The sequence below is a fragment of the Lepidochelys olivacea genome (genome assembly GCF_965140295.1).
Source record: "Lepidochelys olivacea isolate rLepOli2 genome assembly, chromosome: 24".
NCBI classification, from domain to species: domain Eukaryota; kingdom Metazoa; phylum Chordata; order Testudines; family Cheloniidae; genus Lepidochelys; species Lepidochelys olivacea.
In genome coordinates this window covers 17394470-17459136 of record NC_140434.1, presented here as the reverse complement: position 1 = coordinate 17459136, position 64667 = coordinate 17394470, and the positions used below count along the sequence as shown (strand labels likewise).

General features: G+C 59.4%; 5 protein-coding genes across 7 annotated transcripts; 2 read left to right on the top strand and 3 right to left on the bottom strand.

Annotated features, from left to right (window-relative positions):
* Window positions 1-9670: 9670 nt before the first annotated feature.
* LOC311512479 (uncharacterized protein) lies at window positions 9671-23225 on the bottom strand. Its single transcript, XM_084613691.1, has 5 exons — window positions 23152-23225; window positions 18253-19478; window positions 14752-14978; window positions 14479-14642; window positions 9671-11399 (listed from the first exon to the last, which is right to left on the bottom strand). The coding sequence occupies exons 2-5, from the start codon at window positions 19476-19478 to the stop codon at window positions 10053-10055; spliced, it is 2964 nt and encodes a 987-aa protein (XP_084469817.1). The 5' UTR covers window positions 23152-23225; the 3' UTR covers window positions 9671-10052.
* Window positions 23226-27160: 3935 nt separating this feature from the next.
* Window positions 27161-30035, top strand: IRGC (immunity related GTPase cinema). The gene is made up of 2 exons (XM_084613790.1): window positions 27161-27283; window positions 28347-30035. Exon 2 carries the CDS (start codon window positions 28363-28365, stop codon window positions 29584-29586), a length of 1224 nt encoding a protein of 407 aa, XP_084469916.1. The 5' UTR covers window positions 27161-27283; window positions 28347-28362; the 3' UTR covers window positions 29587-30035.
* A 404-nt stretch (window positions 30036-30439) lies between these two features.
* SMG9 (SMG9 nonsense mediated mRNA decay factor) lies at window positions 30440-39317 on the bottom strand. The gene is made up of 14 exons (XM_084613597.1): window positions 39178-39317; window positions 36949-37113; window positions 36791-36865; window positions 36060-36303; window positions 35534-35631; window positions 35115-35227; window positions 34636-34747; window positions 34173-34268; window positions 33739-33824; window positions 33141-33247; window positions 32709-32816; window positions 32272-32397; window positions 31884-32028; window positions 30440-31419 (listed from the first exon to the last, which is right to left on the bottom strand). Exons 2-14 carry the CDS (start codon window positions 37102-37104, stop codon window positions 31341-31343), a joined length of 1545 nt encoding a protein of 514 aa, XP_084469723.1. The 5' UTR covers window positions 37105-37113; window positions 39178-39317; the 3' UTR covers window positions 30440-31340.
* On the top strand, window positions 39122-43902 carry LOC311512386 (uncharacterized protein). Of its 3 annotated transcripts, none has more exons than XM_084613596.1 (3): window positions 39122-39260; window positions 41085-41174; window positions 41653-43901. In XM_084613596.1, the coding sequence occupies exons 2-3, from the start codon at window positions 41091-41093 to the stop codon at window positions 43729-43731; spliced, it is 2163 nt and encodes a 720-aa protein (XP_084469722.1). In that variant the 5' UTR covers window positions 39122-39260; window positions 41085-41090; the 3' UTR covers window positions 43732-43901. The 3 variants fall into 3 exon arrangements, with proteins under 3 accessions (XP_084469722.1, XP_084469720.1, XP_084469721.1); XM_084613594.1 differs by lacking the exon at window positions 39122-39260 and adding an exon at window positions 39526-39637 and having other exon boundaries at window positions 41653-43902; XM_084613595.1 differs by lacking the exon at window positions 39122-39260 and adding an exon at window positions 40450-40684 and having other exon boundaries at window positions 41653-43902.
* Window positions 43903-44945: 1043 nt separating this feature from the next.
* KCNN4 (potassium calcium-activated channel subfamily N member 4) lies at window positions 44946-57037 on the bottom strand. Its single transcript, XM_084614073.1, has 9 exons — window positions 56747-57037; window positions 54861-54956; window positions 51414-51823; window positions 50701-50830; window positions 49625-49735; window positions 48527-48645; window positions 48252-48321; window positions 47490-47667; window positions 44946-46759 (listed from the first exon to the last, which is right to left on the bottom strand). The coding sequence occupies exons 1-9, from the start codon at window positions 56945-56947 to the stop codon at window positions 46752-46754; spliced, it is 1323 nt and encodes a 440-aa protein (XP_084470199.1). The 5' UTR covers window positions 56948-57037; the 3' UTR covers window positions 44946-46751.
* Window positions 57038-64667: the final 7630 nt, after the last annotated feature.

Sequence of the window (64667 nt, the reverse complement as noted above, 5' to 3'; positions counted from 1 at the left end):
AGACAGGGCCCTGTACCCCACACAGAGCTAATCCCCCCTCCCTGCACATGCTGGATGTTCCCCTGACTGGGGATCTGGGGGGTATAAAGGGTCCAAGCCCAGGCAGGGTTAGACGGCCACAGCAGCGGGTGATTCACCTTGTCCACTTGTAGCTAGGAGAGCAGGGAGAAGGCAGAGGAGGAAGGAAACCGTCCTGGTGCTGGGAGGCCCACGGGGCTGGGCTCAGAGCCGAACGGGGCCTTCTCCCGGCTGACACAGCGAGCTCTGCCGGGGGAGGAGGAGAGAGTCAAGCCCGAAATGAGGCAGGAAAGGGACTTCCAGCCCAGATTCCAGGGGGGGTGGGGGGAACAGGCAACAGAACTGCACAAATAACCGATTATCTGGTTCACTGGCAGTTCTCAAACATCGGGGGGGAAATCGTTCTGGGCTGACCCAATTTCTCGTCCAACTGAAAAGCCAAATGAAAAATGGTTTTGGTTCATTTTCAAGCATTTAGAAACATTTCTAAATTGGTTTCAAAAGGAAAAGCGCCGTCAACTTTGAAATGAAAAGATACTTTGAGTTGAAAAAAATTAAAAGGTTTAATTCTGGAAATGTCCAGACAAAATGTCTCTCTTTGTCGGGGTGTTGGTTTGGGGTTTTTTCTGGCTGAAGCAATGCAGCGAAATCGACACAAATTCTGGAAACGTTTCAGTCGCCCCAAAGCTGCATTTTTCAGTGGAGAAAAGTTTCGGTTGGAAAATTTCTCCCAGCTCCCCCATGGCCCAGACACGCCTCGCCGTAGCAGAGCGGGGGCTCCAGGACACCAGAGAAGGGCGCTCTGAGGGGCAATCCTCGTCATAGGCGTGGCTCCGGATGCAATCGTGGTGACCAGCAAAGTGCAGATGTCAGATGGAGCCAGTGACAGTCACGGGGACACGACCTGCCCCTGCCTCACATCCTGTTACACCAAATCGCTTCAATGTGGAAGGAGACAGTTAAACAGCAAGTCAGCCGCAGCCTGTGTGCTTATTGCCAGACGGCCAGGGCCCCAGCAAGCCTACGGGTCCATTGACTTCAACAGTTACACTGGTGTAAACCGGCTGGGATCTGCCCCATTGACTCCAATGGAGCTACGGCCGATTGACCCCAGCTGGGGATCAGGCCCAGTTTTCACTCCCTCCTCCGTATTTGCTCCATGTCTGCACCGTCCCTTCTGACATGGGGCGACCGGCACGGCCTTGGGGCGCCAGGGTCAGAGCATCCCGCCGATCTGCAGAGGGGCCCTACAGTGTTTCCACATTATCTCCACCCTCTTGGGTGGCCCAACGGCTTCTTCGCTTTCCTCTTCTGCAGCGAGCTGAGGTGTCCATTGATCCTCCTATGGGGACGCTCCAGTCCCTTCCCTGGATCAGCGCGGTTTAGTTAGAACCTGTCAGGTCTCGGAGGCCTCAGACCCCCGCCCTGCCCATGTGCGTTACTTTGCATTGACCAAAACTCAACTTCATCTGCCATCGCGTTGCCTGTTGACCCAGCTCCGTTCGATCTCCCTCAAGTTCTCGACTAGCCTCCATATGTTGCCTTCTCTGCAGATTTCACCACCTCCTCGCTCACCCTCCATCAGATCATCTGAGTACCGTGAACGCTGGGTCTAGTGCAGAGGCTGGAGGCCTCCACTTTTAAGCTTTTGCCATCACACAAAATTCCCTTGAATTCCGGCTCTGTTTTCTAGAGACACCAGGTGGGGGAAGAGACGAGCTTCCGAGCGACACCGAGCTCTGCTGCGGTCAGCGGAGCTTGACAACTCGTGTCTCTGCCCAGCAGAAGCTGGTCCAATAAAAGCTTTTCCCTCCCCGACCTTGTCTCTCTAATATCCCGGGACCCGCACGGCTACAAGAACGCTGCAAACTCCTGTTTTCCGGCTGTTGTCCTGTTTCTGCCCCATGACCCTGGCTGCCCTTAGGCATAGGCAGAATACGCAGCTGTGTAGGGCACCTGAACATTTGGGGCATCATTGGGTCTTAGTGTCCCCCTCTCGCCGGCTTTCCTATCCCTGCTCTCACCCTTCCTGCAGGCTCCCACCGCTGGCTGCTGCAGCCTGGTGACTGTTACTCCAGAGGGGATCTAGTAACTTGAAAGTGAAAAAGCCTCCGGCCTGCCAGTCCTATTAGCACAACACTGAAACTGTTAAAGAGACATTCAAGCAGGAATGAAGCCATTTCACGGGCATTTGCAAAACGCCGGGAATATACGGTCCGTTTCTGCGTTTACTGACCAAACTAGCTGGGCATCACTGTCATATTTACTCAGAACATGTTGGTCTACAGGACCTTATGTTGTCAGACGTCACCGGCGTGGCTCCAACAGTCGGCTGCGTGCGCGTGTTCCCTCTGTGTGCTGCCCCGGCTCCGCAGATCGCTGGCACTGCAGACCCCTAGAGCACCCCGAATGACCACAGACTCCGATAAGGTACGAAGGCACCCGGCCAGGTTTATTGTCAAACGAAGCCCAGTGATAGTTCCCCACAGACTCTACCGGACATACTACGAATATTTGCCCCCAACAATGGACTGGCTCAGTCCGTGGCGGGACGCTCCGTTGTCCCCTAGGCCAGACACAGACAACCCCTCAGGGATGCATTCTCATACACAGGTGCAATCAGGTTACACATCACTCATGACGCATTGAGGTACAGCCCCTCTACCCATTAGGATGCTGCCTCTCCCCAGTACAGGTTGGTTTGAACAAACAACTCTATCCATCATATTGTCCTTCTGACCCTGTCTTGAGGATGGCTCAGCCTGTTCCTTGTTATCTCTGTGGGATGTGTTCATACCGGGGTGTTCTGGTGCCATCCTGGCACACGCTCATCTCATTAGTGCTCATATGTGTGTAACCCTTCTGCCAGGCCAAGTTGATAGCAGCAAGGGCCGGGTTCAGTACACAGGGGTTCCCTCTCATCCAAGCAAATGCAAAACTGGCTCGAGCCCCCACCCAGTGACCTGGGAAAATCTTACACACCCCCTGGGTGCCTCAAAGAGGCAATACTTCCCCTCTTGCAAGCACGGAGTCTCCGTGTAGCAGAGAATCTTTAATAACATGAGGTAAACGACATCAGCATTAAACTGGGGAAAGACCACAACTAGTGTTCATTAACCAAACCATGAGCAAAGACCCACCCCAGCAAATTGGGCCACATCAGTTCTCCGACTGGTTTATGAATGTCGGAGAACACTTCAATCTCTCTGGTCACGCGATTACAGACATGAAAGTTGCTATATTACAACAGAAAAACTTCAAATCCAGACTCCAGCAAGAGACTGTTGAATTGGAATTCATTTGCAAATTGGATACAATTAACTTAAGCTTGAATAGAGACTGGGAGTGGCTAAGTCATTATGCAAGGTAACCTATTTCCCCTTGTTTTTTCCTACCCCCCATCCTCCTCAGACATTCTTGTTAAACCCTGGATTTGTGCTGGAAATGGCCCACCTTGATTATCATACACATTGTAAGGAGAAAGAAGAAAAGGAGGACTTGTGGCACCTTAGGGACTAACCAATTTATTTGAGCATGAGCTTTCGTGAGCTACAGCTCACTTCATCGGATGCAAGTGAGCTGTAGCTCACGAAAGCTCATGCTCAAATAAATTGGTTAGTCCCTAAGGTGCCACAAGTCCTCCTTTTCTTTTTGCGAATACAGACTAACACGGCCGTGACTCTGAAACCTGTCATTGTAAGGAGAGTGATCACTTTAGATAAGCTATTACCAGCAGGAGAGGGGGGTGGGGGGAGGTATTTTTTCATGCTTTGTGTGTATAAAAAGATCTTCTACACTTTCCACGGTATGCATCCGATGAAGTGAGCTGTAGCTCACGAAAGTTCATGCTCAAATAAATTGGTTAGTCTCTAAGGTGCCACAAGTACTCCTTTTCTTTTTGTGAATACAAACTAACACGGCTGTTACTCTGAAACCTACCTGTAGCAAGATTCTTAATAGACCCAAAATTAGCTCTGACATTCCACAGTGGAGAGAGACAAAGGTGCAACTAGTATTTCAAACCCTCACAAAGGTCCCACACCACCAGGTACTAATACCTATCTCAAGCCATTCTCAATTCACAGAGTTTTGGAACCCATGACCCTTGACTAGCGAGTGCTACTTAGTTGATGGTGAGTCCCTCCATCATAACAAAAGGCCAAGTACAGTTCCAAGCACAGTTCCCATAATCAGGGTAATAACAATTTATTCTTCCTGCCCCAATAACAGAGACATTGGGGATCCCACAACAGCCAAAGTAACCATTTGGGCAGCTATGGTCTCATTCTAGGCAGGGTGGGTGTTCCTATGGAAATGAGATCAGCCCCTAAAGTTCTTTTCCACAACTTGCCACACCTCACCACCAGATGTCAGGGTGTAGCTCATCCTGGCTCTGCTTACATGTGTGTTCTTACTTTTAGCAGCCCTCTTCCTGCCAACTTCTGTGAGCAGAGCCTTCCTCTGGCTCCGTGCTTAACTTGACTTTATGTTCGCAAAGACTTGACCATTACTTCAGTTCAGGCCTCAGGTCTCATACCGGGCCTCTGATACCAAGGGCTTATGTTTCAGGGTCTCATCTTACTACACTTTTAAATTTGCTTCACAAATATTTCATTAGTGAGTTGAAGATTATAAAAATCACAACTCTAAAAAATCCTTGCCTAGATTTTAGATACGCAATCATCTTTAGCCTTAAATGCTTGGATCTTCAAAAATATAGTTTTTAAATAAATCCTTCAGAAGACCACCCTTATCGAAAATACATACTTTAATTTTAATTACTATAGTAAAAAAAAATTGCTTCCAAAGTCTTCCCATCCTTTCTGTCCATCCCTTTCTCCCTTCACCCCCCCTCCCCCTATTGAAGAGAGCCCTTAAAGGGACAACACCCCTTTCTTTCCAGATAGCTGGACAAAGAGTTTCCCTTTCTTTACTTCTGACTATCTGATGAACTGGTTTTAAGAGAACCCTCCAGCAAAATCAGTACCTTAGTAAGATATAAAATCCTTTGTTATGCCTAAAATCTTTGGAAACATATTTTTTAAAGTTGATGACATTTCATAAACATGTCTATTGTTATGGAGATCACGCAAAGTAAATGAGTGTTCCCTTTTTCGACAAGCAATGAACATTGTTTATGAACACACGAAACCTCTGTGACTGTTTAATTTAAAATAATGTCTGAAGTCGCGCACCACTGTAGCTGTTCCTCTCCCGGCTCTCTTGCTTACGTGTGACGTTGGCATCCTGGGGGATAACATGAGACAGTACTGGGAGAGCTTTGGGCTAGATGACATTTCCCTCAATGCACTTGCTATCCAAGCTGAGAAGTCTGTCGCTGAGCTGAAGGACGTGATCAAGTCCCCATTGGCCAAAGAGATCTCAAAAGAAACGGCAGAGGAGCAGCTGACTAAGGCTACAGGGGCGGGTCCAATGGTAGTTAAACATTTTGTCAGCATGATACCGGTGGCCGGGACCGTATTTGCTGCAGAGAAGTCTTTCCCCATGGCTCACAGAATGCTGAACGGCTTGGACAACGTCGCTGAAGACGCCCAAAGAGTCCTGACCCAGGCATTGGACAGAGAAGAGGGAACAAGTGAATAACAGCACCAAAAGACCAATAAGCTGGATACACGCCTCCGGCAGATGGAGCTTGGAGCCAACCAGAAGACAATGGCCGATTCTTCTGTACTCAGAGCTAACGCAACAAAGGAAAAAAATATTAAAAAGCAAAGACGTATTTCCAATGCGGGGGGCCAGGCAAAATGGGGGTTCAGGTCCCTGGTCCCACAATTTTTTTTAAGCCAGGCCCCCGATGGGAAAGTTGAGGGGCAGCAGCAGGGCAAATACCGGCTCAAAAAGCCCTGATCTAGGTTAACGAAAACCATCGGGCAAGATTTTTTAAAATATACTTTAACTTTCTCTGTATAAATCAGTAGAGATTCCTTGAGTCCCATGGAGCGCTTGAAACCAGCTGAGGATGTGGCCTATTGCGTGCTGTGTAAACCGGTGCAGAGTCGGACCGTGAGAAACCGGCTGAGCTGTTATAACCGTGCAGACGTGTGATCAGAAAACAGTGAACCCAGAACCAGCTCCTTCCAGCTGTTGTTCGTTCCCTGAGTCCTTTTCCCTTTGCCATTAAATGCTGGGATAGACCCGTTCCACCCCGAGCATGTGAAGACAATTAATTGAAAGGAAACCATTAAAAATAGACTTCTGAGCAGTAAGAGACCTACCTGAGACCTGGAACCTGCTCTGCTACCATGGACTCACCTCTCAACTCAACTCTGCCCGAGGGAAACAGACTCGATTAGAAACCCCTTAGCACAGATCCCCAGCTGGTGTAAATGGACCTAGCTCCTTCCAGGCACATCCATTTAACTAGTCTCTTAGCAGAGGTTAGCTAAAGATTATTTTCTCCATCTGCCGTCCTTACGCTAGGGGCTGTTATTAGCCCTGTAACTCAGTTGTACCCTGAGTAGGGTTTGGAAGCATCTGGCTGCTAAACCCGTTTCAGAGGCTTACTAGTTAAATCACTGATGTCTGTGAGATTTTTCTTATGGCCCCGAGCAGCAGTTTGAGCTGCTGCTGATGGTGTTTTTGGTGCTGAGTTGCTTGTTTGATGCAGGGTTTAGGTTGGCCTGGGGTCTGGGAATCACCGACACCACTCAGACTAATTTGGGATTTGCGGATTGTAATCGCGTTGTGTGGGGCTCTGAGGACGATTGGCTCATATGATGCCACTCGCCAGCCACGTGCGACTGATTCGCTCTATATTTCACAGTCCGTAATCCACGCAGTGGCGTCTCTTTGCTCTGGGTATTCACTGCTTGCAGTTTTATCATTACTGCCGATCTTACAGAAATACTTTTGTCTTTTAATAAACTCCCAGTCGGTTGGATCTGACACTCTGTGCATCTGATTTGTATTGCTCTTAGAAAAACATGGAGCAAGGGGCATCGGCTGGACCTCAGCTTTGACTCCATCTCCCCCTCAGCCCTGCAGATTTGGACTGGATAGGTCTGTGGATATCAAGACAATCCAGAGTTGGAGTTAATGCTAACAAAAACATAGGAAAGGCTCTTAAACCACCTGCTTTTGTGTTTAAGCCAAACGCTGGCTCTTAGAGACCAGGGGGAGATTGTTACAACGTGACCCTGTCACCCACTGTGCAGCCAGGGGTCTGTCATGAGTAGACCCAACTGCTGAGTCCCCCCACGTGTTTGTGAGCCAGCTGGGACTGGTTAAAGTCTGATCACTGCTTCTGGCTCGGGACTCTAGGGTGCACCACCAGACTCAAACCTCTTGTCATGAGCCACCCTAGACCCCCGAAATCAGTGACTGAGTCCTCCTGAGTGCTCCAGTCACTTATACACACTCCCCTGGAGCACCTAGGTTGTGGGGGCTCTGGGCTTTTTAATGGGGGCGAGAGTAATTAACAATCGGAACGACTTACTCCATCGCTGGCAACTTTTAACTCAAGATGAGAAGTTTTTCGAGAAGATCTGCTGCAGGAATTATTTTGGAGACACTTTCTTATTATTATTATTATTTTGGAGTCTCTCAGACCCCCTCCACCCCGGACAGGGCCATAGTGGGGAGGTGGCCGGCTCTCAGCCCCACCCCCGGCACGCTGGCCGGGGACACTGGGGGGCTGAGAGCAGCGAGTGGGGGTGGGGCCTCGTCCTGAAGGGGCGAGTCAGGGGTGTCTAGTCTCCCCAAGGGGAAGCTTCATCTGCTGCCCATGCTAGGAACACAGGGTTAGCAGAGGACCCCAGTGACTTCCCTCTCAAAGCACTCGAGAGTTACAGGTCTTTGAAAATACCAAAAGTCCTGAGAGTCCCTCCTGGCGCCGTGGGCCTGATCTCACTTCGCATGGGAGTTTAAGGAACCATCTATACTTGAAAATTAAATCAGCATCGCTGTGTGTCAGCCGGGGTGTGTGACCAGGCAGGGGAGTGATCAGGCAGATGTGGGGTTGGTGGGGCACAGAATTAACTCGTGAGTATCTGGGGTCCTGCGGTGACGCTGGGATCTGGGGGCAGAGAGGAATGAGGGGCTGCTGCGGGAAGACATGTTTGGTGCTCAGGAGTTGCCAGGTGTGCGGGCTGAAGGCAGTTGGGACAGGGCAGTGATGGGTCCATGTGGGAATGCAAAGGGAGAGTGGGGAGGCAGAATGGGCCAGGATTCGGGTCTGGGGTTATGCAAGGGGCGATGCACCCAGTGGTGCAGACTGGGGAAGTGGGTGGGAGCTGGCGAGCTAAGAGCTGAGGTCACTCTGCAATGGGGGAAAGTCCTGGGGCAGAAGAGGGGATGCCAAGCTGGGAGAGTGCTGGGGGCAGAGTGGATAAGGTGGGGGTCACAAGGAAGAGGAGAAAGGGGGGAACTCCAATCTGGGGAAGGGACACCCGAAGGAGGGCTGGGAGGTAGATTTAAGAGGGGGAGGCAGAGAAAGAGGGAGACCCTGGGTGGGAAGAGAGACCTGGCTGGGGGGTTAGTTAAAGGGGATATTGGGAGAGGGCAAGGAAAAGAGAACCCCAAGGGTGGAGCGGGTTGTCCTGAGACGGGAGGGAGCCCAGCAGGGACAAGAGAACCTGGAGAACACAAAGGGGGCAGACCTGTGGGAGGGGAGGAGAATGGGATGGAGAGGGCCAGAGCCAGGGACTTAGGGCATGTGTCCGTTAGGGATCTACCCCGATTGCGGCTGTGCCGGGCCAGAGACCATGGGGCTGTACCTGGGGGACCTGACTAAGGAAATCTGGAAAAGGCAGGGAGGCTGCCCCACCTCGCTGCCCTTTCCCCCAAAATCCTTTGGACTGTTGGAATTGCAACAAGGGAGATACCAGGATGAGCTATGGGGAGATAGAGGGAGTATTGGGGGCTCCGGGGGGGGCAGGGATGCTGAGGGACCATGGGGAGATGGCAGGGGCTGCTGAGGGGGATATTGAGGGACCGTGAGGGGGGACAGCGGGGGCTCCTGAGGGGGAAATTGAGGGGCAGTGGGGAGCAGTGGGAGCTCCAGAGGGGGGATATTGAGGGGCAGGGGAGGGGAAGGCGGGGGCTCCTGGAGGGTAGGGTGACCATATGTTGGTTTCCTTGCTCACTGCAGCAGAGGAAGATCCACCTCAGGGCCCCGACTGGTTCCTCCCCTGCAGCCGTAGCTGCCGGATCCCGCCCGGCCTGAAGCCGGCAAGCGCCTCTTGCCAGGCCGCCTGCCCAACCTGTGCCCCGGCCGGGAGGGGTGACAGGCCCAGCCCCGGCTCCCCACCCTGCCCAGGGGGAGAGGCCCAAAGGAAGGTGCCAACCGACAGGCGGGCGCCATGTCCCGGGCCTGCGCCCGCCACCCTGACAGGGAGCGACGCTGCCCCCCACCCACCTCCAGCGTGAGGCCCGTGGAACGCATCCGATGTAACCATCACTGTAACATCACGACAACCACCATGCTCAGGGCATCATGAGCCTTCCGAAAACGCCCAACTTGACACGCTTTCCATGGGATACCACGCAATCCTTTCACAAGGATGAGCATGGGGGTGTAGGGTGTTCCCCCAAGGTACAGAGCGTCACACCGTGTAATGACCTTCGGGTTCGTTAAACAACCAACCAGTGAATGACACAGGAATACAACTTTTAATAAAACAAACGAGAGAGTTTCTGTCTGTGGGGACCTGCTGTGCACAGCTATACTGGGCTTCCAGGGCACATCACTAAATCCCTGCATTCATAATACAGTCCATTATGTGGGAGCGGCTCTTCATTATAATCCTCAAGAAACACATCTCGACAACCCCGACTCAGATCAGGGCCCCGTTGCGCCGGGTGCTACATAGACACACAGAGAGACACCGTTTCTGCCCCAGCCAGTTTACAGTCTAAGTCGACAAAGGATTCTTCTCTCCGCGTTGTAAGCAGGGGAAACTACGGCACAGAGAAGACTAGATGCGATGAAGGCCCCACAGTCAGGCTGTGGTACAGCAAGGCCTCCTGAGTCACACTCCAACACTCTGACTGCAACGCCATCCTCCACGGTGCCACTAAACGGACTTTTTCTCTGCCACCTCCAGAGCCTCGGTGAGCAGCCGGTGAGCATCCTCAGCAACACCTTCCAGAAAGGAATGCAGGGTGCAGAATGTGACTCGCCAAGAGATTGCTGCAGCTAGGAAGGTTCCATACACTGGTATGAGGCTTAGGTACTTTTTAATTTGTATCATGGCATGACCCGTCTCCTTGTCCCCTTGCTTCCAGGCAAGATGAGTAGGCTTAGATGATTTAGGTTTACATGATGTTAAAAGACAGTCGGTTAATGGCCCTACTCCACTACCTAAAACTTTACTCAACAGCTCCAAAGCATTTTCTTTAGAGATTTCCTTGGCCAACGGGGTTTTTATCACTTCCTTCAGCTGAGACACTGGTTTCCTGATCTGTTTGGAGAGTTTAACGAGGGATTCTTCATCCAAACCAAAGACTTTGCAGTACTCGGTCATAGATTCCACCAGTATGTCAACGTCACATGAGACAGAGAGGAGGGGGATGGGAACAGCTGCAATAACACACGACTTCAGGGCTCGTTTCCAGATCTGGTTCTTCAGGGCTTCTTTTTTCTTAACCAGGATTGGCTCTGAGATGTTGGGAAGCGCCAAGAGGAAAACGTGTCTCTTGTGAGAGTCCAGTTCATTGGCCAGAGTTTCCTGCAGTTGAGGTGAATCGTACTGGTCGAATTCCCACCTGGAAATGAGGAAAACCTGTGGGGAACTCACACCTGCTGTCTTCAGCCTCTCCACACAGTCGTCTCGGATTGTCTGCAAGGTGGTCTCCTGGTCGTAGTTTCTTTTTCTTCTTTCATTTCTCAAGTCCTCATCCACTTTGGAGCGCACAAAGTAGAACTTCTTCTCCATCTTCTGGATCTCCTGGGCCAGGTCTGCGTCACAAGATCTGAAGCGCTTCGAAGTGATAATGATGAAGAAGTCATAGCGGGCAAAGCTGACCTGCTGAAGGTAGGAGTCAGGCCGGAAACTTGGTGTCCCAATCCCAGGCAGGTCCCACATCTTCACATTGGGAAGTGTGGGATGCAGATAAGCCATTGGCTCCATTGTCTTTTCTGTGATGCCCACCTCTGCCGCTCCTTGGTCATCGTCGGCTAACTCCAGCATGGCGTTGACAAAGGAAGATTTCCCAGATCCCGACTCCCCCGTGACGGCGATGTTGAGCTTGGTGTTTTTTGACAGCTCCAGGGCTTCCTGTGCTTTGGAAGCTACTTCTGAAAGGTTCCCTGTTTCAAAAGCCACCTTTAGCTCTTCAAGATCCTTCTCGGACATACCAGGGATTTTAAAATCCATATCTTGAAATACGCTCCTTGATACCTCTTCTGCAGCAGCCATCTCCTTGGGGGGATGGGGGGAGAGAAGAGAAATATGATAGTCATTCTCATCTTTCACCCAACCAGCTGTGGTCCAGTTGTTGGAGCACTGAACTGGGACTGTCTAAGTTGCCCATTATTATTAATTATTAGTATTAATTATTTAATGTACAGAAATGACCCCACTTGATATTAGCGCACTGTCACTGCAGAGGTGCCACCCAAAATCAGAGCCCCCACTATGCCAGGGCTGCACAGAACCAGACCAAGACTGGGGCCTCCATTCTACCCTTCTACTGAGGTTAGGGCCTCCACGGTGGCAGGCGCCACAGAGACCCTGGCGAGATTGGGGCCCCATTGTGCTGGGCACTAATATACATAATTAGTAACTACGGTTAGAAAATGGAAGGGGTCTGCAAAAAAAAATTAAATTTTTGCCAAAAAATCATGAACCAAAATATTTTGATTTGGAAATGCTTTTGTGATGCCTCATGGGAGTTGTAGTTCAGGTGCCTCATGCCCCCATTTGCTCTTATAGACCAGAGTCACTGGTTGTACTACATTTCCCATGATGCACCACACTTTCCCCTCTTGGAGAGAGAGCGAGGCAGAAAATACCAGAACCTCTCACCATAGTGCAACATGGGGAATGTAGTCCAGCCGGGGATCCTCACCCATAGAGGAGAATGGGGACATGAGGGAAATGAACTACAACTCCCATGAGGCATTGCAGCTGCCCTTTCAAGACAAAATAGCTTGGTTTTCTGCAATTATGGATTTTTTCAACAACAAAAGCAGACATTAGCAGACAATGAAAAACATTATTAGCAGACAATGAAAAACAGCCTTCATCACACCCATAAGCCCACAGAGCTATTGAGATGACGTAGGCTCGAGCATGCTGGGACACAGGCAGTGCCTATGTCCTCATCTGAAGCCTTGCTAAGTACTTGGTTTTACCATTGGCCCAGGTTCACCTCTGGTGTAAAACTCCACCGATCGCATTAAGCTGGTATTTTAAAGAATAAAATAATTATTAATAATGCTTAAGAATCCCATTGGAGCTACGGCCCATTGACCCCAGCTGGGACCTGGCCCCATTGAGTCCAGCGGAGCTATGGCCCATTCACGCCAGGTGGAGATTCTGACATAGATTTTCCCACCATCTGACATGGGCTCTCCGAGCTCCAGGCCAGTGTATTAACCACAAGACCATTCTTCCCCTTGGCCTGTCTTGCTTTTGTACATTTTCTGACATGTCTGTATTGTGCCTAGCACAGTGGTTTACTGATATGCAACTGGTGTTCCTACATGCTACCACAATCAGCGTGGGGAGGGATAGCTGAGTGATTTGAGCATTGGCCTCCTAAAGCTAGGGTCGTGAGTTCAAGACTTGAGGGGGCCATTTAGGGATCAGGGACAGTGGGATTAGTCCTGCTTTGAGAAGGGGGTTGGACTAGATGACCTCCTGAGGTCCCTTCCAACCCTGATAATCTATGAATCATAATAACTATAACAGTAATAATCCCTCACTCTTCTATGGCACTTTTCATCCACAGATCTCAAAGCGCTCTGCTAAGGAGGTCAATATTATTATCTTGTTTTCATAGATGGGGAAACTGAGGCACAGAGAAGAGAAGTGACTTGTCCAAGGTCAACTGGCCGGCCAGCAGCAGAGCTGGAAACAGACTCCACGTCCCCTGCGGTCCAGTCCAGTGCTCCGTCTATAAGTAATACAAACGATTAATCATAATAACTTTCCCCAGTGGGTGAGACACTCCACCCCCTGGTGTCCCGCTCCCTTGAGAGTCTCTGCACGGGGGCTACTGAACTAGTGGTGGTCCTAAACTCACGTTTCCTCTTCTGCCTCCAATGCCTTGAGCAGGACCCTTTGGGCATCTTCAGCCACATTATCCAGAAAGCTCTGCAGGACCGTGCATGTGACCAAAAAACCCATGTGTGCCTCCGTGTGAGTGTGACGGGGCGCGACTCACCGCTGCGGTGCCCCCTGCTGGCTGTTCTGGGAATTAGCACTGCTCCCTCTTCCGGTGGAGTCTCACCGGCCGTCACCTCTGTTCCTGGACCCATGTCTCTCCACGGACCACAGCATTCTCTTCAGTGACACTGCCCTTTGGCTCTGCCATACTCTGTTTCCCCGTTCGGGGGGACCAGCAATCTCTGTCCCACCACTCCCCCAGTGGCAACTGCAGTCCACTATCCCGGGGCCACTTCCCAGGTGACTCCAGCACCCTCTTCACGCTTATCTCAGGCCTCAGCATGCTGGTCTTAGAGGCCAGTCAGAAGCTCGCTCTCGACCCCTTGTTCCTGCCCAGGAACGCTCTGTCGAGGGTGCTAGCTTCACACTGACTGCAAGGCAGCCAGTCCTCCCTCCTTGAGCTCCAGAGAGTAACTGAAGCTGCTCTGACGCCCTTCTTATAAGGGCCAGCCCGGCCCTAATTGGCTGTCCCACGCAGCCTCTCTCTGATTGGCTGCCTCCTGCACACCCTCCCTTATGGGCCAGTGTGGGGCAAACACTCCACCAAACTGCTGACCAATGGTATCGCATTGAGGATATTTCTGGTTCTTGTCATGCAAACCCCTCCAGCCTGAGCCAGCAGATTCAAAGTAAAATGACTAGATATTTCTTTGCCTATCAGAGACCTTACCACAGCTCTCAAGTCCACGATGGGCTTCCCAACCTGCTGGGCAAGGTTAACCAGGGAGTTGTCATCCAAGCCAAAGCTCTTGCAGTAACTTGCCATGCAGTCCATCAATTGGGAAACGTCACAAGGAATGGATTAAAAATGGCAGAGATGGCGTGGGCTTGTACCCTGACCTGTCCCTGCAGGGCTTTCGTCTTCCTTTCGAAGATGAGTCTGAAATGCTGGGTAGGGCAAGGAGGAAAACATGTCTCTTGTGAGCATCGACTTCATCTGCCAGAGCTTCTTGCAGTTGGGGAGCATCTTACTGGTCGAATTCCCATCTGGAGATGACGAAACCCTATGGGGAGCTCACCCCTTGTCTCCGCAGGAACTCGATGCAATCATCTCGGATTTCCTGCAGGGCACCCTCCTGGCTGAAGTTCTTTTTCCTTCTCTCGTTACAAAGTCCATGTCCACCTGGGAGTGCACAAAGTAGAACTTTCCCCCCATCCTCTGGATCTCCCCGGCCAGGTCAGCATGGGTGGATCTGAACCTGTGTGAAACAATGATGAAGAAATTGTAGCAGGCAGAGTTGACCTGCTGGAGGTAGGTGTCGGGCCGGAATCCTGGAATCCCGATTCCAAGTAGGTCCCACATCCTCACATTGAGGGGGTTTGGGATGAGGAAACATGACTGGCTCCTTTGTCGTTTCCATGATGCAAGCCCTGGCTGCACCTTCATCATCATCTTCCATCATCACCCAGCATGGCATTGATGAAGGATGATTTCCAGGAACTTGAGTTCCCCCGATCGTGATGTTGAGCTTAGCATTTTTTGATAGCTCCAGGAATTCCTGCACTTTGGAAGCCACCTCTGAAAGGTTTCCTTTGTCAAGGGCGGCCTGTAGCTCTTCAATATCCTCCTTGGAGATAGTGGGGAGCTTAAAATCTAAATCCTGTGATCTACCAGCCACAGCACCTTTTGGTAACTTCAATCCTTGAGGGGGCCATTTAGGGATCTGGGGCAAAAATTGGGGATTGGTTCTGCTTTGAGCAGGGGGTTGGACTAGATGACCTCCTGAGGTCCCTTCCAACCCTGATATTCTATGATTCTACGATCTTTCTGGGGGAAAGGAGAAATATGCCAGCCAATATTGACAGAAAGGGAAAATGGAAGCAAGGGAAGACAGAAAGGAGAATTTTTTAAGGCTGGTAGGACACCAGTAGATAGCAAACAAGACCATGTATCAAGAATAATCTTTACTCATCAGCATTAAGATTAACAGGAGAGAGGAGAGGTAGAAAAAATAATGACTCGGAGCTCTGTGGTGGAGATCTCTGCTTGTGAAGAAATAGAACTTTGCATTAGAGCTGGGCGAAAACTTTACAGCAAGTGTTTTTTGCCAGTGGCTTTTCCATCGAAACAGAAATGTCTGTTTTCAAATATTTTTCAAGCTTTTATTAAAAAAAAAAAACCCACTCAAAAATAGTTAGATTTTGTCAAAAACCTGAACATTTTTGATGCAAAATCCTGCCCAAAACCAACACAAAACACGCACACTCAATTTCATGGAGAGAAAAGGACCGACATTCCCCAAACAGCTCTTGCTTTCCTTATGGCAGATTCATAGACCTGAAAGCCAGAAGGGAACATTAGAGCATCAGCCTGACCACCCATATAACACCGGCCAGAGACATTCACTGATTTACTCCTGCATTGAGCCCACAGTTGAGCTAGAGTGTATCTTTTAGGAAGACGCTCTATTTTGATTTAATGACCCCAAACGATGGAAAATCCACCAGACCCTTGTGCATCACCTTTTAAACAAGAAAAGTGAATATCTGCTCAGCAAATTCTCTCTGAGGGCTTGGAAGAGATTTTTTCCAAGTGTTTTTTTTTCCACAGTTTAATTTGAATTATCCCAGTTTCAATCACCAACATCCCCCCCCTTTTCCTCTCCGCGATATATTGTCAGTTTTCCCACAGGAAATTTGGAAATGAAAATGTTTGTGTTGACTTAAAATTCCAGTTTGGTTTCAAATAAATGGGGATTCAAAACAAAAATGCTCTGTGTGAAGTGGTTCCAAACTTCCGACCAAAAATTTTTGAACAAACAGTTTGCATTCAAAATTTCTCATGGGGAAAAAAATTAGTTTTCTGACCAGTTCTACTAATTAGATACATTTATACAGTGGCAAGTAAGCATATTCATTAGTGACTGGTCTAGTTTAGATCGTGTGACAGGGTCGGGCCGGATGGCTACAGGAGAGCAACAGAAGGCAGATATATTAGCCCCAGGTTAAGTAGGTCCCTTTTCCTTGGGTAAGGTAACAGGGAAGCTTCCAGAACAATCAGGAACCTTCTGGAGACAATTAAGACAGACAGGCTGATTAGAACACCTGCAGCCAATCAAGAAGCTGCTAGAATCAATTAAGGCAGGCAATCAGGGCACCTAGGTTTAAAAAGGAGCTCACTTCAGTTTGTGGTGTGCGTGTAAGGAGCTGGGAGCAAGAGGCGCTAGGAGCTGAGAGTGAGAATGCAGACTGTTGGAGGACTGAGGAGTACAAGCGTTATCAGACACCAGGAGGAAGGTCCTGTGGTGAGGATAAAGAAGGGGTTGGGAGGAGGCCATGGGGAAGTAGCCCAGGGAGTTGTAGCTGTCGCACAGCTGTTCCAGGAGGCACTCCAGACAGCTGCATTCCACAGGGCCCTGGGCTGGAACCCAGAGTAGAGGGCGGGCCCGGGTTCCCCCCAGATCCTCCCAACTCCTGATCAGACACAGGAGTCGTCGACCTGGATTATGGGTTCACGAAAACAGCCAAACTGAGGGCTGCCGTGAAGCTCCAAGGCAAGCAAATCCACCAATAAGCGCAGGACCCACCAAGGTAGAGGAGGAACTTTGCCACAAGAGATACACAGATTCTTGATTCCAATGTAATAAGAATTTATTCAACTATAAAACCATTTCTACATGAAACATGATGACAGACCAAAGAAAATACAGAGAACTGATATTTTGAAGAACTAGCTATGAGAGAGAGATGTATAACAGGCTAGCATTGTTTATCTGAACATACTACCCTGTTAGCAAATATTGATCCTACTGGAAAAGGAATATGAGGGTTTTGCTGTGTCACTAGATGGGAGACTCATCTGGATTTAAGGGAGGTTGGAGTGGGTCTCTGAGGAGAGATGACCTAGGATGTGGGCAGAGCAAAGCTGAAGGAGGAACCCTGGGAGCAGCCTCTCCTAAGGAGGAGGCCTGAGCTGATCTTTGTTGTTTTACTGTTGTTCCCTTGGTTAATAAAGCTGATCTCAGGGTGGGTTTGGGCTTTGCATGTTATAGCAACTGTTGTTTATGCACTATAAGCCGCTTTGCAATAGTTTATATATTGCAGTCCCAGTAACGTGGAGAAGAGTTGGGTGAAATTTTTCAGTTGAATAGTACATTTGCTGAAGAATGAACTTCCAGGGTGACCAAAACTAATTACAACATTCAGGACAAATAATGTTGGCTGATTAAAAACTTTAAAAAAAAAGTTAAGTTTGTTTTGACATTTTCTAATGGTTTGACTTTTTGGTTTCAAATGGTGTTTCATTTTGAAATGTGGCTAGATTTACTTAACAAAAAAAAAAGGGGGGGGGGGGCAGAGGGGTAAAAAAAAAATCCAGAAACAAAACCAAAAAAAAAAAAGAAAGAGAGAGAAAAAATCAACTAGGGGCAAACAAAATATTTTGTTCAACCCAAAATGATTTTTTTAATTTTGTCAAGAAAAAAAAATCAGTTTTCATTCTAAATGAACTGATTTTTTTTAAAGATTGCTTTGGTTCAGCCACTGAACCAAAAAAAATCAACTTTCCACTCAACCCTCCCCAGCAGACATTCGACACACGCCAGCCATGCCAGGGGAGAGGCTAAGAATCAGGGCAATGCAAATCAACCCTCCAGCAGATGAGAGGCCATTGAAATCCACAGACAGCAACAACCCAAACAACATCTTGGAATGGGAGCGGCACGTTCGTATCAGCAGCTTAGCGACCCATGGACATAGTTCTAGGGTAGACACTAGGCGTCTCACAAACACAGATGGGTTAATCCTCAGTACAGCCCTGTGAGGCAGGGTATTGTAACTTTTTTTAAAATGTAATTATTGTTTCTTGGCCCAGGGAATGAGGGGTCAGACTCGGCTTGATGGCGTTTCTCTGTCTCTCGATCTTGACACTTTCCCATCTTACTCCAGAGCTTTCTTGCGAACCCTTTGTGCATCCGCAGCCACCTTCTCCAGGAAGTTTGACAGAATGGAGTAGGACGTGGCAAAGGACAACCCGGCTGCAGCCAGGGTGCTAATCACTGGGACGAAGTAAAAGCATTGTTCGACTGAGTGGGTGAGGCTGCACCCAACCTGGACAATCTTCTTCATTAATACATCTCGGATGAGATCTTCCCCTTGCGGTGAGACAATAACAGCCTTGAGCTCTGCGACAGGCTTCCCAGCCTGCCTGGCCAGCTTAGCTAAGGAGTCATCGTCAAGGCTGAATTGTTTGTAGAAGGCGATCATGGATACCAACAGGAGACCAACATCACAGGCAAGAGAGACACCTCTCATGGGAAGGACATTGATACAAGCTGACACCAGGGATATTTTCCATAAGTGTCCACGCAGAGCAGATTTCTTCTTCTCTATGATTTCCGGAGAGAAGTTGGGGAGGCTGAGCAGGAACACAAGTCTCTGTAGATGCGGGACGTCCTTCTCCAGAGTCTCCTCCAGCAAGGGAAAATCATACTGGTCTAAGTCCCAGTTGGAGAGAAGAAAGACCTGGGGATCGATTGCTCCTTGGTCTCTCAGGCATTTCCTGGCGTGCTCCCTGATCCTCTGGAGAACATTCTCTTCGACGTAGGCTTGAGGATGAGCCCTTCTTGCATTGGCCAAGTCTTCATCCACTTTGCAGCGCACAAAATAGAATTTCTTCTCCATCCTCTGGATCTCCTGGGCCAGGTTGGCGTGGCTGGATCGGAACCGCTCTGAAGCAACAATGACAAAGAAGTCATAGCGGCTGAAATTCACCTTCTGGAGGTAACTCTCTGGTCGAAAATCCATCGCCCCGATCCCCGGCAGGTCCCACAGGATCACATTCGGGTAGCTTGGATGGGGATAAGCCATCGGCTTGGTCGTTGTTTCTATCACCCCGGTCTGGGCCGCGCCTTGATCTTCAGCACCCAAACCGCGAAGGGCATTGATGAAGGAGGATTTTCCAGAGCCCGTCTCCCCTGTGACAGCAATGTTGAGCTTGGTGTTTTCCAGTGACTCCAGATCCTCCCGAGCTTTGGCGGCTGCCTCTGCCTGGCCTCCATCCTTGAAAAGCTCCATGAATTTCTCATGCACCTTTAGCGCTGCATTGAAAAACCCCTTAGGGTCTGACTCAATGTCAATGCCCTTCGTCAGAGCTGAGAGAGACTCCATCTGCCGCAGAGAAGGAAATGGATATCACCATTACTCTGAGTTGGTTTTTAAACGGGTGACTTAAAACGGTCAGTTCAAGTAGGAACTCAAGGCTGGATTAAGGCCTAGGTACTGTAATTGTAAATTCCTGCGTCTGTCAGCACAGACAATCCAGGAAGTTTCTGGAAAGCATAGGGGACAATTTTCTGGTGCAAGTGCTGGAGGAACCAACTAGGGGCAGAGCTCTTCTTGACCTGCTGCTCACAAACTGGGAAGAATTAGTAGGGGAAACAAAAGTGAATGGGAACCTGGGAGGCAGTGACCATGAGATGGTCAAGTTCAGGATCCTGACACAGGGAAGAAAGGAGAGCAGCAGAATACGGACCCTGGACTTCAGAAAAGCAGACTTTGACTCCCTCAGGGAACTGATGGGCAGGATCCCCTGGGAGAATAACAGGAGGGGGAAAGGAGTCCAGGACAGCTGGCTGTATTTTAAAGAATCCTTATTGAGGTTACAGGGACAAACCATCCCGATGTGTAGAAAGAATAGTAAATATGGCAGGTGACCAGCTTGACTTAACAGTGAAATCCTTGCTGATCTTGAACACAAAAAAGAAGAAAAGGAGGACTTGTGGCACCTTAGAGACTAACCAATTTATTAGAGCATAAGCTTTCGTGAGCTACAGCTCACTTCCTCAGATGCATATCGTGGAAACTGCAGCAGGCTTTATATATACACAGAGAATATGAAACAATACCTATTCCCACCCCACTGTCCTGCTGGTAATAGCTTATCTAAAGTGATTTCCAGCACAAATCCAGGTTTTCTCACCCTCCACCCCCCCACACAAATTCACTCTCCTGCTGGTGATAGCCCATCCAAAGTGACAACTCTTTACACAATGTGCATGACAATCAAGCTGGGCTAATTCCTGCACAAAAAAGAAGCTTACAAGAAGTGGAAGATTTGGACACATGACCAGGGAAGAGTATAAAAATATTGCTCGGGCATGCAGGAGTGAAATCAGTAAGGCCAAATCCCACCTGGAGTTGCAGCTAGCAGGAGATGTTCAGAATAACAAGAAGGGTTTCTTCAGGTATGTTAGCAACAAGAAGAAAGTCAAGGAAAGTTTGGGCCCCACTGAATGAGGGAGGCAACCTAGTGACAGAGGATGTGGAAAAAGCTAATGTACTCAGTGCTTTTTTCGCCTCTGTCTTCATGAACAAGGTCAGCTCCCAGACTACTGCACTGGGCAGCACAGCATGGGGACGAGGTGACCAGCCCTCTGTGGAGAAAGAAGTGGTTCGGGACTATTCAGAAAAGCTGGACGAGCACAAGTCCATGGGGCCGGATGCGCTGCATCCGAGAGTGCTAAAGGATTTGGCAGATGTGATTGCAGAGCCATTGGCCATTATCTTTGAAAACTCATGGTGATCCGGGGAAGTCCCAGATGACTGGAAAAAGACTAATGTAGAGCCCATCTTTAAAAAAGGGAAGAAGGAGGATCCGGGGAACTACAGGCCAGTCAGCCTCACCTCAGTACCTGGGAAAATCATGGAGCAGGTCCTCAAGGAATCAATTCTGAAGCACTTAGAGAGGAAAGTGATCGGGAACAGTCAGCATGGATTCACCAAGGGCAAGTCATGCCTGACTAATCTAATTGCCTTCTATGACGAGATAACTGACTCTGGATGAGGGGAAAGCAGTGGACATGTTGTTCCTTGACTTTAGCAAAGCTTTTGACACGGTCTCCACAGTATTCTTGCCAGCAAGTTAAAGAAGTATGGGCCGGATGAATGGACTATAAGGTGGATAGAAAGTTGGCTAGACTGTCGGGCTCAACGGGTAGTGATCAATGGCTCCATGTCTAGTTGGCAGCCGGTATCAAGTGGAGTGCCCCAAGGGTCGGTCCTGGGGCCAGTTTTGTTCAATATCTTCATTAATGATCTGGAGAATGGTGTGGATTGCACCCTCAGCAAGTTTGCAGATGACACTAAACTGGGAGGAGAGGTTGATACGCTGGAGGGCAGGGATAGGATACAGAGGGACCTAGACAAATTAGAGGATTGGGCCAAAAGAAATCTGATGAGGTTCAACAAGGACAAGTGCAGAGGACGGAAGAATCCCATGCACCGCTACAGACTAGGGACCGAATGGCTCGGCAGCAGTTCTGCAGAAAAGGACCTAGGGGTGACAGTGGACGAGAAGCTGGATATGAGTCAGCAGTGTGCCCTTGTTGCCAAGAAGGCCAATGGCATTTTGGGATGTCTAAGTAGGGGCATTGCCAGCAGATCGAGGGACATGATCATTACTCTCTATTCGACATTGGTGAGGCCTCATCTGGAGTACTGTGTCCAGTTTTGGGCCCCACACTACAAGAAGGATGTGGAAAAATTGGAAAACGTCCAGCGGAGGGCAACAAAAATTATTAGGGGACTGGAACACATGACTTATGAGGAGAGGCTGAGGGAACTGGGATTGTTTAGTCTGCGGAAGAGAAGAATGAGGGAGGATTTGATAGCTGCTTTCAACTACCTGAGAGGTGGTTCCAAAGAGGATGGATCTAGACTGTTCTCAGTGGTAGCAGATGACAGAACGAGGAGTAATGGTCTCAAGTTGCAGTGGGGGAGGGTTAGGTTGGATATTAGGAAAAACTATTTCACAAGGAGGGTGGTGAAGCACTGGAATGCGTTACCTAGGGAGGTGGTGGAATCTCCTTCCTTAGAGGTTTTTAAGGTCAGGCTTGACACAGCCCTGGCTGGGATGATTTAGTTGGGGATTGGTTCTGCTTTGAGCAGGGGGTTGGACTAGATACCTCCTGAGGTCCCTTCCAAGCCTGATATTCTATGATTCTATGATTGCAGCAGAATCTCATCTTTCAGTTACTAAAAAAGAGAGAGTAATTTCCTAACCCTAGTGACTGGTGAGAAAAACTCAAAAATGTGATTACATGTAGGTACATTTGAGCTAATGCAGGACTGCTGCCTGAACCTGCAGAGAGCCTGAACTCATCACTTTGAGGGGGTAGCTGTTCTGTGCATCTGACTGGGGTGTTAGTCCCCTGCTGGGTTGGGGTGGGGTGGGGTGGGCAGGGAGTTATGTGTGGGGCAGAAGGAGAGGAGCAAAGCAGGCCTGCCTCTGCTATCACCACCCCAGGAGAGACACCTGGGCCGACGGGGGTAAATTCTAGGGGATCCCACGCCTCACACCAATGCCTCTGTGCACGAGGGGAAAGCGAATGCAAATCCAAGTGTGTGCATGGGTGTGTGAGCTGGGAGGCTGGAAGGGCTACAGTCCCTAATTATCATAACTGATCAGTTCCCTATTGCCGTATCCTGAGCTCCAGTCAGAATTGGGGCCCTGTCACACTGGCTGCAGCCCAGACATAGCCCACCCTGGTGAGCTCATGGACTATTCAACCCTCTCCGCTTCTCCCCCTGCCCCGCGTAGTTCAAGCTTCCCCTGGGAGCAGGGCACCCACCTGCCCTTTGCTAGTCTCCCCCCGGCTAAGGAGTAGGGCCCTGGGAAAGTGCCCAGCGAAACCCAGCCCAAGGCGAGTGCCCAGCAGGCCTCTGGAGTGCTGGGAGCTTGCAACCATACCCAGCTGCAAATGCAACCACGGCCAGTGACTGGCAGCAGCTCCGGGAACCGGGAAGGGGCAATTTAACCCCCTACCTGGGCAGAAACTCTTACCGGCCACCCGAGCGAGCAGGATGTTCCCCGCGAAGCACAAGAGACACCCCGATGCAGGGCTCTGTCTGCTTCCCTCTTCGGAGTCAAATGGAAAGCAAAAACTGCAGAGAAAAGCAGCCCTGTGAAATTTGCAGCCGCACCCTTTCCTGTTGGATAAGCTGCAGCCAGCTCTGAGTTCCTGCATATACCAGAGAGTGGTACTGGACAGATGGACAGACAGACACGGTGGAACCCCCCAAAATGTCAGGATTGCGTTAACAAAGAAAGAAAACACTGAGTATGGAACAGAGGCTCATTTAATTCACTTTCAGTCAAGTAGATAAATTTAGTTGTGGTGCAAAACTGCTCATTAAAGCACTAATCAGCGGCTGTCGTTTGATTGGTTTTTATTCTATCCCCCCCGCCCTCCCGCCCTGCCCCAGCACGCACCCACACCCACACCGAAAAGTTGTCCAGGCCTCTGAAATAGCAAAATAGGGGAGGTAATGGATAGAGAAATGGAGGAAGAGAGAGAGAGAGAGATGGGTGTGTATGGAGGATAGATAGATAGATAGACAGATAGATAGATAGATAGATAGATAGAGTGGCTGGGGATGGATAGATAGATATAGATAGATAGATAGAGGGGTGGGGTGTGGGGATAGATAGGTGGGGGATAGATAGAGGGGAGGGTGTGGGGATAGATAGATGGATAGAGGGGGTGGCGAGGGATGGATAGAGTGAGTGAGTGTGTGCAGGGGTTTGGACAGATGTGCTGCGATGTCTCGCAGAGGCCCTCCTGTGTCGAGAACACTCCCAGACGTTCCCCACGTGTTAGGAGAGCTGTTATCCGGGGCTATGACCCAGCTGGTTGCTGGCAGCTCAGGGGCAGGCAGTCCTGGGAGGGGTGTCTAGGGCTGGGCTTTCCTCAAATGCTCCGGATGTTGGATGCCTCCATCTCTGAGAACGTAGCCCATGGCTCACTGGGCTAGTTTGTGCCGAGCTGAGAAGCGGCAGCTCCCACGGACCTCAGTGGGCGCCGCTCTTCCCTAAAGGATCTGCAGCCAGGCACAGTCCTGCAGGCATGGGACATTGCAGCTGAGGGGCTCAGTGGGGGGCGCGCTCCCCTTGGCCGTCAGGGCTGGCCCCAAAGCCCCAGTGCGGCGCTAGGGGGCACTGTTCAGGGAGCGGGGTGGGTAGTGGGTGGCTCCATCACTGTCCAGGCCCTGCCCAGGTGCGTGCCCCACCTGGGAGCAGATCCCCAGGGGCTGGGAGACCTGCGGCTCCTGGGACGGACCCAGTGCTGGCCCCAGGTCTCTCTGGGACCTGGTGCCTGCGGCTCCGGGCCGGGGGCGGCAGAGCCCGGGGCTGGGTCCAGCCGGAGAAAGTCCCCCTGGGCTGGGCACACAGTCTGTCCCTGGCGCAGGCCCAGCTGGGGAAGGACCCGCTGCTCAGCCTGGGCTCCCAGCTCCCCTTGGAGGCTACAGAGCTCTACCTTGTTTTTCCTGCTTTCTTCCTTCCTGAAAGTAGTGCCCCCCTCCGGGCTCCCCCACTGCTCCCTTCGGCACCAGTCTGAGCCGGGGTTCCCGGCCGACGCTACCCGCAGCAGCAGCGATGGCCACGGGCCCCCGGGCCCTTTTAAATCGCCCAGGCCCCTGGGCAATTGCCCCCTTTGTCCCTCCTCCCCCGTCAGCGGGCCTGGACAGATGGGGCATGAATGTACAGATGGTTAAGTAAGGTGGCCACATAACAGTCTTTAGCCCACTGGGTCATCTTCAGTCCATGCATTACGCTTTGGTGGGACGATGGGTAAACATCCTGCCCGCAAAAAGACAAAAAGCTGATATAAAGCAAAGTTAAGCTGTGAGCAAGAGGCAGGCCCGGCTCACAGGATCTGGCAGGCACAGGGCTAATCCTGCAGAAACGCGCATCCCTCACTCATGCTAGGCATAAGAATAGAGACGCAAGCGCATTGCAGAAAGGTGGTACCAGACCCCCTCGATCCCAAACACCTCCCCCAAAGAGAACAGGAACACGCCGACCCATCCCAAAGATGAGCTCAAGATGACAGGGCGACAAATAGAGAGGTTTTGACTAAACCAACACGTACAAGGTAACGGGTGGCACCCAAATACGTCCGGAGGGAGGCGGCTCTTGCTTGTATCGGTGAATAAAGACACAGAGGCAGCGTCTTTGCCTGGCCTAGGGGAGAATGGAAAGTCCTGCCCGTAACTGAGCCAGTCCATTGCAACCGGCACACCTGGGCCAGGGTACCTGTACCCATTGAGCCAGGGCCTCAGCACCGTGCTTCGCTGACTATAAACCTGACCGCGTTTCTTCGCGACGAACCGAGTCTGTGGATTTATGGGGCGGTTCGCTGGAGGGCGGCTGAGCCGGCTGTCTGCGCAGAGCTGGGAGACCTGAATCAGAGCGGGACGGGGACCCCACGCAGGGAGAACACGCCGCCGAACATCTGCCGGCAGCGAGTATCAGGCATGAGGGGGACCACACAGCACGTGGCGAGGGAAATTTCCCTGCCGTCGCCAACTTCCTCCTGCCGTAGCTGGGTGGCGTCGACAGGCTTCCCCTTTGCCGCTGGGCTTTCCGACGGCCTTGGCCCCCTTCTCTGGCCTCGCGCCGCCCAGCCAGCGGCTGCTCGGGGAAACCGGGCCCTCCCGCTCCACCGGAACCTGCCACCACCAGCCGCTCCGGCCTGCCGGTTCCCGGGCTCTTCCAACCCGGCCTCGCTCAGGCTTGGCTAGGGTGACTAGAGGGCAAGTGTGAAAAATCAGGACGGGGGTGGGGGGTCATAGATGCTCATATAAGAAAAAGCCCCCCCAGATCGGGAGCGTCCCTATAAAATCGGGACACCTGGGTCACCCTATGCTTGGCCCTTCTTCAGCTCCCTTGGGCTGTTCCTCCACAAACGGGCCCCATGGCCGTCCAAATCTCACCCTTCTCCCTGGGCCTGCTCCACCCCAGTGGCTGGTCTACCCTCCTCCCCGGCTGCTTGCCAGCCTCCGCCAGCCAGACTAGGCCCCAGGGCTTCTCCTTCCCCGTGGGCTCCTGCTCGGCCCAGGGAGCGTCTGCAGCCTCCCTCCCCGCAGTCCCCTTCTGCTGCCCCCTTCCCTCCTTTATCCTCACCCGCCTGCTGCAGCCCCTGGCTCTGCCGGTGCAGCCTGGTGCCATCTCAGGCCCCCACTCAGCCGTTCGGGGCCTGGGTGGGGCGCACCCCCCACCCCCCCACTGCGACCCAATGACCGGCAGGGAGCGTGCAACACGGCCGACACCGAACACAGGCTAGATGCAGGCACCGCAGAATTCGATCGGTTTATGTGGAATTTCGATGGATAATATCGCTCTGGCTTTTTAAGTTTTTTATTTTTAATCACCTACATGCTCACAGTTGTGCCAAATTACGTGAGTGACACGTTCCCACCTCCCCGGTGTTTATCTATTTTAAATATTCGCAGGAGCAGGAAACGGGGGGCGAGGGGAGAGGCAATACCCTTGCAGGACTCGGCCTAGAGTTTATGCTGGAGGCGACCCCGGGCTGGAGACGGCAGCCTGCCAGCGGGGGGGGGAAGGGGGGGGGTTTCTGGGTTATGAACGCCGTCGCTGTTCGATCCCGCTGTGTCCAGTGCCTGTGAATAAACAGTGCCGCAGCTCCCGGTGTGGCGCACGAGTGGGTGGCACGAGGGGTCTCGCACGCTCGCACGGCTGGACTGGGTTTTTCTGAGCAAGCCCCCGGCTGGGCGGTTAAGTGACCAGGGCCCAGCGGGGAGGGGAGGGAATCCGCTCTGTGCCGGGCTTGGCCTTGCTGGAGGAGGAGATGAGCCCTGGGGGTCCCTGCCGGGGCTGAGCCCTGCTCCGGGCGGGAGTTGCCCGGTGGCACAAGGCTGGTCAATGGGCGGCGGGTTGGGCTCAGACAGGGCAGGGGGCGGAGGTTGTGGGGATTTGCTCTAGGAGGTGCGTGTGTGCAATCACACACACACACACACACACACACACACACACACACACACAGCAGGGCTCCTTCCGTCCAGCAGGGGGCGGCAGGGACACACACACACACACACACACACACACGGGAAACGAAAGTGAAAGCCTCCAGCCAGCGGGGGACAAGGACAGATCTGGCCCCACTCGGGAGGTAACCACGGGGAAGGGGGGCGGGCAGACAGACAGAGGGGGAAGGAAGCAGAGACGGACGGACAGACAACTGGGGGCGGTGGGGCAGACAGATGGACGGACGGGGAAGGAAGCAGGGACGGGGGTGGGGGGGAGATGGAAGGAAACACGGGGGCCGGGGCGAAGCAAACAGGGCGGGTGGGAAGCTGCCAGAGGGGGGGAGGCAGGGTGGGTAGAAGACGAAGGGGGAGTCGGGGGTGGAATCAGGGGGGCAGACAGAGGGGGAGCCGGGGGGCAGAGGGAGAAGAATGGGGCGGGAAGCAGGGGGTAAAGGGGTCGGAATGGGGAGCAGAGGGAGGGGGGAGCCGGGGGTGGAATCAGGGGGGCAGACAGAGGGGGAGCCAGGGGGCAGAGGGAGAAGAATGGGGGGGGGAAGCAGGGGGTAAAGGGGTCGGAATGGGGAGCAGAGGGAGGGGGGAGCCGGGGGTGGAATCAGGGGGGCAGACAGAGGTGGAGCCAGGGGGGCAGATGAAGAGATGAGGACAGACTGAATCAGAGCAGGACGGGGAGCCCCCCGCATCCATCCTTCCACCACCCCAAATGGGGCTGTGCCTGGGGGACCCGGGCTGTGCCCCACGGGGCCGGCGAGCGACCGACCCAGACCGGCGGGGGGGAGGGCATGCATGTGCAAACTGGGGAACCCTCCTCCTTTTCTGCCTAACCCCCCAGGGATGGGGGCCACCTTGAGGAGACGTGCGTTGACGATGTGGGTGGGGGCAGGTGAAGACCGCACCCCAGCAGAGCCCTGGGCTGGGCTCCTGGCTTTTGCCTACCCCCACATGGAAGGAGGGAACTCATTCCCTGCCCCCCTGAGCCAGGCAGTCCCTTGCCCTGGGCTGGAACAGGGCTGGCAACCCCTAGAGCAGAAAGGCCCCCATGCCCCATTCCCTGCCCCCCTGGGCCAGCCAGTCCCCGCCCTGGGGCCAGATGGGAGCCGGCGTCCCCTAGAGCGGAAAGGCCCCGTGTCCTGTTTCCCTACATTAACCCCCACTTCTGCATCTCTCTGCCCCCCCTTACCCCCCCAGCGCTCTCCCAAGCCCCATGGCTGACCAGATCCCCCCAGAGAGCGACTTCACGGAGGAGTATGACATCATCACCGAGGAGGACATCGCGGAGATCAGGGACGCCCTGGAAGGGGGCCGGATGGACGAAGCCGCCTCGAAGATCCTGGAGAGCCTGGAGGCCTTGGAGAACGCCCGGCTGGACATTGCCGTGACCGGGGAGTCTGGCTCCGGCAAATCCTCCTTCGTCAACGCCATCCGCGGCCTGCAGGACGATGACGAGGGAGCGGCCGCCACAGGGGTGGTGGAGACCACCATGGAGCCGACCCCGTACCCCCACCCCACGCACCGCAACGTGACGCTGTGGGACCTGCCGGGCATCGGCACCCCGGAGTTCCAGTCCCACACCTACCTGGAGCGGGTGGGCTTCCCCCGCTACGATTTCTTCATCCTCATCGCCTCCGAGCGCTTCCGAGCCAACCACGCCCAGCTGGCCCGGGAGATCCAGGCCATGGGCAAGCGCTTCTACTTCGTGCGCTCCAAGGTGGACGCCGACCTGGACGCGGCCAGAAGAAGGCGGCCGGCGAGCTACAGCGAGCAGGGGGTCCTGACGCAGATCCGGGACGACTGCTGCCGGCGGCTGCTGGCCGAAGGGGTGGCTTCCCCAACCGTCTTCCTCCTCTCCAGCTGGGAGCTGGGCAGCTACGACTTCCTGGCGCTGGAGGAAACCTTGGCGAAGGAGCTGCCTGGCCACAAGAGACACACGTTCCTCCTGGCTTTGCCCAACATTTCACTGGGCGTCCTGCAGAGGAAGAAGGAAGCCATGCAGAGGCAGATCTGGAAGCTGGCCACCATCTCCTGCAGCGTGGCCGCTGTCCCCATCCCGGGGCTCTCGGTGGCCTGCGACGTGACCATCCTGATCAAAACCCTCTCTAAATACCGCCAGACCTTCGGCTTGGACGACGAGTCGCTCTGCAAGCTGGCCGAGAAGGTGGGCAAACCCGTGGAGGACATCAAAGAGGCCATCAAGTCGCCTCTGGCCAGGGAGATCTCCAGGGACCTGGTGCTGAAGTTACTGACCAAAGCCGGAGGAGGAGCGCTGATGTTCATAGAGTACCTGGCCAGCACGGTACCAGTGTTTGGGTCCATGGCAGCCGGGGGGATCTCCTTCGCAACCACCTATTACATGCTCCGCAGCTTCCTCGACGAAGTCGCCAGGGACGCCCACAGTGTCCTCATCAAGGCCTTCGAGACGGACGTTTGAAGGAGGGGCGGCGGGGATCTTGGCCGCAGCACTGAGCTCAGTCTGCCGGCCATGGCAGAGATTTCGGAGCCGGCTCCTCAGTGGGAAGAGGTCGGTGTTGGGCTGATGGACACCGGCTGAGAAGTCAGCGGGTATCAGAGCAGCATGTGACCCACTGGCCTCCATGGGACCCACAGGCTCTCCGGACTTGTCCCGAGGGGCACCTGGTCCTTGCCGTCTCCCACCATGGTGGGGGAAAGCAACCCGGGAGGGGGGGGGAACGGGAGGCCACGGGCTGTGGTGCTATTTTGGGGCTCTGCAGGGGGAGCCTTGCGGCTCCCAGTGGAGGATTGTGGGAGCTCAGCACCCCTGGTCTGGGATCAGCCTCACTTTGGTGCAATCAGGCTACGGTTCAGCAAAACGTGGGATTGTTTTGCAGGTGGTTGATTAAAAACAAACTTTAAATTAAACTTATTTTATGATGGTGGGGTAGAAAATGGGAGCCAGGACTCCTGGGTTCCATCCCTGGCTCTGGGAGGGGAGTGGGGTTCCAGTGGTTAGGGCGGGGAGGGGGGCTGGAAGCCAGGACTCCTGGGTTCTATCCCTGTCTTTGAGAGGGAACACAGTGCTGACTTCACAGTCTTTCCACAAAGGCCTAACCTGAGCCCCCTCAACCCACTACCAGTGTGGACGGGCCCGTTGGTCTGACACATGGCAGGTGCCCGACACCGGGTAGACAGGCCCGTGTTTCACGGGTGCGATACCAGGTGGATAGGCCCGTTGGTCGGAATGGGGGGGAGGGGGTCTGCACAAGACGCTCTGCCCCAATGCAGCCCCTTCTCCAGGTGTTAAAAAAAATCCACCACACAGTCAGTGCCCAGCTTGAAGCCCTCTTTATTAGCAGGAGTGGTGGGGGTGGGGCACAGCGTGGGGAGACCCTATGGCCATTATGGGGGGACCCCGATATGGGGTCAGAGCTTCACATGCGGCAGGGACAGTGGGAAGGACAAAGAAGGGGGCATGAATGGGGGGAGGGGAAAGAGATTCTTCCTTGAGGCTGGTGTGGATGAGACACAGGGAGGGAGGGAGGGAAGGAGAGATGAAGGTGGGGGGAAGGACAGAAGGAAGGAAGGAGGGAGGGAAGGAGAGATGAAGGTGGGGGGGAAGGACAGAAGGAAGGAAGGAGGGAGAGAAGGAGAGATGAAGGTGGGGGGGAAGAAGGAAGGAAGGAGGGAGGGAAGGAGAGATGAAGGTGGGGGGAGGACAGAAGGAAGGAAGGAGGGAGGGAAGGACAGATGGAAGGAGGGAGGGAAAGATGAAGTGGGGGGAAGGACGGAAGGAAGGAGGGAGGGAAGGAAGGAAGCAGGGGAAGAGGAGATGAAGGGCTCAGCTCCATGGGGCACTGGTTCAGGACTGTGGCCCTGCCCTATGGTTCACCCCCACCCCGATCTTGCCCTGTGGCATCGTAGCGGGTGCATTCTCAGCCCCGGGCAGGCTGGGAGAGGCGAGGGCTCCCCCCTACCAAGTACCCCTTTCTGGCTGGGGGAGCTCCGATGGCTTGGGGGGGGTCAGGACGGCTCTGCCCCAGGTGCCCTCTGGGAGTGGGATGGTGGCCCGGGAGGGGTGTCCCGCCCGGACTCTCCCGCACCCTGCCTGGGGCCAGCGACCAAACAGCACCTCCTGGGCTGCCCTGCAGGCCCCTTCTGCCCCAGGAGGCAGAGGGCGGGGGCCCCGGTGCAGCCCCCCAGCGCGGTGGCTCCTTGGGCATCAGTCGCTCAGGCCAGCAGGCGGCTGTACTCCGAAAGCGCCGAGGATTTCTTCACCCCGTCCCAGATCCGGGCCGCGTAGTGGAACCTGCCGGGGGGTGCACAGCATATGGGTCAGTGCCAACGGCCTGGGGAGAGCCCCCACCCCACCCCCTGCAGCACAGCGCCCTCTAGCGTCACCCTGGGGCATCGGGACCAGTCCTCCCTGCCAGGGGAGAGCCCCCACCCCGCCCCCTGCAGCACAGCGCCCCCTAGCGTCACCCTGGGGCATCGGGACCCGCCCTCCCTGCCAGGGGAGAGCCCCCACCCCACCCCCCTGCAGCACAGCGCCCCCTAGCGTCACCCTGGGGCATCGGGACCTGCCCTCCCTGCCAGGGGACAGCCCCCACAGCGCCCCCTAGCACCACCCTGGGGCATCAGGGCTGGCACTGACTGCCAGGGGCGCACCCCCTCCCCACCCCCTTACTTACTCATAATCCTTTGCCCCATAATCTCCTACCCAACCTGCCTACCCACAGTCCCCTGCTCCCTCGGCTGTATCTGGCCCCTCACCAGTTCTTCTCCGTCAGGATGGTGTGGGAGAGCTGGGGCCGTGCCATAGACATGATCTGGCTGCGCAGCTTGGCCACGAGCGACTGGAAGCTGGGGTGCCCCTTGTACCCGGGCAGCAGGGAGAAGAGGGGGCCGCCCCCAGGAGCTGCAAGAACAAGGGGGGAAGAGAATGAGAATAGGGCTGCCCCGAGGACCGCAGGGAGTCAGAGGGGGGCACTGCCCTAGGGACCGCAGTCAGGGACCACAAGGGGGCATAGGACAGCGCCGCCTTAGGGGCCGCGCCCCAGGACTGCAGACGCCTGCTCCCCAGCCCACACAGCGCCACCTAGTGGGGCACGGAGGAACGACAGGGTAGGAGGATTCTGGGGGCAGGATCCCAACTCCCTACCTGCTCTGGGGAAAGTGTCGTCGGCGTCACTGTCCGCGAACGGCAGCAGGAAGAGATTCACCTCCGTGTCCAGGTAGTCGTAGGGCAGGCCAGGGAAGATGTTACACTCCAGCATGGAGAGAGTGCCTGAGAGACAGAGACACGTGCCAGCTGGCCCCAGTGCGGCACTAGGGGGTGCTGTGCTGCAGGGGACAAGGTGGGGGGTTCTACCCTGGCAGTCAGGGCTGACCCCAAAGCCCCAGTGTGGCACTAGGGGGCGCTGTGTTACTTTTGAGGTGAGAATCACACCCAAGCTTCCAGCCATTCCTGGTCATTCCAAATCCCCCCGCACTTTCCCCTGCAGGGACTGGGCCATTAGCTCTGCGTCCTGGAACCCAGGTGTCCGGGGCCCCGTTCACCCCACCCCCACGCAGGGGGAGCTAGCGGGGAAGGCTTACCCTTGTATTTCAGGTGCGAGTGCATCATGATTTTATCGATAACCACGTGCATCTGCTTCAGGTTCCGGGGACAGAAATTCTCCCGCTTGGCCTTGTTCTGCAGAAAGACTGAAGAGAGGGGCAGAGACACCGGGGGGGCGGGGCAGGGGGGGAGAGGAACTTCAGCCTGGACATGACTGCACAGACCAACACCTGCTAGAATAACCTGGCCCCATTCCCCAAGGGAGCACTAGGGGGCGCTGTGTTATGTGAGCAGGGTAGGGGCTCTCCCTTGGCAGTCAAAGCTGGCCCTGATGACCCAGCACTGTGCTGCAGGGGGTGGGGTGGGGGTCTCTCCCCCGGCAGTCAGGGCGGGCCCCGATGCCCCAGGCTGGCGCTGGGGGGCGCCATGCTGCAGGGGGCGCCATGCTGCAGGGGGCAGCGGCTGCTCACCGACATGGGGATAGTATTCCGTGCCCTCGTCGGCGCCCGAGGAGCCGGTGGACTCGTGGCTGGGGGAGGGCGTGGAGGGTTTCACCATCTCGGCCGTCTGCAGGAACCTGCCGTGGGGACACAGGGACCTGCGGTTAGTGGGGAGCTGGGGGGCCTTGGGTCCCTGTCCCTGCTGGGAATGGGGCTGAGACCTGGCAAACTTGAGTCACACATGAATTGCTGAGCGAGAGGGGCCCGGAGCCCATCTCCCGAAACAGCCTGGGGCCAGATCAGAGCCGGTGCCCCTAGAGGGGAAACACCCAGTGCCCCATTCCCATCCCCCACCCCAAGCCAGCCAGTCCCAGCCCTGGGGCTGGATGGAAGCCAGTGCCCCCCAGGGGAAAAGACTCCGTGTCCCATTCCCTGCCCTCCAGAGCCAGCCAGTCCCAGCCATTGCGCTAGATCAGAGCCGGCGCCCCTTAGAGGGGAAAGATCCCACGCCCTATTTCCTGCCCCTGCCCCCCTCCCACCAGCCAGTCCCAGCCCTGAGGCTGGATGGGAGCCAGCGCCCCCCGGAGGGGAAGGGCCCCATGCCCCATCCTGCTAGAGTCCTTCTCACCTGTACAGACTGAGGTCGGTGAACCAGTCCTGCACCACGATGACCACGTGGCAGACGGTGAAGAGGAAGGCCGCGATCTGCAGGGACTGCGGGGAGCAGAGCAGCTGTCCAAGGAGGAGTCTCTGGGGTGGGGTCTCCCCCCAGGACCCAGCCAGCAAAGCGAATGCCCCCTCCCCCCCAAATAGTAGCAACCAATCATAGCTGTGTATCCCATTACCCCCCACCCTGGGGCTGGATCAGAGCCAGCACCCGCTAGAGGGGCAAGGCCCCCTGTCCTGTTTCCTGGACCCCAGAGCCAGCCAGCCCCCGGCCCTGGGGCTGGATCGGAGCCAGCACCCCATAGATGGGAAAGGTCCCGTTCCCCATTCCTCGTCCCAGTGAGCCAGCTAGTGCCCGCCCTGGAGCCGGATGGGAGGTGGGGGGCAGTAGCCTACCTGCATCTCCACGTAAGTGTGGGGCAGGTTGTACTCGGGGGGCAGCTTGCGGTCGTTGTTGATGAGATGGTCCAGGATGGAAGGGCTGAGAATTGGCTGGAGGGGAACATGGGGCAGAGAGCGTTACAGCGTCCAGAGCCGTGCGAGCTGCTCACAGGGGGATACACACGATGCCACCAATCAGCCCCCGCCAACCCATGTGCCACAGAGACCCCCTACCGCTATCGGCCCAGGGGGCCTCGTCCGGCACGAGGTGTCAGTCCTGGGAGCCGAGCTCGCCAGGGTACCAAGCTGGGCCGGCACAGGCCAGCGTCGGCGGGCCCAGCAGCCACAGATGGTGGTGTCGTGCGGTGCTTCCCCCTGGTGGCCAAAGGCAGTATTGCGCCAGGATCTCCATGCCCATTGCCACCAGAGGGGTGGTTGTGAGGGGGGCGCCCCCTGGAGAAGGGGGCGGGGCAGGGACCTGGGTGTCGAGGAAGATGATGCGCTCCTGGGTGATGAAGAAGTCGATGCCGCTGGTCTGGTTCCCCCCGCGCTCCTTGATCTCCTGGCTCTGGGTGCGGAACACGTAGGCCCTGGGATGGGTAGGGGGGGACCGAGAAGGGTCAGTAGGGATGGGGGGGAGAATGTGTGCCCCCTTGACCTGCTTCTTGATGCTCATCCCCCACCTGACACCCCCTCAACATCCCACCTCCCCACTGTCCCCCAATATCCCACCTTCCCCCCCAAACACTTACCACTACCCCTACTGCCGGTGCCCCCCCAGCACCCACATCCCCCCCTCACCCACCTGCCCCCCTCCATCCCACCCCAACTTCCCGCTTGCCCCAGCCACTCAGCATGCACGCCCATCCCTGCACAAACACACCAGACCCCGTGCATGCCCCCTCCCCAGTTGCTACCCCCCTGAAACACCCACAAAGCCCCCTCCCACCCCCGTACCTTTGATCTTCTTCAGGCTGGTTAGCCGACAGCAGAGACATCAGCATGGATTTGCCGGTGCCCTGTAATCCCAGCACCCCGACCACCAGCACATCGGTCTGGTCCAGCAGATACTGCCGAGGAGAGAGAGCTCAGCGACAGCCGGCTCCCTGAGAACCCAGGAGTCCTGCGGAGCAGCAGTGCAAAGCAGGGACCGGCTGGCTCAGGGGGGCGGGGCACGGGGCCTTTCCCCTGTAGGGGGCGCCAGCTCCCATCCAGCCCCAGGACAGGCTCCAGCTGGCTCGGGGGTGCAGGGAATGGGGCACGAGGCCTCCCTCCGCCAGGGGCCGCCGGCTCTGATCTGCCCTCGCTAGCAGGGGCCAGGGAGGGCAGGGGGCCGCTGGGGGGGTCTCTGTGGGGTGAGGGCCGGGGCCAGATACCTCGATGGCGCTGTCACACCAGTTCATCTGATCGTCCACCAGTTTGATGCTGTGCTTCATCTTCTCCGGGGCCAGCAGCTTTGCCTGGCCCACCACGGCTGGGGAGGGATGAAGAGACGGGGCTCAGAGCGTCTTACAGCCCGAGCCGGGGGCTTAGCTACGCGACGTCCCACCCAGTGCTGCTCTAACCCGCTGGAGACGGAACCCAGGAGTCCTATAGCCCAGCCCCCGGCTCTAAGCACTCGCCCCCACTCCACTCCCAGAGCTGGGGAGAGAACCCAGGAGTCCTGGCTCTCAGCTCTTCCCCACCAGGCCCCAAATCCACCCCCCCCAAAACCCACCAGCTGCCTGGAGGCTGGGCCAATGGGGAGGGGTTGGCTGCCGTCTGGTGGCATGCATTGGTAACCCCATGCATATTAAAGGGGACTGGCTTCTCTTCCCACATCCATGTCCCTGGGGCTACAACCTTCTAGCGCCCCCCACCCCACCCCTTCTCCTAGCCCCACCCCCACAGCGGGGTACTCACGGTCCATAGTGCTGCTAGACGCAGCGGATCCCATGCCCCGGTTCTGGATCTGGTAGACGGGTTGCGTGGGGCGCTGTCCCTCCTTCTCCCCCTTGGCAGCAGCTGTGGGGAGCTGGGCAGCCCCCTCCGACGCCCCCACTGGGCCTTTGCCTTCCTCCCGCGACTTCATCAGCACAATGGGCTTCTCCATGGGGGGCGGGGCAGTGGCAGGTGGGACCGGAGCTGGGGCAGGGGCCAGCTTGGACTGTGGGGAGAATGAGGTTGGTCGAGACCCCCCCCTCCCCTCAAGTTGAGGACAGAACCCAGGAGTCCTAACTCTCCCCCGCCACCCTGCACTAACCACTAGACCCCACTTCCCTCCCAGAGCTGGGGTAGAACCCAGGACTCCTGACCAAGGTCTGCCCAGCTCATTTACTCTTACTGGACTCACATATCCTGCAAATGGTTAAGCAGCGGCTGCGAGACACCCTTGCTAAGCGGCTGCTCTGTGTAGTAGCTAATAGCCTACTGCTGCTGCATGCTGACAGAGGAACTCCTTTTGTTTCATGTGGAGGATACCAGCTACACTTCGGCTGCCGGCTGATGAAGCCGCTCCTTTAGCTGAAGCAGCAGAGCCCTGTGGGCTGGCCCGGGTGGTGATGGGTTCAATCCCCACTGTTGGTGGGGTCACACACACAGGGGGTGGGTCTGACAGGCCCTAGGGGGCAGCGCCCTTCCCATGTGGGTCTTACCCTCTCAGCGGGCGGCTTGGCCAGGATGATGGGCGTCTTCTGCATCACGGACCCGACCGGCTCCTCTGCGGGCTCCTGGGGGAGAGATCGGAGAGGGGTGAGGGGGAGGGTGTCCTCGCACGGCCCCCCCGCAGCCCCTCCCCCGCCCCGTCACTCACCCGGCGCTCGCGGTCCCAGGGGCCGTAGTCACGCTCCCGGCCCGGCCCCGACAGGCTCTGGGGGCCGCCCGGGGGGCCCAGCTCCTTGTCGCGGTTCCAGCGGCGCCGGCGGTCGGGGCCGTACAGGCCGGGTTGGCTGTGCCCGGAGTCCGACATGGCCGCCACCTGCGGGGGGGGGGGGGGGGGCGAGAGTCACGTCAACCCCAGCGCGGCAGCGGAGGGACACGGGGCAGGGGCTCAACGCCTTGGGACTATTTCCCCAGCACGGTGGAGGGATATATCCCAGAGAAGAGACTGCTGGGCACTATTCCTTGGCATGGCGGATGGATACCAGAGAAGGGAGGAGGCCCAGTGTGGGGGGAGGGATACCAGACAAAGAGGCCGCTAGGGACTATTTCCCTGAACGGGTAGAGAAGGATTATATTGCAGAGGCCGCTAGGGACTATTCGCCTGGTATGGCAGATGGATACACATACGCGTGTGAGACACACTCTTGGGAACTATTTCCCCCCACACACTGCGGGGGGATACCACAGAGGAGACACGGCCACTAGGGCCTATTTACTCGACGTGGTGGAAGGGCACCAGGGTTATTTAACCAGCAAGGCTCAGAGACACCAGGGGGAAGACAGGGCCTATTTTCCCTGCACTATTTACCCTGCCTGGCAGAAGAACACGAGCACAGACGGGCGCAGGGATACTGGAGAGGTGGTGAAGCCCCCAGGGACTATTTACCCAGGCAGTGGAGCATCAAACCACCGCAGGGACCTACGTAACCTGCACCGCGGGCGGATGCCCGAGAGAAAACCAAGGGCCCGTGGGACTACTTCGCCAGCGTGGCGGAGGAATACCATAGAGAAAAGTCGACGAGATGCATGGGGCCCAGGGTGGCTGAGCGCCATTGAAGCAAACTGCCCACGCTGGGTGTGAGGGAAAGCACCTCAAGCCGCAGCCCTAGTCCCAGCCCCTATGTGGGGGATTATTGGGCCCACGTGGTGGAGGGATATCGAGCCTGCTGCTTAAGGCACTGGGGCGTTATGAGGCCCGTGGGGGTGGGGGGGGAAATCAGCCCTGCGGATGGATACCGGGCAGGAGGCTGCTGGGATACGTCCTGCTCAGCTGAGGGATTCTGGGCCCCAGGGTTATGACCCCACCCCGAGGGGGGCGCCACTGGGATTATATACCCCGCGGAGGGATACAGAGAAGCGATACGGCAGGTTACATGGCCTGCAGAGGAATAGGGGGGCAGGAGGTGCCCCCACCCCGGGCTATACGCCCCACGGACGGATACGGGGGGGGCATCAGGTCTGGGGCCATACGACCCACAGAGAAATCGAGGAGGGATGGGAGGTGTCATCCCGGGAGCTATATGGACCATGGAGGGATACAAAGGTGTGTGAGGCGTCACCCCCGGGGCCATACGGCCAACAGAGATACAGGGCTACGGGTTACCTCCGGGGCCGTATGGCCCGCGGAGGGATACAGGAGGGAGGTGAGGAGTCACCCCAGGGCCATACGGCCAACAGAGATACAGGGTAGGGGTTACTCCCGGGGCTATACGGCCCGCGGAGGGATACGGGGGGGGGGGGTGAGGTGTCACCCCTGGGGCTATACAGCCTGCGGAGGGATACGCGGGGGAGAGTGAGGTGTCACCCCCGGGGCTATACAGCCTGCGGAGGGATACGGGATGGAGGTGAGGTGTCACCCCCGGGGCTATACAGCCTGCGGAGGGATACGGGATGGAGGTGAGGTGTCACCCCAAGGGACTTTAGGGCCTGCGGAGGGATATGGGATGGACCTGTCACCCCAGGGCTATAAGGCCCACGCAAGGATGGGCAGAGCAGTGTGAGGCCTCGCCCCAGGGGCCCTAGGGCCCGCGGAGGGATACAGGGCGGCTCGAGGCTTCGCCCTAGGGGCCCTAGGCCCCGCGGAGGGATACACGGCAGCGCGAGGCCTCGCCGCAGGGGCCCTAGGCCTCGCGGAGGGATACTTCGCTAGGTTATGAAGCTGTAGGGACTACATGCCCTGCGCGGGTCACCGGGCTGCGGAAGAGGCCGCAGACCGACATGCCCGGCGGCAGAATAATCCCTAGGGGAAGGGAAGGCCGAAGTAGCGACCCGCGGAGGGATACCGGCCTGGGTAACTCGTCTCAACCGCCCGCCCCTCGGAGGGATACCAGGAGTGTGACGCGTCACCCGGCACTATCTACCCCGCCCCGCGGAGCGATACCTGAGCGCTGGTGCTGAGAGCAGAAGCCGGAGCTGTCTCCCCGGTAACGGCGGAGGGATACCGGGCGGCTCACTGGGGCTGAGGTACCGTGGGGCGGCCGGGACGGGCTGCTGGGGAAGCCCGGCGGCGCGAACAGAGCGTCTAGGCGCCGGCTTGGAACGGACCGGCTCGGCCACCGTTGTTTCCGAACGCGCCTGCGCGCGGAGGGGCGTGCCCAAAATGGCGGGTTCGCGCCCGCGCGCGCCGCTGGGGGCACATGCGCACTGCTCCGGCATTGCCCGGCGAGACCCCGCGTGAGGGGCGTGGCCTCCAGTCAGAACGAGGCTAGAAGTGTAGACGGGGAAGTACATTAGTGCGCATGCGCAGGGAGCTGGGACGCCTGGGTTCTCCGCGTGGCTCTGGGAGCGGGGCGGGGCCCAGGGGGCGGAGCCAGGACGCCTGGGTCCTGTCCCGGTGCACGGTGCGGCTCGGCTCAGACCCGGCTCCCGGTGCCTCAGTTTCCCCCGCCGCTCAGCGCTGGGGGGGGCGCTAATTAGCCGGAGACAAATAAACCCGGAGCAGGGACCCCCCCGGGACCCCCGGGACCCCCCAGCTCCTGATCTATCCCTGCCCCGCGCCCGCCCGTCTGCGCCCCGTGTCTCCCTGCGCCCCCCGCACGGGCTGCTCCGGCCCCGCTCCCCGCCCGCCCGGCCCGGCCCCCCGCCCCCTCCCTGCCTCGGCGCCTCGGCCCCCCGGCCCCGCTCCCCGCCCCCTCCCTGCCTCGGCCCCCCGGGCCCCCGGCCCCGCTTCCTGCCCGGCCCCTCGGCCCCTCTCCCCAGCCCCCTCCCTGCCCCGGCCCCCTCTTTCCAGTCGCCTCCCTGTCCGTCCGGCCCCACGGCATTCTCCGGCCCCCAAACACTTCCTCTCCCCACCCCCTCCATCTCCACCCCCCTCCCCACAACCCCCGCACCCCCCTTCCTCTCCCCACCCCATCCATCTCCATCCCCCCTCCGCCCATCCCCCCTTCCTCTCCCCACAACCCCCCCCACCCCCTTCCTCTCCCCACCCCCATCCATCTCCATCCCCCCTCCGCCCATCCCCCCTTCCTCTCCCCACAACCCCCCCACCCCCTTCCTCTCCCCACCCCCATCCATCTCCATCCCCCCTCCCCACAACCCCGCCACCCCCCCTTCCCTCTCCCTACACCCACATCCCTGTCCGTCATCCCTCCCCCCTGCCATCTCTGCGCCCACCCACCCCTTCTCTGTACCAGACAAAAACAGGCCATATTGTCCCTCCTCCCACTCCGTAGCTCTGGACCATTTAAAGCCCACAGCTGCAAGGGGGAGACTACACTTCCCAGCATCCCCCTGTGCCCCCCTCCCCGGCTGCCAGCTTCCGGGCCAGCAGGTTGGCGGGGGAGGGGGCTGTGGGGATCTGCTCCCCCTCCCCCGGGGTGTTTGCGATCCAGCTAGGAGCGGGTCCTGGGCTGGGTAGCTGCACCCCTGGGCCGGGCATGTACCCCCAGGTTGGTAGCACAGGCCCTGGGCAGCCCCCCTCCTCCCCCTGCTTTATGCACTAGACCCCACTCCTCTCCCAGGTTGCCTGAAATTTACTCTCTCTCTCCCCCCCACCCTGAAAACAGGTCTGATTTCCCCTGCCTTCGCAGGACTCCTGAGTTCTCTCTCTGGCTCTGGGAGGGGAGTGGGGTCTAGTGGTTGCAGCAGAGGGGCTGGGAGCCCGGACTCCTGGGTTCTCTCCCCAGCTCCACCACAGATGCTTTGTGCGACCTTGTGCACATCCCCGCTTGTGTGCCTCAGTTTCTCCTCTCTGCCCCCACCGGCGGCAGCAGGCTGCTCTGCGCTTGTGAAGTCCTGTCAGGGCGGCTGCTGCCGACCCACTCACTGAGTTCCCCGCTTCGCTTCCAGGCAGCCATGGACCCGGTGCCGGCAATGGAGGTTGGGGCCGAAATTGAAGTGATCGAAGACGGCGTGTTGGAGGAGCTGCCGCTGCGGCTGGTACGTCCCGGCGCTCGTGTCTGAGCAGCGGTGCACCAGCTCGGACGGGAGATGCAGCCATCTCTGGGGTGGGGCAGAGGCTGGTTATTCAGGACACCTCCCCCAGCCCTGAGACGCGTCTGCCTCTGGGGGGCAGGGAGCTGCTTAACAGTTTGAGACAGGAAGTGCATGAACCTCACATACATGACTGTCATTTCAGGATAGTTTTGGTCTGGACTCCGAACTTTACTCCACTTCCTGTTCATTTTGGGGGGACTCCATAGAGAACTTGATGTACTGCAGGGGGCGAGATGGGGGGCTCTCGCCCGGCAGTCAGGACTGGCCCCCGGCAGCAACAGGGGGGCTGTGATGCAGGAGGTGGGGGACCCCCAGTCAGGGCTGGCCCCGATTCCCCAGCATGGCGGTAGGGGGTGCTGTATCACAGGGAGTGGCGTGGGGGTACTCTCCCCCCCCACTTACCCCCATTTCATCCCCCCAGGAGAACGCAAAGAACTGCCTCTCGTGGGAAGGCCTGGAAGCCTCTAGCAGCGATGACGATGGGGAGACCAGCGCCCCCACCTCCCTGCCCCCCTTGCGCCCACCCCGGCCCCTGGCGCCAAACCTGCTGGCTCCCCCCTTCGCCACCAAATCCCTGCCTCTGGAGAACATCATTGTCCCCTTCCGCCCGGGGCCTGCCACCGCCCCGGGGACCCAGGCGTTCGGAGCCTACCAGTGCCAGGAGTGCTGCCAGGTCTTCGTGGAGGAATGGCATTACCTCCAGCACGCCCAGGAGCATGCCCAGGAGCTGGCCCGGCGGCACAAGCCGGCCCTGCCCCACTCCCTGCCCCGGAGGAAGCAGCGCTGCCCGGAGTGTGGAAAGAGGTTCTCTCATCAGCCCCGCTTCACCAGGCACGTCAAGTGGCACCTCAAGCTGGCACAGGCGGGCATCCGGGTGCAGTGGAGATGGGGATCCCGGCCTTGCTCCCTCACTTCCTACGTCTACCAGCCGCCGGACGTCGGGAAGAACCCGGCGGGTTCTGGGGACGTCCCCTGCCCCCCGGCCAGCTGGGAGGGTTCGCCTGGCCTCAGGAAACGGCAGGATGGGGCCCGCCCCGGGAGGCGTGTGGGGCAGCCGAAGGGGCGTCAGATGCCCGAGGCCCGGACAGCGAGCAAGGGGCAGGGCACGGAAGGGCCCAAAGGGACCCGGCAGTGTAGACCAACTCTGGGCCGGGAGTTCAGCCCGCCTAGGCCAGTTGGCATGAGTCCTATCCAGCCAGTGAACGTGGAGGACGAGGGGCGGGCGACCATCTTGGATGGCAAGGTTGTCATGACTCCTCCGCAGCCAGTGAATGGCCAGGTTGGCGGGAGCGCGTTTCAGGCGGCCATCTTGGACAGCCAGGTTGGCGGGAGCGCTCTCAGGACACTGGTCATCAATAGTGAGGAGCAGGCAGCCATCTTGGATGGCCAGATTGACGGGAGCCCTCTCAGGACGCTGGTCATCAATACTGAGGAGCAAGCAGCCATCTTAGAGAGCCTGGTTGGTGGGAGTCCCCCGCCACCGGCGCACCTCAAGGAGGAGGCGGCCATCTTGGCTAGCCTGGTGGGCGCCAGCCCTCTCCACTCTTTCCGGACGGTGGTGGTGGGAGCTGAGGAGCCGGCGGCCATCTTGGAAAGCCAAGTTGGCGTGAGTCCCCTCCACCCCATGCCTCTGCGGGCCGAGGAGCTCCCGCCCTCGTTGTTCCTGGAAGCCGAGCCCTGCCTCAGCACGGCGGTGGATGCGGTGACCCTCCGCCTGGTCCCGTTGCTCCCTGACCCCCAGGGGCTCGTCCCATGGGGCAGCCAGATGGTGGGGGAGCTTCCCGACGAGGCCGGAGACGCTCAGCCCACGGCTTTCCAGCTCACGGGCTACCTCCCGCCGCTCAACCAACAGTGCCGCCCCCCGGGCCCCCTCAAACTTCCCCCCTCTCCGCGGGCCCCCTTGCTCCTCCACCTGGTGCCCACCCACCCCGGCGAGCTGCCCCAGGTCCTGGGGCTGGAGTACGCGCCGGGCAGTGGGCTGGCAGCCGAGCCCTGGCCGGGGGGCGTGGCACCACAGGCCGGGGACGACTTCATCGTGGTGGAGCTGGAGGCGGACCCCGGCCGGCGGGAGGAGGCGGTGGCCGGCCCGCCTGGCGCCGGGGGGCCTGAGCGCTCCTCGGACACCCGCGGGCCCCGGCGCTTCTGGTGCCCGGACTGCGGGGTGCGCTACGGCCGGGCGGCCCAGCTCCGCTCCCACCGCCGGGGGCCGGGGCACCAGCGCTGCGGCTGCGGCCGGCCCTTCCGGGGCCTCCTCCACCTCCTGCGGCACCAGCTCCGGCAGCTGGAGGGCGCCGCCTTCCTCTGCGCCGCCTGCGGGGAGGCGCTGAAGGGGCGCCGGGCGCTGGGCCGCCATGGGGGGCGGCACCCCGGGGCCCCCTGCTTCCGCTGCCCCTGTGGGGCGGGCTTCCGGCACCTGCCCCGGTACCTCTGGCACCGGATCCGGAACCAGCCGCCCAGCCTGGGCGTCTACAGCCTGGACAGCTTCCTCCCCCCGGCCTGAGGGGGGCCGCACGGGGCCTCCTCTCCAGGGGGCGCCGGCTCCCATCCGGCCCCAGGGCAGGGACCGGCTGGCTCAGGGGGGCGGGGAATGGGGCACGGGGCCTCTCCCCTCCAGGGGGCGCCGGCTCCCATCCGGCCCCAGGGCAGGGACCGGCTGGCTCAGGGGGGCGGGGAATGGGGCACGGGGCCTCTCCCCTCCAGGGGGCGCCGGCTCCCATCCGGCCCCAGGGCAGGGACCGGCTGGCTCAGGGGGGCGGGGAATGGGGCACGGGGCCTCTCCCCTCCAGGGGGCGCCGGCTCCCATCCGGCCCCAGGGCAGGGACCGGCTGGCTCAGGGGGGCGGGGAATGGGGCACGGGGCCTCTTCCCTCCAGGGGGCGCCGGCTCCCATCCGGCCCCAGGGCAGGGACCGGCTGGCTCAGGGGGGCGGGGAATGGGGCACGGGGCCTCTCCCCTCTAGGGGGCGCCGGCTCCCATCCTGGGCCTGGCTGGCTCTGAGTGACCTGATTCTTGTTCTAATTAGATTGTTCCTAATTAAAGAGCTAAAGCGGAGCAGCTGTCATGACCTTTTCTCCCCGACCCCGGAGGGCACTGGAGCCTGGCGTGGGGGCACTGGCGATTTCTCGGGGTGCCCCCCCCACCCATGCCGAAACTGTGGAAGCAGGGGAGTTGAGGGGCTTCTCAGACTCCCTGAAGCTGGTCCCCCAGCCAGCCCCCCATCTTTTCTAGCAACCCCCCCCCCACCCTCCGCGCAGGCCTCCCTTCTCTTTCCGGGGTCCAGGCCAAGCTCTGTCAAGCGAGGAACAGACCCAGGTGGCCGGGAGAGCCTAGGGCTGGGTGAAGGAAACAGGGCAGCAGGAGTAGAAAAGGGGGTGTCCCTGGGATTGAGGGGCGCCTTGGCAAGATGTAAGTGAAAGGAGATGGGGGCTGTGAATGGGGAGGGGAGCTGACATAGTGGGGGGCAGGATGCAAGGGGACAATGGGGGTGTGGCGGAGCGGGAGCTGAAAATGAAGGGTCCTAGTGGCCGGGGTTGGGGTTTGTCCAGGGCTGGCAGGTTGTCGGGGTGATGGATGGGGAAGGGGCTGCGGAGCCCTGTGATGGGGGGTGGTGTGGGGAAGGGGACAGCTGGTGGGGGGGGGGCGGGGATTTTTGGACCTAGGGCAGCCGAGCTCAGAAGGAAGAGAGGCCGAGGCAGGCAGGTGGGCAGACGGCTTTTATTTCCAATGCAGCAGCTGTGTCTGTGACCATCAGACTGCCGTGAGCCAGCGCGCCAGGCGCTGTACGGCACCACGGCTGGGCCTCCATCATCCCCGGGCCCCGCGCGCCAGGCGCTGTACGGCACCATGGCTGGGCATCTGGCACCCCAGGGCCCCATGTGCCAGGTGCTGTACGGCAGCACGGCTGGGCATTCAGGGGACTGTGGGGGTGCCCCAGCCCCCCACCCCCAGACGCCAGGCACTGGACAAACCGCAACCCCAAAGCTGGTCCCTGCCCCGAAGAGCTGATGGCCATGAAACTCCTCCCGCCACCTCTGCGGGGTAATTCACACCCTGCATCTAACCCCCGGGGACTGTCATGTCATGGGGACCCCCTGTTAATTTAGGGGATTCCAGTTCCTGCTCCCCCCCCCCCACTTGCCTGAGATGTTCCTGACCGTGAGCCCAAATGGCTAGACAGGCACCCCTTGCCCGGTGCTGAGATGTGGCCACCTCTGGGGTCGGGGCAGGGGCTGTTTACACAGGGACCCCTCGGTGATGATGCAGCCACCTCCGGGGGTTTAGGACAGCGTGTGAGGGAGAACTGCAACTGCAGCGGGGAGTTTAGGGAATCACGGGAGCTGGGTTTGGCCAGGACGCCTGGGTTCGTGCCCTCAGTCTGGGGCAGGAGGGGGAACCAGGAGGGCCCTAGTGCCCACAATGGGCCGAGGCCCCGGGTTTGTCTCTTGGCTGAAACGTGCAAGGCACCGGCGTCCCCCACATTAAACCCCATGCTCAAGGGGCCGTTCCAGCCTGGGTATTTCATGGTGCTCCAGGCTGGTCAGCAACAAGAACCGGCCTTGGGCGCGCCTGGTGCTGTACGCACAGCCATTTGCCCCGGGTGAGGGTCGTGCCCTCTGTGATCTGCCTCCTGGGCACCTGGTGTGAGTGTGCGCAGTCTTGTCTAAAGAGGGGACCCGCTGTCTTTCACACTCAGCCCCTGTGCACACTGGGCCAGCACCTGTTACGACTCCCATGTGCTCTGTGTTTCACGTTTCTAGGGGCTCGCACGGCTGCTCACAATCCCAAAGCCTCTTGTGCAAAGCAGGTGCTTTCCAAGTCTCGCACACTGGGTCCCTCGCATACCAGAGCCCCTGGTGCAAAACATGCGTCTGCTGTGTTTCACAGCCAGCAACCCTCACATGCCTGTTCACAATCACGGTGCCCCTGGGGCAAAGCACAGGCTGAGCATGTTTCACAGCTTGGCTCTTTTGCACAACAGCTCACATTCACTGCTCACCCTTGTGCACAGTGTGGGCTTGCCGTGTCTCACGCCCTGGAGCCTTCACAATCCCAGAGCCCCTTGTGCAAAGCGTGTGTCTTCCCTGACTCACATCCTGGGGCCCTTGCACGCCTGTTCACAATCACATCTACTGGTGCGAAGCACGTGCCTTGCCATCTTCTGCAGCCTGGGTCTTCGCATGCCCGCTCGCAGCTGGGGTGTCCTGCCGCGAAGCGTGGGCCCCTGCATGGATCATTCCCCAGTGGGGATCCCCTCCAGTACGGCGTGTGCCCACCGTGTTTCACCCCCCGCCACGTCGCAGAGCTGACAGCCCCCCTTCGGGTGTGTAACCCTCTTGCACTTTAGGACTGCGGTTCCGGGCTGCGGCCACCAGGTAGCGCTGTTGTCCACCCATTCCCAGCCCCACAAGTGGTGTCTCCTTCAGTCCTACTCAGGGTACACAGGGCTGAGTCCCTGCAGGCCTCTATGGGGCAGGCGCCCCCAGGACCAGGGTCTGGGCTCCAACGCCGGGTCAACCCCTCCTCACCGGCCTGCGGAGCAGAGAGAAACAGAGCCAGAGGTTAAACTCGCCCCAGAGGGAACCAAAACGAGGGTCCTGGCCATTTACATTTCACACCTTAGCCCCGCCCGCCCTCCCACACACACTAAGGGGTGGGGAGGAAAAGGGGGGCTTGTGAATTCACAGGCACACCTGGTGTGGGGGGAGCCCAGGGCTGGGCTGGCAGGGGGCTGCAGGTTGGGAGTGAGGGGCGCCGGCGGAGCTGGGGGGGGCAGTAGCTCACGGCTGGGCTGGCAGGGGGCTGTGGGTCAGGAGTGGGGGGCACCGGCAGGGCGGGGGGGGCAGTAGCTCAGGGCTGGGCTGGCAGGGGGCTGTGGTTCGGGAGTGAGGGGCACTGGCAGGGCAGGTGGGGGCCAGGAGCCCAAGGCGGGGCTGGCAGGGGGCTGCGGGTCGGGAGTGAGGGGGACCGGCACGGCGGGGAGGGGCAGTAGCTCAGGGCTGGGCTGGCAGGGGGCTGTGGGTCGGGAGCGGGGGGCACTGGCAGGGCTGGTGGGCGGGGGGAGCCCAGGGCTGGGCTGGCGGGGGGCTGCGGGTCGGGAGTGGGGGGCACCGGCAGGGCGGGGAGGGGCAGTAGCTCAGGGCTGGGCTGGCAGGGGGCTGCGGGTCGGGAGCGGGGGGCACTGGCAGGGCTGCTGGGCGGGGGAGCCCAGGGCTGGGCTGGCGGGGGGCTGCGGGTCGGGAGTGGGGGGCACGGGGCCCACCTGTCTGGGTGTCCTGGGGCTGGAGCAGCCACGGCTCCTGCGGTTGTCTGTCCTCCAGGGCGGCCGTCACCAGCCGCGTCAGCGCGTCCAGCTTCTGGTCCAGGGCGTCGATTCGCTTCTCCAGGCCGCGCTGGGAGGTGCTGAGCCCGGTGCTGAGGTCGCAGAGAATCGTCTGCACCTGGGGGGGAGCGGACAAAACCCCGGGGCATCGTGGGAAAGCGGCCAAGGGTCAGACGCCCCTCCTGAGGAAACGCCTCGGGCGGGGGGAGGACGTGTAGCCCCTGGAGGGCAGCAGCGCCCCACAGCCCGCTCAGCCGGTGCCCCTCACTCCCGACCCGCAGCGCCCTGGCTCTAACCCACTGGACCCCACTCCCCCCCCAGAGCCGGAGAGAGAACCCAGGAGTTCTGGCTCCCAGTCCCCCCCACCCTGCAGCCGCTCTAACCCACTGGACCCCACTCCCCCGTCCCCCACAGCCAGGGAGAGAACCCAGGAGTCCTAGCCCCCAGCCCCCCCGCCCCCCGCTCTAACCCACTGGACCCCACTCTCCTCCCAGAGCCAGGGAGAGAACCCAGGAGTCTTGGCTCCCAGCCCCCCATCCTGGCTCAGTCCCTACAGTTTCTACCTTATTGTCCCCGAGCAGGGGGCTGTGTGGGGCTGGGTTACTTAGGGGCCCTGGGAGGGGGAAGCCAGGCTGGGGCGGGGGTTTGAGCGATCCCCAGATCGAAGACTCCCCTCCGCTGGGACGTGCGGCCAGGACTCACCTGCGACACGTCCACCAAGGCGTTAACCTGGTCTCGGAGCTTCCGGTGCCGAACCCGGACCTCCCGGAACCTGCAGAACCGGAGAACGAGCTCAGCCGGGGCCCCTCGCTCCCGACCCCCAGCCCCCTGCCCGCCCAGCCCTGGCCTCCCCTCCCAGAGCTGGGGAGAGAATCCAGGAGTCCTGGCTCCCAGCCCTGTGCTCTAACCACTAGATTCCACCACCCCACCCTCCAGAGGCCGGGAGCGGACCCAGGCGTCCGGGTGCTGTCGCTCACCTGTGGATGGCCGCCAGCAAGCGCCGGTGATGTTTCCGGGCCCGGCGCCCGGCCCTGGCCGTGCTGTGCTTGTGGAAGAGCCAAGCCGCCTGCAGGACGTTCGCGGCCGAGTTCTTCATCTGGGGGGGACGGAGACCAGTCAGGGTCCTTCCCACAAGGCACCGAGGCAGCTGGGCCCTGCCCCAACCTGGGGCCCATGGGCTGGGCTCTTAGGGTGGGATGGGGAGGGGCACAAAGCACCTGGACTCTGAGGTTCCTCCCTATACTTCCCACAATGCCCCTGGGCTACAAGGTTGGGCACTTTCCCACCATGCACCTGGGGCCTTAGTATTCCCCCATCCCACAATGCACCTGGATCTTGGAGGATGGGTACTTTCCCACAATGCACCAGGTTTTACTAGTCCCCTGTCCCACAATGCACCTGAATCTCCGGGGCTTGGCCACTTCAATGCTCCTGGAGCCTTAATATTTCCCCATCCCACAATGCACCTGGAGCTTGGAGGATGGGTACTTTCCCAAAATGCACCTGGATCTTGGAGGATGGGTACTTTCCCACAATGCACCAAGTCTTACTTTTCCCCTGTCCCACAATGCACCTGGATTTCCAGGGCTTGGCCACTTCAATGCTCCTGGAACCTTAATATTTCCCCATCCCACAATGCACCTGGATCTTGGAGGATGGGTACTTTCCCACAATGCACCGGGTCTTACTTTTCCCCTGTCCCACAATGCACCTGGATTTCCAGGGCTTGGCCACTTTCTCACAATGCCCCTGTGTCAACTAAGCCTGTGCAGGCCAACCAGCCCACGGGGCCCAGCCAAGCCCTACCATGCCGGGGGCGGGGGGTCAGGGCCCGGCTGTGGGGCGGGATGGACCGGGGGGCCCTGCCCTCTCCCCCCCAGCAGGCACCGGGTCAGCCTAGAAAGCCGGGAGCGTTTCCCATCCCTGTCCGCAGAAGGACGTTTGTAAAACAGCCAGGTCAGAGCGGGGGGCGGGGGGCTGGGAGCCCGGACCCCTGGGTTCTATCCCAGCTCTGGGAGGGCAGTGGGGTCTGGTGGTTCGAGGCTGGGGGCCCGGACGCCTGGGTTCTGCCCCACCTCTTTGGTGCACTGTGTGTCCAGCATGAAGTTGTGAACGTGTCTCTCCGCCCGGCTGAACTCCAGTTTGTCGGCTGCCACCGCCACCAGCAGCGCCGTGCAGCCAACGCCCTGCGGCAGAGACGGGGGATGTGACTAGCCAGGCAGTGCCCCGGGGTGGCACTAGGGGGCGCTGTGCTGCGGGGGGGAGCGGCTGGCCCCCTGGCAGCACTAGGGGGCACTGTGCTGCGAGAGAGGGGCTGGCCCCCTGGCAGCACTAGGGTGCTGCAGGGGGGACTGGCCCCAGGGAAGCACTAGGGGGCGCTGTGCTGCGGGGGGGGGGCTGGCCCCAGGGAAACACAAAAGGGCGCTGTGCTGTGGGGGGTGGCCCCATGACAGCACTAGGGGGTACTGTGCTGCAGGGGGGGCAGGAACGGGGGACTGGCCCCAGGGAAGCACTAGGGGGCGCTGTGTTGCGAGAGAGGGGCTGGCCCCATGGCAGCACTAGGGGGCGCTGTGCTGTGGGGGGGAGGGGCTAGCCCCAGGGAAGCACTGGGGGCGCTGTGCTGTGGGGGGTGGCCCCATGGCAGCACTAGGGGGCGCTGTGTTGCGGGAGAGGGGCTGGCCCCATGGCAGCCCCAGGGGGCGCTGTGTTGCGGGAGAGGGGCTGGCCCCATGGCAGCCCCGGGGAGCGCTGTGTTGCGGGAGAGGGGCTGGCCCCATGGCAGCCCCGGGGGGCGCTGTGCTGCAGGGGAGCGGCTGGCCCCCTGGCAGTGCTAGGGGGCACTGTGTTGTGAGAGAGGGGCTGGCCCCATGGCAGCACTAGGGGGCGCTGTGCTGCGTGGGGGACTGGCCCCAGGGAAGCACTAGGGGGCGCTGTGCTGTGGGGGGGAGGGGCTAGCCCCATGGCAGCACTAGGGGGCGCTGTGCTGCAGGGGGGAGGGACTGGCCCCATGGCAGCCCCAGGGGGTGCTGTGCTGCGGGAGAGGGGCTGGCCCCATGGCAGCCCCGGGGGGCGCTGTGCTGCAGGGGGCGGGAACGGGGGACTGGCCCCAGGTGGCACTAGGGGGCGTGGTGCTGGGGGTCAGGGCCCTCACCATGATGCCGGTGCACAGACAGACCATCCGGCCGCACACCGTCACTGGTACCACGTCCCCGTAGCCGATGGTGAGGAAGGTGATGGGGATCACCCACAGCGTCCCCTCCAGGTGCCCTGCTCCGTTCTCCCTGCGGCGTGGGGGGCACAGAGACAGCGTCAGAGACCCCCCCACTGAGCCTGCCCTGCCCCCTCCCCTGCCCCCACAATGCCCCTGGGCCTTCTGCCTGGCGGCTTTCCCAGCATGCCCTTGGGCCTACAGCGGGAGCCCCACAACCCACAATGCACCTGGCCGCTTGGCCCCTTTTCCATGCTGCTCTTTCGCCGTAAATTGCCGGCTTTCCCACCACGCCGCTGGGCCTTCGGCCGCTTTCCCATGATGCACCTGGCCTTAAGCAGCCCGCTTCCCTACGATGCCCTTGGGCCTTTGGGCACTTTCCCATGATGCACCTTGGCCCAATGGATGCTTTCCCATGATGCACCTGGGCCTAAATTACCCTGCTTTCCCACGGTGCACTTGGGCCCTAAGTTGGCCACTCTCCCACGATGCGCTTCGGGCCCCTGGACCACTTTCCCACCGTGCACCTGGGCCCAAAGTCGCCTGCTTTCCCACGATGCCCCAGGGCCCTCGGCGGTTCTCCCACCGTCCACTTGGGCCGCGGAGTGGGCCGCTGTCCCAGCCTGCCCCGGGGCTGCCCCGCGCCCGGCCCGCACCTCTCGCAGACGGACAGCACCCAGGAGGCGGTGAGCCAGAGCCCCAGGGTGAGCACCAGCAGCACCCGGCCCGGCTGGCCGTTGACCAGCAGCCGCAGGACGAAGGGGTGCTGGAAGCGGATCTGGTTGAGGGAGCCGATGGTCCGGTACGAGGCGTCCCCCAGCACCCGGCTCTGCAGCAGGGCGGCCCGCGGCACCAGGTACAGCCGCAGGAACATCAGCAGCGAGAGGGGCACCTCGGCCCCCGGCAGGAAGGGCGGCGGGGGGCCCAGCTCGGGGGCCAGGCAGGGGGGGTCCCCGGCGGGGAAGGGGTGCAGGGAGCAGACCAGCAGCTCCAGCAGGATCAGGCCCAGCTTGGGGCCGCTCACCGCGATGCGCCAGTCTTGGAGCGAGTTGTCCAGCATGAAGAGCTGTGGGGGGAGAGAGGGGGGGGGGAGCGCATGGAACCCAGGAGTCCGGGCTCCCAGCCCCCCCCCCCCCCCCGGCTCTAACCCACCAGACCCCCACTCCCCTCCCGGAGCCGGGGAGAGAACCCAGGAGTCCTGACTTCACCCCTCTCTCTCTGTCCTGATTTCTCTCTTTCGTTTTCACTTTCTCCATCTTTCTTTCCCTCTCTGGGATTTGCCCCTGCCTAGGGGAGGATCCTCAGTTCAATGGAGCAACCCCCCCCCCCCGGCCGCTGGGGGCTGTGGGGAGCTCAGCCCCACAACCAGCTGCTGCAGGTAGGGGCCAGGCACGGCCCCCCACCGCCCTGCCCCACAAGGGGCCATCAGGGCAGAGGCAGGGAGACCCAGAGCTACTCTCCCCCTAGAGGGGCCCGGGAGTGGCTGGACCGGGGTGTGGGGGTGTGGGTGTGTGGGGGGGTAACCCATTGCTTGGGGGGCTGAGCCCTGCTCCGTGCTTCTGTCTGTCTGTCTGTCTGGGCCAAGAGGCGTGTGCGGGTGACTCACAGCCGGGATCCCTTCGCTCACCCGCCCCAAGAACCTGGGGCGGGAAACTTCCACCCGCGCAAGATCAGCCTCCCATTTCCGTCCCGCGGGCCAGGAGCCCGCCCGGCTGTGACAACAACACACGTGTGTCCCTGCGTGCGTCTGTGTATGTGTGTGTGTAAGTCTGTGTGTGTCTGTGTGTGTGTGTCTGTGTGCGGGCGTGTGTCCCTGGGTGTGTCTGTGTATCTGTGTGTGTGTGTGTGGGTGTGTGTCCCTGCGTGCGTCTGTGTGTTTGTGTGTGTGTGTGTGTGTGGGTGTGTGTCCCTGCGTGCGTCTGTGTGTGTGTGTGTGTGTCCCCCTGTGTGTGTCTGTGTATCTGTGTGTGAGTCTGTGTGCGGGCGTGTGTCCCTGTGTGTGTCTGTGTATCTGTGTGTGTGTGTCTGTGTGCGGGCGTGTGTCCCTGTGTGTGTCTGTGTATCTGTGTGTGTGTCTGTGTACAGGCGTGTGTCCCTGCGTGCGTCTGTGTATCTGTGTGTGTGTGTCTGTGTATCTGTGTGTGTGTCCCTGTGTGCGGGTGTGTGTCCCTGTGTGCGTCTGTGTATCTGTGTGTGTGTCTGTGTGCGGGTGTGTATCCCTGTGTGTGTCTGTGTATCTGTGTGTGAGTCTGTGTGCGGGTGTGTGTCCCTGTGTGCATCTGTGTATCTGTGTGTGTGAGTCTGTGTGCGGGTGTGTGTCCCTGTGTGTGTCTGTGTATCTGTGTGTGAGTCTGTGTGCGGGTGTGTGTCCCTGTGTGCGTCTGTGTATCTGTGTGTGTGTCTGTGTGCGGGTGTGTGTCCCTGTGTGCGTCTGTGTGTCTGTGTGTGTGTCTGTGTGCGGGTGTGTGTCCCTGTATGTGTCTGTGTATCTGTGTGTGTGAGTCTGTGTGCGGGTGTGTGTCCCTGTGTGTGTCTGTGTATCTGTGTGTGAGTCTGTGTGCGGGTGTGTGTCCCTGTGTGTGTCTGTGTATCTGTGTGTGAGTCTGTGTGCGGGCGTGTGTCCCTGTGTGCGTCTGTGTATCTGTGTGTGTGTGTCTGTGTGCGGGCGTGTGTCCCTGTGTGTGTCTGTGTATCTGTGTGTGTGTCTGTGTGCAGGCGTGTTTCCCTGCGTGCGTCTGTGTATCTGTGTGTGTCCCTGTGTGCGTCTGTGTATCTGTGTGTGTGTCTGTGTGCGGGCGTGTGTCCCTGTGTGTGTCTGTGTATCTGTGTGTGTGTCTGTGTGCAGGCGTGTTTCCCTGCGTGCGTCTGTGTATCTGTGTGTGTGTGTCTGTGTATCTGTGTGTGTGTCCCTGTGTGCGTCTGTGTATCTGTGTGTATGTGTGTGTGTGTGTGCGGGTGTGTGTCCCTGTGTGCGTCTGTGTATCTGTGTGTGTGAGTCTGTGTGCGGGTGTGTGTCCCTGTGTGCGTCTGTGTATCTGTGTGTGAGTCTGTGTGCGGGTGTGTGTCCCTGTGTGCGTCTGTGTATCTGTGTGTGTGTGTCTGTGTGCGGGTGTGTGTCCCTGTGTGCGTTTGTGTATCTGTGTGTGTGTGTGTCTGTGTGCGGGCGTGTGTGTTTGTGTGCGTTTGTGTATCTGTGTGTGTGTGTCTGTGTGCGGGCGTGTGTGTTTGTGTGCGTCTGTGTATCTGTGTGTGTGTGTCTGTGTGCGGGTGTGTGTCCCTGTGTGTGTGTGTCTCTGTGTGCATGTGTGAGAGAGAGAGAGTGTGTATGTCTGCGTGCAGCGGGGACATGAGCACCCAACCCACAACCCCCTGTCACCCACCAGCAGCTAGAAAAGCCCCGACTCAGCCTGATCTGGGGAGATTAGATGGAATCTGCCCCCAACTGAAGACGGAAAAATGTAGTCAGTGTGCGTTTTCTGTCACCGGTTTGGGGGGTTGGAGTGGGTGGCTGGGAGCCAGGACTCCTGGGTTCTTTCCCCGGCTCTGGGAGGGGAGTGGGGGGTCTAGTGGTTAGAGTGCAGGGAGGGGCCTGGGAACCAGGACTCCTGGGTTCTTCCCCCGGCTCTGGGAGGGGAGTGGGGGGTCTAGTGGTTAGAGTGCAGGGAGGGGCCTGGGAACCAGGACTCCTGGGTTCTTCCCCTGGCTCTGGGAGGGGAGTGGGGGGTCTAGTGGTTAGAGTGCAGGGAGGGGCCTGGGAACCAGGACTCCTGGGTTCTTCCCCCGGCTCTGGGAGGGGAGTGGGGTCTAGTGGTTAGAGTGTATGTGGGGGGGGGGGGCGGGGGGGGACAGAGCCAGGACTCCCAGGATCCAATTTGACTTGGGAAGAGCTGATAACGAGGTGGCCACTTTAGATCCAAGAGCTCAGAGCAGCTGGGGGGAGCTTCAGTCCCAAACAGGGGAACCCCAAACATACCCCCACCCCACCCACTGCAGAGGAGCCTTCTCGGGGGTGGGGGGAATCAGGGGCAAGCCTGGCGGTGGGCGGGCGGGGGGGAGGTTCGTAGGACCCTGGGCTGGCCGACATTTGCGGGGAGGGGCCTTACCTGGATCTCCTTGACGTGGAAGGCGAGGATGAGGCCCAGCAGGGCGGCGGTGGAGAGCGAGAGGAGGCATTTCACCAGGAACAGATACGCAAACCACTGAGGGGGGGGAGAGAAAAGGGGGGTGAAACCCCCTGAGCCAGCCAGGCCCTGCCCTGGGGCTGGATGGGGGGCCAGCGCCCCATAGAAGGGAAACGTCCCGTGCCCCATTCCCCAGCCCCCTAAGCCAGCCAGTCTCTGCCCTGGGGCCGGATGGGGGCCCCTAGAGGGGAGCGGCCCCGAGCCCCATTCCCGCCCCAGCCCGGGTGGGTGGCTCTGGGGCGTTTGACCCCCGTGCCCTGAAGCTCTCACTGCAAACTCTCATTGTCGTTTGTAATTGACCCAGGAAAGCGGCCGCCAGCCAAGGCCGAAACCACAGCCAGGCCCCGGGGGCAGCGGGGTGGGGATCGTCCCCTTCCCCCCGCCTATTCCCCCCGCCTCCCCCGGCTCTGCTGGCAGACGGCAAGTGACTGCCTCCAGCCCAGCCCAGATCGCAGCCCCACCCTGAGCAAACACAGCACTGCCGGGCAGGTGGAGGGTTTGGAGCGAGGCCGGGAGGAAGGTGGGAATTCGCCATGGAGAAGGGGGCAGGGCGCGGGCCAGGCCACTCTGAGAGCGGCGGGTGCAGGGAACCCAGAGTCCAGCCCTGATAGAACCCAGGAGTCCGGACTCCCAGCCCCCTGCTCTAGCCACAAATCCCACTCCCCTCCCAGAGCCAGGGAGAGAACCCAGGAGTCCTGGCTCCCAGCCCCCCCCCAACCCCCAGATCACCCTCCCCCATGCCCTGTGCAGTGATTGATCGATCTCCTTCCATGTGAGAAGTTGCCACCTCCACCATCCTGATCAATATTTATCCTGTCATTGGCCCAGAATCAACACCCCCCGCCCGGTGAAGGGCGCGATTGTGTTGGGAACAATCGGAGCAGCCAGTCTTGGCGGCTTCTTGCAAATGGGGCTGGATGGTGCCAAGAGCGGGAGCAGGATGACCAAGCTCTGCACCGGGAGCTGGTGCCCAGAAAGACATCAAAATGATCGCTGCTTCGTGCCTCGGTTTCCCCACTGAATCCCCCACCACACTCCCTGCGGCACAGTGCCCCCCCCCCCAGCCCCATGCTGGGGCTTTGGGGCCAGCTCTGCCTGCCAGGGGAGAGCCCCCACCCTGCCCCCCTGCAGCACAAATTGTTTTTGCACGGCTCCGGGTTCCTGCCCAGACATGCCCACAGAAGGGAGGGTTCTGGGAGAGGGCCCAGAACGGATCCAGGGGCCCGTTCCAGACACTGAGCCAGGCTGAGCCCACGTGTAATCACTGGGAGGGTCCACTGGCCACCGGAAAGTCACAGCAGTTAGCCAACCCCCTCCTCCCCGCCCCCCGAGATTCCAGAGCAGGGAGTCAGGACTCCTGGGTTCAACGACAAGGGACGAGATGAGAACCCAGGAGTCCAGGCTCCCCGCCCCTCCCCCTGCTCTAACCCACTAGAACCCACTCCCCTCCCAGATCTAGAGATAGAAGCCTGGAGTTCTGGCTCCCAGCCCCCCACTCTGACCCTCCCACCCCCACTCCCACCCCTCTAACGGCCCATGGCTGATGGCTGGTTAAATAAATGATTTGGATAATTAAGTTTCTGCAGCCCAGGGCTGCTGCCACCAGGCACTGAATTCCAGCATGTGGCAGCTAGTTCCGGGATGGGGTTGCAGGTCGGGAGTGAGGGGAACCAGCAGGGCTGAGGGGTGGACCCGGGGCTGGGCTGGCAGGGGGCTGCGGGTCGGGAGTGAGGGGAACCGGCAGGGCTGGGGGCGGGGAAGCGGGGGGAGGGGGGGTTGTGGGTCGGGGCTGAGGGGCACCCTCCTACCTTGCAGCCCCCGAACCAGGCCAGCTCCGTGTGCAGCACCATGAGCAGGATGCCCCCGAGCGCCAGGGCCAGGCCCCAGCCCGCCAGCCGCCCCTCGGCCTTCAGGAGCCTCTTCCGCAGCCGCAGCCGCCGCAGGTTCTCGCCCGGCGCCCCCGGCACGGGCAGGACGGTGGCTTCGGGGCCATTCTGCTTGACTCCCATCTCATGGGCGCAGGGGGGCACGGGCAGGCAGGGGGCGAGGGGCCCCCCAGCTGGCCCCCATCGGTGGCGCTTCAGCAACCAGCACGCAGCCAGCGTGACACCGAGGGAGGGGGGCCACAACCCCTAGGCGGGCGGGCAGGGGGCACGGAGCGGAAAGGGGGGGCCAGAGTAAAAGAGAGAGCTGGAGAAATCGGGGGGGTGGGAAAGGAAGGAAGGAAGGAAGGAAGGAGGGGGACGAGAGTCGCTGCGAAAGGGCGGGCGGGAGTGACTGGGGAGAGACGGGCCAGCGAGCAAGTCAGCTTGGCAGAGGTACTGGGACAGCCCCAGAAAGGGACAAGCAGGTGAGAGCGAGAAATGGAGGGAATTTGGAAGAGACGGGCAGAGAGAGAAGAGAATGGAGGGAGTGTAGAAGAGAGAGAGACGGAGCGATAAAAAGATAAAGGGAAGGTGGAAGAGAGATAGATGAAGGGGTATTAGTCCGGAGGGAAGGTGGCAGGGGAAGGTGGCAGGAGCAGGAGGAGGGAAGTTGGCAGGGGAAGGTGGCAGCAGGCGGTGGGAAGGTGGCACGGGAGGGTGGCAGTGGGCACAGGGAAGGCAGCAGGAAGATTGCAGTGGGCACAGGGAAGGTGGCAGGGGAAGGCAGCGGGAAGGTGGCAGGGGAAGGCAGCGGGAAGGCGGCAGCGGGCACAGGGAAGGTGGCAGGGGAAGGCAGCGGGAAGGTGGCAGCGGGCACAGGGAAGGTGGCAGGGGAAGGCAGCGGGAAGGCGGCAGGGGAAGGCAGCGGGAAGGTGGCAGGGGAAGGTGGAGGGAAGGTAGCAGGGGAAGGTGGCAGGGGAAAGCAGTGGGAAGGTGTCAGCGGGCACAGGGAAGGTGGCAGGGGAAGGCAGCGGGAAGGTGGCAGCGAGCACAGGGAAGGCAGAGGGAAGGTGTCGGGGGGCACAGGGAAGGTGGCAGGGGAAGGCAGCGGGAAGGTGGCAGCAGGCACAGGGAAGGTGGCAGGGGAAGGCAGAGGGAAGGTGTCAGTGGGCACAGGGAAGGTAGCAGGGGAAGGCAGCGGGAAGGCGGCAGCAGGCACAGGGAAGGTGGCAGGGGAAGGCAGAGGGAAGGTGGCAGTGGGCACAGGGAAGGTGGCAGGGGAAGGCAGCTGGAAGGTGGCAGCGGGCACAGGGAAGGTGGCAGGGGAAGGCAGCGGGAAGGTGGCAGCGGGCACAGGGAAGGTGGCAGGGGAAGGCAGCGGGAAGGCGGCAGCAGGCACAGGGAAGGTGGCAGGGGAAGGCAGAGGGAAGGTGTCAATGGGCACAGGGAAGGTGGCAGGGGAAGGCAGCGGGAAGGTGTCAGTGGGCACAGGGAAGGCAGAGGGAAGGTGTCAACGGGCACAGGGAAGGTGGCAGGGGAAGGCAGCGGGCACAGGGAAAGTGGCAGGGGAAGGCAGAGGGAAGGTGTCAGTGGGCACAGAGAAGGTGGCAGGGGAAGGCAGCGGGAAGGTGTCAGTGGGCACAGGGAAGGCAGAGGGAAGGTGTCAACGGGCACAGGGAAGGTGGCAGGGGAAGGCAGCGGGAAGGTGGCAGCGGGCACAGGGAAGGTGGCAGGGGAAGGCAGAGGGAAGGTGGCAGCGGGCACAGGGAAGGTGGCAGGGGAAGGCAGCGGGAAGGTGGCAGCGGGCACAGGGAAGGTGGCAGGGGAAGGCGGCAGCGGGCACAGAGAAGGTGGCAGGGGAAGGCAGAGGGAAGGTGGCAGCGGGCACAGGGAAGGTGGCAGGGGAAGGCAGAGGGAAGGCGGCAGCGGGCACAGGGAAGGTGGCAGGGGAAGGCAGCGGGAAGGTGGCAGCGGGCACAGGGAAGGTGGCAGGGGAAGGCAGCGGGAAGGCGGCAGCGGGCACAGAGAAGGTGGCAGGGGAAGGCAGAGGGAAGGTGGCAGCCGGCACAGGGAAGGTGGCAGGGGAAGGCAGAGGGAAGGCGGCAGCGGGCACAGGGAAGGTGGCAGGGGAAGGCAGCGGGAAGGTGGCAGCGGGCACAGGGAAAGTGGCAGGGGAAGGCAGAGGGAAGGTGTCAGTGGGCACAGAGAAGGTGGCAGGGGAAGGCAGAGGGAAGGTGGCAGCGGGCACAGGGAAGGTGGCAGGGGAAGGCAGAGGGAAGGTGTCAGTGGGCACAGAGAAGGTGGCAGGGGAAGGCAGAGGGAAGGTGGCAGCGGGCACAGGGAAGGTGGCAGGGGAAGGCAGAGGGAAGGCGGCAGCGGGCACAGGGAAGGTGGCAGGGGAAGGCAGCGGGAAGGTGGCAGCGGGCACAGGGAAAGTGGCAGGGGAAGGCAGCGGGAAGGTGGCAGCGGGCACAGGGAAAGTGGCAGACCCAGACAGGCGGGCGAAGGGCAGCAGTGCGGAGGGAAGAGGGCGGCAGGCGGAGGGCTGGAGCGGGGGGATCCCCAGCCGCCCGAGGGCACCTGGCAGCTGCTGGGCTCGGCTCCGGGTCTCTCCCTTCCCTGCCCCCGCCGCGATCTGGCCCCTGGGTGCGGCAGGGCCGGGCGAGGGTTGGCGGGGAGGGGAGGGACTTGAAGGAGCAGCAAGTGTCCTGGGACGAAACGGGGCTGGGGGGGCGGAGCCCAGGGCTGGGCTGGGAGGGGGCTGCGGGTCGGGAGTGGGGGGCACCGGCAGGGCTGGGGAGGGGGGAGCCCAGGGCTGGGCTGGGAGGGGGCTGCGGGTCGGGAGTGAGGGGCACCGACAGGGCTGGGGGTCGGGGCGGCGGGGGATGGCTCCTTGCTCAGTCACCTGAATCCCAGACCCCGCCCCCCAGGGACGAGGGTGAGGTGGGGGAGGGATGCCCCCCCATCCCCTCCCACCCCCTGTCCCTGGGGGTATCCGAGCCGGGGAGGGTGGCTGGCGGATTCCTGAGCCCCGGGGTGGGGGTCTCTGAACAGACCTCGCTGAGAGCCCAGGTGGGAGGGGCTGGAATCTGCACCCTCCACCCCCCCCCACCCCACCCCCCGGCTGGGCTCTGAGTCAACAGGGAGGCTGCCGCCCTGACTCAGCCAGGCACATCCTTTGGCATCCCTGATTTCCCCTGCCGGGTTCCCAGCCCTGCCCCCCTCACCTGGCACGGGCTAGGGATTTGTTCCCCTGTATACACAGCCGCTCTGCCCCAGAAGCAGGCGCATCTCAGCACCCAGCCACGCCTCGCTGTGTAAGAACAGAACGGCCAGACTGGGTCAGACCAAAGGTCCATCTAGCCCAGGATCCTGGCTGCCGACAGTGGCCAGTGCCCGGTGCCCCAGAGGGAGTGAACAGAGCAGGGAATCATCCAGTGACCCATCCCCTGTCGCCCATTCCCAGCTGCTGGCAAACAGAGGCTAGGGCCACCATCCCTGCCCATCCTGGCTAATAGCCATTGATGGACTGATCCTCCAGGAACTTAGCTAGTTCTTTTCTGAACCCTATTATAGCCCCAGCGACCCACCCCAGAGCTGGCTGCATCTCAGCGCCGGGCAAGGGGGCCCTGTATAACCGGCCCCCCTCATCCCACCCCAGAGCTGGCTGCATCTCAGCGCCGGACGAGGGGGCCCTGTATAACTGGCCCCCCGCGTCCCACCCCAGAGCTGGCTGCATCTCAGCGCCGGGCAAGGGGGCCCTGTATAACCGGCCCCGGCATCCCACCCCAGAGCTGGCTGCATCTCAGCGCCGGACGAGGGGGCCCTGTATAACCGGCCCGGGCATCCCACCCCAGAGCTGGCTGCATCTCAGCGCCGGGCGAGGGGGCCCTGTATAACTGGCCCCCCGCGTCCCACCCCAGAGCTGGCTGCATCTCAGCGCCGGGCGAGGGGGCCCTGTATAACCGGCCCGGGCATCCCACCCCAGAGCTGGCTGTATCTCAGCACCGGGCAAGGGGGCCCTGTATAACCGGCCCCGGCATCCCACCCCAGAGCTGGCTGCATCTCAGCGCCGGGCGAGGGGGCCCTGTATAACCGGCCCCCCGCGTCCCACCCCAGAGCTGGCTGCATCTCAGCACCGGGCGAGGGGGCCCTGTATAACCGGCCCCGGCATCCCACCCCAGAGCTGGCTGCATCTCAGCGCCGGGCGAGGGGGCCCTGTATAAGCGGCCCGGGCATCCCACCCCAGAGCTGGCTGCATCTCAGCGCCGGGCGAGGGGGCCCTGTATAACCGGCCCCCCGCGTCCCACCCCAGAGCTGGCTGCATCTCAGTGCCGGCTGACCCACCCCAGAGCTGGCTGCATCTCGGCGCCGGCTGAGCAACACTCAAGATGTATTACATGAGCTTCGTCCAAGGTGCCCTGTCATGGTGAATAAGGATGCTCCGATAACTGGGAGGAAGAGAAAATATGATTCATAAAGGGACGGGTGAGCCGCAAACAGCTATTTTCAGGAGCAACGGGAGGGGTCGGAAATCAGCCTGGATCTTGGGCTGGAAAGTATGAGCCCTTCCCCTGATAGGGAGAAATCCCTGCAGTCCCAGCAGCTGCTCTGGCGGAGCTGGCCCGGGGGGAGCCCAGAGCTGGGCTAGCAGGGGGGTGCGGGTTGGGATTGAGGGGCGCTGGCAGCGCCGGGGTGGGGGTTGGGGGGAGCCCAGGACTGGGACAGCAGCAACCCCAGGTTCTCTCCCCCCCCATAAGAGCTCCTCCCCCCTCTTCCCAGAAGCCCTTGGGGAACTGAGAGTCGTGACATGGGTTTCTCAGACTCTGTTTCTCTTTGGGCCCTTCTCAGCTTATCGGCAAGGCCCAGGTCCGGCTCGTGACCCTCGGTGGCTTCCCCTTGGTTCCTGGAACCTTCCCCTCCGCCCTGGGCAGAGCAGGAAGCACCCAGAGGGGTCAGGGACAATGGATGTCTCGCCTTCTTCCCCAGCTCAGCCTCCCCTGGTCAAGTCAGGGCCACTCACTCTGCCTCAGTTTCCCACTCTGTAAAATAGGGATCAGGATCCGGTTAGACTGTGAGTGCTCAGGGCTGCACCTGGCATGCACAGAGTTATTCATTCCTCCTTGGCAGGGAAGGGAGCTGGCACAGACCTCAGGGACGGTTCGGGCTCATTTAGTTACACACACAGTGAGGGAGCTCAGAGATTTCACCTCCAAACAGAGAAAGTGCGATGGATGCTCGCGCACACAAACACACACACCACATACACGCGCCATTTGGAGCCCCAAAAATTCATGCCTTGCTCCTGCAGCCAGGTGACCGACCTTGTGCCCAACACAGGACCCGTCACCTCAGCCAGCGACTGCAGCCTCCAGCCCATAGCTGGGCATTGAGCTGGCGTCCATGGCTCCGGCGTACCCGGCCTTGAGGTAAAGGCTCCTCCGTGTCCCTTGGAAACTTGTGCCAAGGGTCGATTCTCCTCGCTGTTTCCAAGCTGCCGACTGAATTTGTCTCACTTCAGCGTCCAGCCGCCGGCTCCCGTTCTGCCTCGAGCTGCTGGATTCAGCCCTTCCATAACCCAAAGAGCTCAAATCCCTGACCTCTCTCACGAAGTGTTTTCCAGACTCCATCTCATTCCCGTGACTTTCCAGCAACAGCCGGGGTTAAAAAAGAGGCCCCCTTCTGCTTTGCAATCCATGCATTATTAAAGGAGAATCTTCCTCCAGGTGAAGGCAGTGCGGGGCATAGGATACGGATTTTAAAACGTCCCTTTGCCTCTTTAAATCTCGCATGTGAAGAGCCCCTGAAAGACCCGAACAGCCAAGGGTGGGAGCGAGGGAAGGGAAAGGTCAAATGGAATCCAGTCTAAAGGGATGTAAGGATGTCCCGGAATTAATTTTGGCTTTAAATAAAGCGGCTTAAATCACATGCAGGAACAGGACAAGGGGCTTTTCCTCTCTAGGGGGCGCAGGCCCCGATCCAGCCCCAGGACAGGGGACTGGCAGGGCCCAAGGTGGTGGGGAATGGCACACGGGGCCTTTCCCCTCTAGGGGGCGCTGGCCCCGATCCGGCCCCAGGACAGGGGACTGGTATCAATACTTTATTCTAAGGTCTGCACATGGCTCCCCCTTGTGGCCACATCTGGAAGCGCAGCTGCCCTGGCTCCCATCTCCCCTATTTCATTTCCTATGTAAGATTTTTCTTTTAAGGGACATTTTCGTTAGAGGGGTTGGGGGGGGGGGGTGCTGGCTCAGAAATGCCCAGAGCTCGACCCCTCTGTGTGCCCCTGGGGCCGGCGCCATGCCGCCAGCCCATTATACAGAGGAGGAAACAAGCACTGAGAATTTAGGGGCAAATTACTTGTCCAAAGTCACACAGCCGAGCTGTGGATAGAACTCAGGAGTCCTGGCTCCCAGACCACCCTCCAACCCACTAAACCCCCATCCCCAAACCAGGGGCTGGTTATGGCACTGAGCGCTAGTATCCAGGAACCCTGGCTCCGTGTGCCTCTTAAGGCTTTAACCACTAGAGTCTAACCCCGTGGCTTCGTCCCATAATAACCCGACTGGCCTGCATCCATGACGGATTTGACTCAGGGGGTGTGAGTAGAAGTGAAAACTGGACTGCAAAGTGCATGCATTTTAAGCACAAAGCGTCAGAATCCCACACGGGCGCCCCCAAGCTCCCTTATTCCCCAGCTCTGACTTCATCTTCTGCCATTGATCCGCAGTCTGCATGGTTTCGTCTTCCAGGCAGGTTCCTCAAAAGCCGCTCTAAGATGCAGTTCCCCGCACCAGCCCCGCACGCACACCCCTCCCGCAGGCATGAGTGTGTTTTTAACTCCAGCTGGTCGGCCCACGGTTCAAGAAGGATGTTGGTCAGTTGGGGAGGGGTCAGTGAAGATCTGCGAGGATGATTAAAGGGTTATTAAACCTGCCTTAGCACGAGAGACTCTAGGAGCTCGATCTATGTAGCTTAACACAGGGACGGTTGAGGGGCCACTTGGTCCCTGTCTGTCAGAACCTACTCGGGGAACAAACATTTACTGATGGGCTCCGTAGTCCAGCAGAGAAAGGTCTGACCCAACCCGATGGCTGGGAGCTGCAGCCGGACAGACTCAGGCTGGCAATAAGGGGTGTGTTTTTAACAAGGAGAGGAATTGACCATTGGGACAAGCTACCCCCGGCAGTGGTGGAGTCTCCTTCACTGGCTACGTTTAACTCCAGCTGGGCTATTTCTTGAACTGATCTGCTCTAGGATTTGTCTGGGGGCAGGTCTCTGGCCTGGACTGTCCAGGAGCCAGATGAGCTGCTCACAATGGTCCCTTCCATTGCTGGCATCTGGGTCTGCCTCAGATCGCACAGCCTGACCCCTGGACAGCACAGGCCACGAGGCTGCACCACATTACCCCGGCACTGAGGTCGGTCACTTGGGTTTGGCTAGAGCAGGGGTGGGCGAACTATGGCCCGTGGGCTGGATCTGGGCTACCAGCCATTTTAATCTGGCCCTCAAGCTCCCACAGGGGAGCAAGGTCTGGGGTTTGCCCCGCTCTGGAGCTCCAGCCGGGGAGCAGGATTGGGGGCCACTCCATGTGGCTCCCGGAAGCAGCTACATGGCCCCACTCTGGCTCCTATACATAGGGGCAGCCAGGGGGCTCCACTCTGCACGTTGCCCCTACCCGAAGCACTGCCCCTGCAGCTCCCATTGGCCGGGAACCACAGCCAATGGAAGTTTCAGGGGCAGCGCCTGCAGACGGGGCAGCATGCAGTACCGCCTGGCCGTGCCTCCGCATAGGAGCCAGAGGGGGGCATACCACTGCTTCCAGGAGCCGCTTGAGGTAAGCGCCACCCAGAGCCTATACTCC

Excerpts from the sequence above, each read along its gene's own strand:
- LOC311512386 (XM_084613594.1), top strand. The coding sequence starts at position 39,536 with ATGCGCAGGGAGCTGGGACGCCTGGGTTCTCCGCGTGGCTCTGGGAGC. Across the intron at positions 39,638-41,084 it reads GGGTCCTGTCCCGGTGCACG|GCAGCCATGGACCCGGTGCC; the intron begins GTGCGGCTCGGC and ends CTTCGCTTCCAG. Across the intron at positions 41,175-41,652 it reads AGGAGCTGCCGCTGCGGCTG|GAGAACGCAAAGAACTGCCT; the intron begins GTACGTCCCGGC and ends TCATCCCCCCAG.
- IRGC (XM_084613790.1), top strand. The coding sequence starts at position 28,363 with ATGGCTGACCAGATCCCCCCAGAGAGCGACTTCACGGAGGAGTATGAC.
- LOC311512479 (XM_084613691.1), bottom strand. The coding sequence starts at position 19,478 with ATGGAGTCTCTCTCAGCTCTGACGAAGGGCATTGACATTGAGTCAGAC. Across the intron at positions 14,979-18,252 it reads GTTCGCAAGAAAGCTCTGGA|ATCACAGGATTTAGATTTTA; the intron begins GTAAGATGGGAA and ends TGTGGCTGGTAG. Across the intron at positions 14,643-14,751 it reads GATGGAAGATGATGATGAAG|GATTCCGGCCCGACACCTAC; the intron begins GTGCAGCCAGGG and ends TCGGGATTCCAG.
- SMG9 (XM_084613597.1), bottom strand. The coding sequence starts at position 37,104 with ATGTCGGACTCCGGGCACAGCCAACCCGGCCTGTACGGCCCCGACCGC. Across the intron at positions 33,248-33,738 it reads ACCGACCTCAGTCTGTACAG|GTTCCTGCAGACGGCCGAGA; the intron begins GTGAGAAGGACT and ends TCCCCACGGCAG. Across the intron at positions 32,029-32,271 it reads CGACACTTTCCCCAGAGCAG|CTCCTGGGGGCGGCCCCCTC; the intron begins GTAGGGAGTTGG and ends TTGTTCTTGCAG.
- KCNN4 (XM_084614073.1), bottom strand. The coding sequence starts at position 56,947 with ATGGGAGTCAAGCAGAATGGCCCCGAAGCCACCGTCCTGCCCGTGCCG. Across the intron at positions 48,646-49,624 it reads ACACACAGTGCACCAAAGAG|ATGAAGAACTCGGCCGCGAA; the intron begins GTGGGGCAGAAC and ends CGTCCCCCCCAG. Across the intron at positions 48,322-48,526 it reads TTGCTGGCGGCCATCCACAG|GTTCCGGGAGGTCCGGGTTC; the intron begins GTGAGCGACAGC and ends CCGGTTCTGCAG.